Source organism: Helianthus annuus, chromosome 1, assembly GCF_002127325.2.
Source record: "Helianthus annuus cultivar XRQ/B chromosome 1, HanXRQr2.0-SUNRISE, whole genome shotgun sequence".
Taxonomy (NCBI): Eukaryota; Viridiplantae; Streptophyta; class Magnoliopsida; order Asterales; family Asteraceae; genus Helianthus; species Helianthus annuus.
In genome coordinates, this window is record NC_035433.2 from 119,157,207 (window position 1) to 119,229,295 (window position 72,089).

General features: G+C 36.2%; 1 protein-coding gene and 2 long non-coding RNA genes across 5 annotated transcripts; all 3 read right to left on the minus strand.

Annotated features, from left to right (window-relative positions):
- Nucleotides 1-20,193: 20,193 nt before the first annotated feature.
- On the minus strand, nt 20,194-23,034 carry LOC110939096. 2 transcript variants are annotated; one of them, XR_002591965.2, is made up of 4 exons: nt 22,905-23,034; nt 21,547-21,613; nt 20,602-20,757; nt 20,194-20,445 (listed from the first exon to the last, which is right to left on the minus strand). It is a non-coding gene; the product is annotated as an uncharacterized LOC110939096 (long non-coding RNA). The 2 variants fall into 2 exon arrangements; XR_002591972.2 differs by having other exon boundaries at nt 21,547-21,616; nt 22,905-23,028.
- Nucleotides 23,035-26,266: 3,232 nt separating this feature from the next.
- LOC110939085 lies at nt 26,267-29,108 on the minus strand. Of its 2 annotated transcripts, none has more exons than XR_002591955.2 (4): nt 28,978-29,108; nt 27,620-27,689; nt 26,675-26,830; nt 26,267-26,518 (listed from the first exon to the last, which is right to left on the minus strand). It is a non-coding gene; the product is annotated as an uncharacterized LOC110939085 (long non-coding RNA). The 2 variants fall into 2 exon arrangements; XR_002591959.2 differs by having other exon boundaries at nt 27,620-27,686; nt 28,978-29,036.
- An 11,181-nt stretch (nt 29,109-40,289) lies between these two features.
- On the minus strand, nt 40,290-42,664 carry LOC110875646 (xyloglucan endotransglucosylase/hydrolase protein 31). The gene is made up of 3 exons (XM_022123847.2): nt 42,328-42,664; nt 42,011-42,228; nt 40,290-40,858 (listed from the first exon to the last, which is right to left on the minus strand). The coding sequence occupies exons 1-3, from the start codon at nt 42,625-42,627 to the stop codon at nt 40,498-40,500; spliced, it is 879 nt and encodes a 292-aa protein (XP_021979539.1). The 5' UTR covers nt 42,628-42,664; the 3' UTR covers nt 40,290-40,497.
- Between the last annotated feature and the right edge of the window lie 29,425 nt (nt 42,665-72,089).

Genomic DNA, 72,089 nt, shown 5'->3' on the forward strand with positions numbered 1-72,089 from the left:
TCCCAATCCATTCATCTTTGCATTCATAGCGCTCACTACATGCGACTTACATATAGGGGTGGGAATCGCTTACAACCATAAAAGTATATCTTGTCCTCACCCTAGAAATCAGGCGTTAAACTTTTAGACATTTATCATTCATAGTGGGCCATACTATCCCTACCTCACTCATTTACAAAGAAAATATTACATTCTGAGATTAGCCTCACGAATACTTATTGTGGTTTTAACTTGGCATTCTACCTTAGCAACCTTTCTAGGCACTTTCTTTAACACATAATACCTTGGACCACCTACTGACTCAATTTCATCGACATTCATCTGAGTTTAACGTTACCATTGGATACTTATTATTAATCCATTACTAATATCGTTCTCTGTTTCTTTTATACCATACTTATGTTGCCACTCGTTTATTATTGGGTAGCATTCTATCTATCAATTCTTACTTATCAATCATGAGTCAAACATTTTACTGACCTCGTCATCATTGCGTAATTCAATGATCCGTAGGCTGGGTTAATCCGCTTCTTCATAGTACCTTTCGTACCAGGATTGATTTTCATTCATTCATGTATTAAGTTCCTGCTCTTGAGCATCCTTTCATTAGCTGTGCTACTTTTATCATGCCAAGAATTTCACCATTCTCATCTGTAATATTATCAGTTAGCACATATCATTCAAATTTCTTCGGTATGGCGTTTATCAATTTAACTTGTTTACATACTAGCCCTTTCTAGATTCTTTTAAAACATTAGTTCGCTCGACCCATTCTTAACGGGTCAATACATGACCATTCCTACGCATAACATTTCATTTATTTGACCCGTTCACAACTGGTCAACATGTGACCGTTTCTTAACATATCATATTCATTCAGTTATTCAATTTATTCGGTGTTAACTCACCCATATTCTTCCATAAGTCCTTAACTTACTAGGCATACTACATCATACATTTCATTGCTAACGTAGAACTCTCTCATGAGTTAATTTCCAATATGTCTATCTCATAACTACTACTACAAGTGGGTTTTTCCCAAATCATCATCATAGTCGAAATTAAACATATTTTAGCATCTACACATTCATCATAACAAACATTCATGTTCAATCTTACACTATATTTTCGGATTACACAAAACCCACTTAATCAAACATCATCAAAACACCAAATTCGACTTACATGATGGTAGAAACACTTAAGTGATCGACATACCTGGTTCATACATTCGTTTAGCCCTTCAATCCTCTTTCAATTTGATGGATTTTGGTGATCTAGGGTTTGACCCCCTTCTCCCTTCTCTCCTGGTCGAACATCGACTCCCACACACCCACTGAGTATGTGTTTTTGGGGTTTTAATTTAATTTTAATTAAATATAAACTTTCCCCCTTTTTGACAACCTTGGCCCCTCTAGTTGTTACTTGAGCACAATTGTAGCAAATTCCTTTCCTTGATTGTTTTCTTAGACATTTAACCAAGTTTAATAACTTAGTTATTATATTTATTTAATTAAACATGGTACCGTTCTAACAAATTTTAAAATTTGCGTTTTGGGATGTTACAGTTAGTATAATAACCCAATATTTCCATTAGTAATACCCTCCCCGAGACGGCATTCCAACGACTACGTCGGGCAGAAGCTCGACAGCCGTTACGGAACCCTAAATCAATCGGGCAACGTATCTAATACGTAACCGGGGGTTATGATACTTACAGCGAGGCAGGGCTTCGCTAATTAGGGGGTATAATGCCCGGGTATAGTGTATACTATATAGAAATTGAGGGAGAAAGAAAGTTGTGAACGATCGGAATTGAAAACTGATGGCCCCTATTTATAGGGTTGTTCGTCGACCTCGTCGCACCCCGCGATGGAAACCAGGGAAGGCTTCGCAGCCCGCGACGCCAGCTAGGGTAGGCCCTAGCTTGGCTGACTCGGATGCTAGGCTCGACATGAGTCCGACACGTGGCGGCACCGAGTGAGGGCGGGTGGCTAAGCGCTTGCGCCCCGCGACGGCCCACTAAATTTTGTTTTTAATTAACTTTAATAAAAATAAAGGTATTTGGGGCATGTTTTCATATACGGTGTGTATTTTAGGACGTATTGGGATACTTTAAATATTTTTAGGGTGTCAAAAAATTTAGGAGGGTTGTTATATATATCGATTCTTTAAGGGTTTACGAAACAAAAGAATATCCTATTGTTTTCTAAAGTCCAAAAGAAAAACCTACTTCTTGTTTTCCAAAGGATCAGATTGAAAAACAAAAAAAAAATCCAATTTGAAAATACCTTTTTTAAAAAAAAAATTGTTGTTGTACCACCGAAGTAGAAGAGGAGAGAACAAAAATTTCTTTTCTTGGTACCAGTAAATTCAAAATATGTGATTTTTCTTTGGATAGACATATGTATACTCTAGTAAAAAAACATATTCAATACAGTGCGAGATATAGACGGTGTACCCGGATTTGATGAACGGCAATTGTTGAAATTGCAGAAAAATTGTTAGAGATCAAAGTGGATTCCCGTGCAAGAGAAGAGAGCAATCGTGCTGATAACGTGATAAAAAGCAAAGAGAAATAGAGATAAACTGAATTCTCATCTTCATTCTATTCAACATTACAATATATAGACATAAACATAACCATAAACCCTAAAACCCATAAGTAATGGGTTGGGCCTAAAATGTCTGGTTTATAACATATCTTAACCAACTTGGCTTGTAGATTTTGGGCCGAGCAAAAAAATCATACAAAAAAAGCTCAACTACATATGAGCTCAATCATCAATAGATTAGTCCATTTGAAAGCTCAATCAAAGCCTTTTAGTCCTTTATTTACCATAACCTCTGTTTAATGGAATTGAATCTTCCATATATTTTTCTTGATTGATCATTCTACTTTTCTTGCCTTTATTGGTGGTCTTTCCATGTTTATCTAGATGTATTTGGGTATTTTTTCTTTTGTACCTTCCATGTATTTTCTTCTCAAGAAACAATAATAGAAAATCTCCTCCTTTGAGCAATCGATTTCTGGATGGTATGAAAGTGGGACTAACCATAGTCACATAATTCGCTCAAAAAATAGGCGAATTTCGTTTTGGTATGTTTCGTACCATACGGAATATGTATGCGTATTAAAAGGTACCAAATCGCGTATTCTAGGCTTCAATTCAGCGTATCATGTTTTTCAATTCAGCGAATTTCGTTCTTCAATTCAGCGCATCCCATTCTTCAATTCACCGACTCCGATTGCCTGTATTATGAATCCGAATTTTGAGCTTCAATCCGTATTAGGGTTGGAATCGGGGGGAATATGTACAATCGGCGAGACTGTGCAAAAGCGAGAAAAACCAAGATTACATATCGTCGTTTGCATAATTCTAACCAATTACCCAAACATAGAATCATGTGTATATATCTGCTCATCCTCAATTTCACACCTTCAATTTCACATCTTCAAATTCTTATCTTATGCTTCAAAGTTCAATATCTCAAATGGCTTTTGGCAAAAAAAGAAATTACAGTGGTGATGATCAAGAGATACATGTAACCGACACACAAGATTTAATTGACGTTGATGATGAGGTTATGGAAAGATAATCGAAAAAACGAAGTGAAGAAACATCAGGAGCTGCTAATGATCCAACTAAGCTGCTCATCGGTGAAGTAACCGGCACGGGTGTTGGTAAGATTCTTGTCCATGTCCTCTTAAATCTGTATAACAACTTTCTTGTTTTGTTTCCTTAAATCTAGAATATAATCTTTATATTATGTGGTTTTGAATGTTACAGGGAAGAGCAAGAATTCTGGCGGCAGTAAAACATGGGTTTGCATTCACTCTAAGTGCACGTTTACGAGCCCTTACACAAGAATTCATTACCATTTTTTGGGGGTGGATGGAAAAAAAAGCTGACATTAAAAGATGTTCAGCCCTACTTAGAGATCATGAGAAGTTTCAAAGGCTTTTGAACAAGGTAAAAGAAGCAGAATCTGGTGGAGTTTCAAAGTCAATAAAATATCCGGTTCTATAAAAAACGCATCCTCAAAGAAACGCCTTAAAGAATCGTTTGGCATGTTAGAGAGAAACGAGGTAGATTTGAAGATTATTCGAGGTTTGTGTGCTAACAGGATCCTTTTCAATGTGTTACGCAACCCGCAATTTTTTGAAATGGTGAGTGCAATCAAGAAGGCACCATATGGATACAAAACCCTATCTAGTGAAAAAACTAGAACCATATTACTTGACGCATGTGTAGGGATGTTAAGAAGGAGCTAACACCGGTCAAAGATACTTGGTACACACAAGGAGTGTCCATCGTCTTGGATAGGTGGTTAAATGTTAAACATAACCCACTGATTAATGTTCTCGCAGTTAATTCTCGTGGTGAAATGTTTTTGCATGTGCAGAATTTTTAAGGGGTGGAGAAAAAGGGTGAGGTGATTGCTAAATATCTTCTTGAAGCGATCGAGACTGTGGGATCAAGCAACGTGTTGCACGTTGTAACAGATAACGCGGCTAATTATAAAATTGGTGAGGAAGGAGATCGAGAAGGTATATAGACATATTTTTTGGTCGCCTTGTTGTGTGCACACTTTAAATCTAATTTTCAAAGACTTGGCGAACCAATTTTATTGGCTACACGACACATATAAGCAAAGTAAGGCTATTGTTAAGTATTTTCTTAACCTTACCCATGCCTTATCGAGTTTTAGAGAAATCCAAGGTTGGAGTTATTGAAAGTTGCAAAAACAAGATTTACATCACATTATATACTTTTGCAAAGGTTATTGGATTGTAGGGAGGCACTTGCCACAACTATCGTCCTCAATTCTTGGTGGGATTGGATAAAAAGTGGGGACGAAAAGGCTCAAACAGATGTGGCAAACATTACTGATAAAATTAAAGATGACGGGTTTTGGGAATACGTGAAGAATATTTTAGCTATTACAAAACCTATTTTTTGCTAATTAAATTTTGTGATGGTGAATGTACTAAAATGGATGAAATCTATGAAAAAAATGGACAACATGGTAGGAGAAATAAAAGAAGTTACGAGGGATAATAAATATGGAAGTTATTTTGATGAAACTAATTAGATTATTTTGGCTAGGTGGGATAAAAGGCCAATCCCACTTCATTGTTTGGGCTTTGCTTCGAATCCAACGTTTTACGATAAACGCTATCAAGAAAAGTTGGCACCTGGTGGCATTGAAAGAAAAGCTCCGAACCAAGACCTGGAAGTTACAAATGGTGTTATAAAAGCGTATAAAAGAATTATGGAAAATGAAGAGGAATAACGTATGTTGCAGGCACAATTTGCCACGTTTCATATGAAAAAAGGTATTTATTCGAGGACCGTAGCACACGCTAATGCTGTGATAATGGATGTTGTTGATTAGTGGGGTACATACGGGTCGAAGACACCAAAATTGACAGAATTGACCTATGGTTACTACATGTTTTTAACTTGGTTTAATTGAATTAGTTCATTAACGATTTTAGAATCACGAGGCTTAGGTGCCAATTGCTATCAACGTTCAAGACGGACTGTAATGCACTTCAATACCTCGGACAAGTAAATCTTATCGAAAGATAAGGCATAATTGCACATATTCATTCCATAAAGTCAAATTTTCTCATCACTCGACAATTTATAGATTCAATAAAAATGCAAGATACTTATCTAACAATTCAAATGCAAATCAATTTGTCACAAAACCAAATATTCAACAAGTAGAAAACCCCAGAAATCCTTATAAAAGTCTACACCGGGTGAAACCCGAGAAATGTAGCCGCTCATGGTGAACGGAACACGATCGCCGGATGATGAGAGCTTGATCAAGAACATCTTGAAGCCTTGAGGATGACTATATTGAAGGTTAGGGTTGTGGTGGATGGTTATGGAGAATGGATTGGTGGGATGATGGGAATGATGGTGATTAGGGTTAGGAAGATGAAGATGGATGATGAATTTGGATGATCGTAATCGATTGGGATGGATTAGGGATGGATGTGAGAGTGTTCTTGGCTCCAAAGTGTTGTTCAAAAATCAAATAATGCGTAACCCCTTTTCAAATGACCTAAAAATTTGGTTTTAACTCATCAAAATTTGCAAAACAAGAAAATTCCCATCGGCCACCAGGAAGAGGTGTCGCCGACGCCCCCTAGAAAATGCATTTTCTGACGACACTTTAAATTGTTGTCTACACGAATTCCATCGACGCAGGTGCGTCGCCGATGCCCCTTGTAGGGTGTCGTTTCTTGTTTTTTTTATCTCGCGTCTCTGGTTGATCCCGTTCGCTCCCGATGCCCCGTATAGCTCCCGAATAACTCCTTAAACTCCGTTAGACCTGCAAGACACAAGTCTAATCAAAAGTAGGCCATTCGAAACTAAAAGTTATGTAAATAAACTTAAACACAATAAGACACCGGTTTCCAACCATGTATAACATCAGAAGGAAGTGTCGTTCCAGTTCTGAAGAAAAACAAAGTCGAGATCACAGAATCTCAGGGACAAAAGAGGGTTTTCTTTGCAAGAAGATTCTGGATGAACGAGGTTAGAAGGTAAAACCAGTTTGGGAACATCGTGACAGTGAGAGCATAGGGCGTGTTTCAGATATAGTTTCAGGGCGACATTGGGTTAAAAAGATCAACATTCCAGATGGAAAAGTATCTCCAAAGAATCTCTTGCTAGTCTTAGAGAATGTGTGTTATCAGGATTTCTTAGGATTTGGTAGTTCATTTTAGTGGGAGCCGCGAGGGATAGAGAACGAGTCACAGGTTGTAACTGATGAGTTGAGGCTTAGTGGGAGCGTCAACGTGCCTTCGGGTTAAGTATTAAGAAAGCTGCTGCAACTAGTTGTTAAAGGAAGATTACAAGAGGTTCATATTGAAGACTATTGGGCGTTGTTCGAGCCTCCAAGTGGGAGATTGTTGGGTGAATTTATGTGGAGGCCCGATCAAGGGAGGGTGGTCAGCCCACACATTGATGCGTGGTCGAATACCGGTGTTCTAATATGTTTAAGTTTATGTTTTTACATAGCTTTTAGTTTTGAATAGCCTACTTTTGATTAGAGTTGTGTTTTGCAGGTCTAATGGAGTTTAAGGAGCTATTCGGGAGCTTTACGGACCACCGGGAGCAAGAAACACGAAAAACGGAAATCAGAAGATTGGAGCACCGTCGTCGATGCCCTCCTGGGCCGTTGTCGACGCCCACTACAGTGTTCCATCGTCAGAATCGTCTGTAGACAGCTAAAAACGCCGTCGAAAGAATCTCGTGATACGTGTACCATTGCCGACGCCCTCTGATTCCTCATATCATGAAATTCCATTGTGTTTCATGTTTGGACGAATTAAAACATTTTTTGGGGGTCTTTTTCGGGAGTTACAAGTTGGGGAAGCTTAAAACACCATCTTGGGAGCCATTCCCTTGATCCTCTTCACTCTAATCAACCCTAACACCACCCTTCACCTCTAACCTCTAACTCTAACCGAATCTCCATCATTCCACCATCACCATCATCTTCATCCTTTCACACTCACCTTCCAACCCTAACCTCCATCACTCCTCCAAGACTCAAAGGTCATGGCTCGGTGTTCGTGCTCGTCACCCGGTGATCGCGTCCATTCAACCATGAGCGGCTAGTCTCCTCGGTTTCACCCCGGTGTAGATTTTTTTAAGAATTCTAGGGTTTGTACATTTGTATTTGATTTGATAATTGTCTTGCATTTGTTTAGTATTTGAAACCTTTGATAATTGTCTTGCATTTGTTTCGAATTCGTAAATTGTCGAGTGATGATAAAATTTGACTTTGCGAAATGGTTATGTGCAATCATGCCTTATCTTAGGTTAGGATTTACATGTCCGAGGTAACAAAGTGCATTGCGATCCGTTGTCTATGACGTTGATAACACCTGGCACCTAAGCTTCGTGATAGAAATCCGTTAATCACTATATGCAACTGAATCAAGTTAAAATATGTAGGAACCCTAGATCTCATAATTATCGAACCGGGTGTGATCCGTATTCCCAATTCTTGTTTTCAATTAAGTAATTTAGTTTTGCAATCTTAGTTAATAAGTCGTTGTTTTAGATAATATCAATTTGCCGGTTCACTCCGATTTCTTTTCAAACCAAATAAACAAATAAAATTAGCAAGCTTCATAATTACTTTGTACATTTTTGTAAATAGTCTAACTAATCGAACAGGTTGTGCGATACTGACCACATGCTCTTCGTGGATACGATACCCGTCTTACCCTAGCTACCTAGGTTAATTGGGTTTTTGACTGATCGGGACAACACGGTCTGTCACACGTCTTTTTTTTGGCAGTTAAATTAGGGTTCCAATTTAGTCGGCCCTAGTTATCTCTATGTGGGTTTGGGCCTAACTTGGAGATTAAGTTTCCTAACCCTAGATTAGTCCCTATATATTGATATAATTGTACTTGTAATTCCTTGAGCACCTGAATAATAAAGAAAACATAGTTGCAGCAATAGTGGACGTAGGTCAATCGACCAAACCACTTTAAATCTTCGTGTCGTTTATTGCTTTCGTGTGTGTTCAATCCTAACGATCCTAAAAACTATCGCAACAATATGACCAACATTTAGAAGTAGATTTGCCATCCTTTTTCGAGTTACATCTGCGCCTCAAGAAAAAGCTTGATAGAGTAAGGGGCTGTTTGGCAACATCTGAATGGTTAAGTGCTGAACCAGTAAGAGGTCTGAACCAATAAGAGCCTGTATAAGGGGAGTGGGGGTGGTCACTAGTGATAAAATTCCATTACTCACAAGCATCCAATCAAGTCCTGCCATGTCATCAGCCACTATTCTGTCACTCACAAGCATTTTGTAGTGGCGGTGGTCATCACTAGTGATGGAATTCCATCACTCACAAATTTTTTTAATTTTTATTTTAAAATTAGAAATTAACAATAAAACACTAAAATTATAAATTTCATTAAAATTAAAACATATTAGTTCAATTTAACATACTAGAAATATTTTAGGCTACAATTTAAAAAAAAAAATACTAAACAAACTCTACTCCTCGTCCGACTCATGAAACTCCAAACCTAAAGAACCTACTAGTTCGATTAAATCGTATCTCAACCGAAAGTGCGTTTCTTCATCACGCAAGTCTTGTTGGATATTTTGTGGAACTTGAACTTGTGTAGGAGGATCTGGCACCAAATCCGGATATATTGCACGTCCGTCTTCTTTGATTATCATATTGTGCAATATGATACATGCATATACTATGCTATGTATGGATTTCTTGTTCATCGCACGAACCGGTCTTTGTAGTATACCCCATCTACCCTTTAAAACACCAAAAGCCCTCTCAACATCTTTTCTTACCGATTCTTGCAATTTTTTGAACATGATTTCTTTAGCCTCGACAGGAAATGAAGGAGCTTTCACAAAAACAGACCATGAAGGGTAGATACCATCCTGTAACACCCCGTGTTTTCGAATGTCAAAGTCAAAGTCAAAGTCCAAGCCAACTTTGACTGTTAATAGTTCTTTTAGCTTTTTGTATTATGTGGAGTAAGTGTTGTCTAAATAAAATGATCGAATGTTTAATCAATGCGACCGATTTACGACTGTGAATAATAGGAAGTAACAAATGCGATAAAGTTAATCAATCAATAATCAAGTTAATCAAATCAATCAATCGAACTCGAGACTCGAACTATGCGAAACTGGTGTGGTAATACTTACTTGTGTGTGTGCCTTATGTGTTACTTGTGCATGTTTACTTTATGTTGTGTATTCACTCGAATTAATCGAAACTCGAATCGAAACTCGAAAAGCAATTAAGCTCAATCGAAACCGACATCGAAACGTGACTTATAGGTGATTGTATGTTAGATATAGTAGTTGGGACTGAAAGTAATTTGACTAGGAACTCTATCGTATTCGTATCATCGTCTATCGAAATCGAAATATCGAAAACCGTCGCGAAACATTTGAAAAGGGTTGCTGATCGAACAGGAAGCATCCTGATCGAACAGGCCAGCCGATCGGCTAGCCCTTTCCTGGCCGATCGAGCAGGTCATTCGATCGGAGATCCTGGCCGATCGGTGGACACTTTCCTCTTTGGGAGGCCTATAAATAGCCCTGTCATTATCACCCTTTCTACTTTTGGAAAGCTCTGACCGAACCAGCCTTGTTCTTCACCTTTTCAGATTTCTCTCAACTCCGGTAAGTTTTCACTCTAATCCTTGTACGTTTTTTTATCATTACATGATTCTACACCTTTCTATCTTTCAAAACTTGATTTCTAACCGTGAAATCACCAAGATCTAAGTGTTCTTGGGTGATGTCATCATGGTATTCTTGAAGAACGTCATACCTTGGCCTCATTCAACCGTGAATAGCTTAGATCTGACCGATTTCCACATAAACAAACTAAGATTTATAAGAATCTTAACACTTCATGGAAGGATTTCCAACTTTTCTTCAACATTTTACACTCAAAACCTTAAAATCCGATAGAAACGGAGCTCGAACCAACTAACTAATCATTCTAACAGTTAAAAGGTTCAAGATTCGGATACTATCTACAAGGTTCTCTGATTTCGGGTTAAACATCAAACTACCGTTCCGAACAGTTCACCGGCCGGACTTGGGTGATTCCTGTCCGAACCGGTGAAGCAAGTAAGAACCCACGTTCTATGGTTTAACTCGTTGTCAAAATACCTTAAAATGATGACAAATAATCATACAGCCAAGTGTTAGACGAAAGGCCGACCAGGTCAGAATTGCTGGCCGAACGGCTAGGCTGTTCGAACGAACAGCCCAGCCGATCGGACATACCAGCCGATCGGCCGGGCCAGCCGATCGGCTAGCACATGGTTCCACACTTTTCAAATTTCATGAAGTATGCTATTGACGAAGTGATGGTTGATCGAATACGCTACTCGATTGGTAAACATTACTCTTCGGATCATGAGATACTATGCTTCAACACTTAATCGATTTTGCAACCCGTTCGTAGTATGGAATGCCAGCCGATCGAGCAGACCGTTCGATCGAGTGACATCCAGCTGAGAACTACTTCTGAAGTCCCTAACCGATCGGTTAAGCCGGCCGATCGAACAACATGTTCGATCGATCGACCTGAAAGGTAAGAACACTTCAGTATTCTCAAATACTACAACGAAAACTTCAAAAGTTCAAACCACCATACACAAACACATAAGAGGAAGAAACAATCCACTCGAATGGACCAGCCGATCGAACAGAACTGTTCAAACGGACTTTCAAGCCGATCGAGCAGCCCGTTCGATCGAACCTGCTATTCGATCGACCAGGCTATTCGATCCATTCACACTCGTTTACATTTCCGCGTTACTCATTTTGTGCTATCGAACTATTCAGGCTAACCCTACTCTCAGCACTCCCTTCAATCCATAATCAATGACTGTGAGTATACTCGAACCCTTTTTGCTTTAGCACTTTTGGGTGTTACATACGTTACTTATCAAAATCACAATCGAACACACTATTCAAACTATTTGAACGCTAACCGATTGCATGTATTACGTGACTAAATGTATGCTTGTGGTTATGTTTACACGTGGAATGCTGTCTACCTGCCTTAGCAACGTAGTACTATAGTTTGGACTCAGCACCCGTTCACACGGGGGTTGTTAAGGACAATTACTTGCATGGATTACGGTGGTAATCATGTATTGCAAACCGTCTCGGACAGTCAACCCGCAGTCATTGGTATCGATAGGTCCATGTCGATAATTAACATGCTTCATTTCCCTCTGTGTACGTGCTGGTTATGCGTAAACTATTCGAACTCTATATGTTATTATCAAACTTGTATGCTCACCTTTACATTTTATGTATTGACTTTATTTTAACGTATGTGAAAGGTGTTTAAGATAATTGCTTGCTAGGGAAGTGAAGCTAGAATAAGTCTCTAGAGGCCCCCAACAAATAGTTGTCTGTCAAGAACAAGCTGCTAGTGCATAGTTGTCTGTAGATCTTGTCAGTCTGGGTCTTTAGGGGCATTGAACAATATTTATGTTTAATTTGAATCTGAGTTGTCGGAACAGGATTAATTGTTTGGATGTTATCTGTAATAACTTGTTATTTCTTCGGGATACGGTATGGGACGTATCATTTTAAACTGAATTTGTATTAATAGTTGTTGTGGAAACTTCTGGACAATCTGTTTCGCTCAGTGCCGCGCCCCGATGATTCCGCCATCGGTTGGGGTGTGACAGATTAGTATCAGAGCCATAACTATAGGGAATTAGGTACGACACGACCTAGTCCGGGTCGCTGTCTTAGAGCCTAGACTATAGTTAGGAACCATCAGACCAAGTTTATATGCCTTATTCTGCAATTCTTCGCTATCACTGCACTCGAATTTTCGATTAAAGTCAAGCGGTTTGGTCAGGATTAGGCGTGAAAACCGCAAACTCCCGACTAAATTGCCTGACTTATGCTGATTTTTATCCATTTACTCATGCTTATCCTGATATTTTCAACGACATACGCGGAGAATTATACCAAATCAGGAGTGAAATCCCCATTTTGATGAAAATTCTCATTAGATTTTTAAAAACAAGGAAGAAATTGCTAAGCCAGGGGTGAAACCCTAACCTCGGCAATTTATTCCGGACATGTTTTTATCTCACCAAAGCTTCAACGGACTCTAACAACCTGAACCCACCAGTATGACCTAGGGGACGCGTGTGGAATGCCCGAGAATCGAGGCAGAAACACGACCCTTAAAGTCGAAAGTGACGACAAGTCTAATGTGAATAGTCGAATCGCTTTGGGTAGTCGATGTCTAGAAGCCGCAGACGATCCAATTCCTGATTTTCGGTGTTTTGACTCGTTGATTTTATTTGTTTATATGTGCTTTATCTGTTTATGTGTTTATACCTTGGATATCATTCGATTGTGCTGTCATTTCGATCAACACACACGACTCGCTTTGCCACTTTGTCTCAATTCGATCTCCAGTTGTTGCAATCTAGACGATACTATGCTATGATATACGCCACACTATACTCGATAAGCTATACGATTATGTGGTACTATTCGATATACTATACGCGATCACTATATCCGAACGACACGCGAGCTTTGAATGATAGGTTTCTGTATTCTGACTGCATCGGTGATTGAATGCCTATGTGCTTTCTGTGCTTCTGTGTTTATGTGTTTCTATGTCCTGATTGCTTGTGTGCCTCTGTGTTTACGTGTATCTGTGGTTATGTGCCCATGTGTTTATGTGATACGTGTTTCGACGTGTTCCTGAGCTTTAGTAAGTAGTAGACGTGTGAGGTGAGATTCGATTTTGATGTGTCTGAGACCTACGACGATGTCTGTTGCAGACCATGTCGTCATCCGGACACCGAACCCCACTTACTCGCCAAGAAAAGAGAGACAGACGTCATGCTGCTATCATCGCCAAACAAGTAGCAAAAGCTGTGAGCGATGTTTACGAAAACGTCAGCAAATCATCTGAGGAGTCGAGAACTGAAGCTCCCAAAGATGCTGCCAAGACTGTTTTCAGCTTCAAACAGTTCAAGGCATGCAGACCAAAGGAATTTAACGGAGAAGATGGCCCCACCGCTATGTTTCAATGGTTTGATTCCATCGAAGTCACCCTGCGCCAAAGCGGCTGTCCTGAGAATCTTCGCACACTCAATGCTACTGGCGTCTTCCAGTCCCGTTCTCTAGACTGGTGGACGGCCGAACGAAACAAGCGCAGAAATGATGCAGCTTACGAGCTGACATGGAAAGAGCTGAAAGCCATTATGATGGACGAATTATGCCCTCCCCATGAACGCCAAAAGCTGTAGGACGAGTTTTGGAACATTAAGCAGAATGATGGAGACAATGCTGCCCTGACTGCTCGCTTTAAACAGCTTAGCATCATCTGCCCCGATCAAGTCAAGACCCCAGATCAAACCATCAAGAAGTACATTCGAGCTCTACCCGACTGTGTAGCCGACTTTGTTCACGCTGCCAAGCCAGCAACGATTGAAGAGACTTACCTACTCGCCGCTGAGATCAATGACAAGTGAGTGAAGTCTGGTTTTTGGGATAAGCATACCAAGTCTCTGCACCAAGCCACCGCAGCACCCACCGACTCATCTGCTCAATCCTCCAAGTCTTCAAGAAGGAAGAAGAAGCACAACAACAACAGCTCCAGCAACAAGAGCTGTGCTGCTGCAACAACTGCTGCTCCTCTACAAGCTGTACCAGCTCAGCAGCAACAGCACCACCGCTCAGCTCCAGTGATCAATGCACCGCCAGCAAAGCGTGCATACACAGGCCCTCACCCGTTCTGCCCGACATGCTCGTATCATCATCCAGTGGGTCTAGCCTGTCATTTTTGCGCTCACTGAAACCTTTACGGTCATTTCACTGCGAACTGTCGCTATGGTCCCCGTCAAGCCCCAGTTCAAGCCACTGTCAATCAAGCTCTACACCCCGCCCCTCAAGGCCAACAAGCAGCTCAAGCACCTGCAGTCAATGCTCGAGTCTGCTTTGCATGTGGTGACCCTAACCACTTTGCAAACAGGTGCCCGAACAGGGTGGTTAAGCAAGAACCCCAGTAGCCCCAGCAGCAACAACAGCAGCCTCAGCAACAGCAGCAAGCAGCCCACGCCCGAACCTTCAACATCAATGCCCGTCAGGCTCAGGCAGATAACAACGTGGTTAATGGTACGTTCCTTGTGAATGGTATTTATGCATCATGTTTGTTTGATACTGGAGCCGGTAACTGCTTTGTGTCATTTGAATTCGAGAAGCTCCTTAGTCGTATGCGCTCTTATCTGTCCTCGTCATTCGAAGTCAAAGTCGCTACAGGAAGAACTGTCGCAGTTAACTCTGTTCTTCGTGATTGTACTCTCGAGCTCAACAATCACATCTTTCCAATCGACCTTATTCCGATGCAACTCAGAAGTTTCAACGTCACAGTAGGCATGGACTTTCTTCGCGAAAACCATGCTGAAGTTGTGTGCTTCGAAAAGATTATTCGATTCTCGCTTGCAAATGGTGATCTTCTATGTGTATACGGTGAAAGAGCGTCGAAAGGTCTCAAGCTTATGTCGTGTATTCAAGCCAGCAAGTATCTCCGCAAAGAATACCCCCACACTTAACCTTTTTTCGTCCCCGAAAAAGAATTATGCAAACGGAATCATAGTCAAGATAGTTGCTCGGGACAAAGCTTATGTTAATTTATTAAAACCGAAACTTGTGTTAACCGCGATTGCAAGTATACTTATCCTCTTAAACCCAACCCGGTTCCAAGCCCTTATCATGCAATTTAATTCAAGTTCGGTCAATCTACCTAGGGTCTCACACTAAAAATTGCAAGCACATCTAATCCCACCTCAAGCTTATAGGATAAAAGGAACCACCACTGGGTTATTTCCTAATCGCCTTATACCAAGATCAAGAGAGTTTAAAATCAAATCTATTTTTCCATTTTTTTTTTCAATTTTTTTTTTTTTCATTTACGAGCGTAGACGTTGCTTTCCCTAATCCTAGAGGTATTCCGGCTGTAGAGTCGCTATCCCCAACCACAGATTACATAGGCCTCGGTACTTTTTATTTATTTTGCAAGGTCGATTTCACACACCCTAGCGGTAATCCGGCTGTAGAGTCGCTATCCCCAACCACAGACTACATAGGAATGGCTACTTTCATTTAGTTTCTAGCTCGTTTATTTCATTTTTTTTTCCAACGAGATAATGACCAAAAACTCTAACGATCTTAGCTTATAACGGCATCCCTTATACTATTATTGGCGGTTTCAATTTCCCCACTTTCCCTAGATGAGAACCCACTAGTAGACCGACAATTAGGTACAATTAATATCAAAGGAACCCGAAACCGAACCGAGCCTACCCGCGCATCCCAAACTAGACACAAGCACGATTATTTTATTCTCATATTATTATTATTTGAACCCGAACAAAAACCCGACTTTTCTATCATTTTCCGTTTTTATTTTGCAAACTTCTTATTTCAAAAGACATTTTCTGAGTTTTCAATTTTTTTTTTTTTTTGATTTTTCAATTTTTTTTAATTTTTTTGTATTTTTTCGGTTTTTTATGACTCAAGACACTAACTAACCGACACTAAACGACAGTTCCCATCCCCACACTTAAATTTTACATTGCCCTCAATGTAAGATGGAAACCGACTCAAAAAACTAAAAATAAATAAGAAATAAAAGACACAAAGGCATAAATGGAAAGGACTTAGCTGGTTAAATTCTCGCGTATGCTCCAAAACTCTCGTCCAATCCAGCTCGATCGTATATCATTTCATTCGCGATCGGCTTTGACTCTAACTGGTACACTTGATAAATGCCTGGAATTTGATAAGCAGCTCCAAAATCACCCGAATGGAGATTGAGTACGAGTGGTACATATTCAAACCTGCATAAACAAAAACATGCAAACACCAAAGCAGTACCGACTCTAAAAAAACGACTCAAAGACTACTAACTAAGACTCAATAAACAAAAACTACGACTCAAAATACAAACACTACAAAACCTCCCCACACTTGAATTTAATCAGGAGGCTTTTCTTTGACTTGGACCCTATCTAACCCGTTCAATTCCATCCGGTCCTCAAAAATAGTTAAAAATTTAATGGTGGAATTATAAAATATTTTAAAATTTTGAAACGGGTCAGACCACCAAAACTTAAACTTACCTGGAAGAAACCGGATGCGTGGCATGTAATGAGAAGACCGGTCATGTTTGAACTTCAATGGCTCCTTCTTCTCCATCTTGTACCAGCTTTCGACCCACAACCAATCTCGATTCTTCCCTTTTCTTGCCTTCTCCCGTGGTTTTTCTGATTTCTCAGTTACCCCTACCACGGGCCAGCTGTGGTGCTCTTCCTCTTCCACCACTCTTGCAGGATGATCCCCACACTTAGTCTCTTCGTAAGGGATAAGTTCGATCAATTCCGACTCTAAAACCTCATCCTCCCCAGAAGACTTAATTTCAACCTCTTCACTTTCTTCCTCTGCAACAAACATCCAACTAGTGGAATCCCCCAATTCCACTTCTTCTTCCTCCACTTCTCTCTTCACTAACGACCTTTGATACGCCGTCCATTCTTCTTCGTCTATTTCATCATCAGAGTCACTCCCGAAGTCATATATAATACCCTTCTGAACCGGAGGTGGGACTTCGTCGTCCATTATCGTCTCCGTGACTGGAATGATCTCCTCATCTGACTCTTCTTCTACTTCCTCTAGCTCACCCCGCTCTCGAACTAACTCCTCTACTATCTTTTTATTTCTCTCCGTATATTCAGCCATGCTTTCCAGGGTAGCTTGATTTTGCGCTATGAACTGCTCCATTTGTGTCATTGTCTGAGCGAACATTTCTTCTATCCTACTCATACTACCCTCAAAACCTCTATCGCTCGTCTCAACCAGGTTATGTTGCGGCTGCTGATACAGATCATTGTAATATGGCCGATTATCATAACCTTGCAAATAATTCCCCTGTGAAAAATATGGCTGCGGTTGCACAACAGGGTTAGTGTAACGTGTGGAGTATCTCGAGGAATATGGACAAAATATAGATATGTGAGGTATACCACAATTTTGACACATAAAAGGGTTGGCGTCACATCGTGCAGAGGACCCCTCATATTGTGGGCACTTAACAGTAAAATGAGGTCCTCCACAAATTTCACACATATTTACAAGACTCAAGAAAAAAAAAAGACACGGACAACTAGACTCCTACGACTCAAACAAAGAAACAAAATAGCACGTAATATGTCAAGTAAGTCCAAACAAAGTAATCAGCGCAATCGCCAAGAGTCCCCGGCAACGGCGCCAAAAACTTGATGTGCTGAAAATGGGTCAAATAAAACTAACTAAATTTACCCTAATTCTAGACTCTCTAAGTTTTAAATTTATAAAACTAAGACTCTCTAAACCCTAAACCACACAACCGGCAAGTGTACCGATCGGTGTAGTAAAGCTAAAGTAAGTCCGAGTATCGAACCCAAGAGACTCTACTGATTACGCTAACGACTCTATCTAGACTCGGACTGACACGACATACTAAATTGTTTATTAATTTGGGGGGGTTTCTAAAAATCCTAGATAAAATAATAAAATAATACTAGCAAGCAAATCACGAACACAAGCAAAGGGGTCTGATCAGTGAGAATGAAGACTACCTAGGCTAGACGCAGGCTAAACTCGGACTGGATTCCTAAATGATAATGATGTGGTGTGAAACCGGGATCGTGAAATTCTCACCTCTAGGGAGATCTAAGGACCCCTAATCCCTCTCAAGAGCACACTAAGATTCCCTAGAGGTTGTTAAACTACCGGTTTTCTAGATTTCTTGTCCGTCCTCTAGTTTCTTGAAAGTGCTTATGTAAGACGCTCTACTTTGCCGCGCGAACGTCTAAAGCAACTATGGGTTTAATCTTGGCTTAATAGACAATGGGTGGTTAATTCCTTATAACTACTCCGAGATCTATCAATATCCTCGAGCCTTTCCGCGACGAGTCTAGCAGCACACTTGATTTTAATTAATTACCGAATATTGTTCCTAAGGTTACTAGTGCACTTTTTCACCCTAAAGAATTAATGACCTATTATGTGATATAGACACTCACCTAAGTCAAGAACCCTAATTCGACTCTATTCCGTGATAAAGACCGTCACCAAGAATCGAATGGAACAAATAACCAATAAATAAATAATCACAAGCACACATACGCACCAAGACAAACTATCATAGTGTTTACAATACAAGAAAAGTCCACAACCACATCAATAATCAAATAAAAATTCAAACTTGTCATGCCATAGTCATCGCCTAGGTAGTTAACAAGAATTTAGCCAAGAACCATAACGAACAAAGTCTCAAAAATAATCAAACAAGGTTCAAATAATGAATTCATTGAATTTAAGCAAAGAGACTAGAAAATAAAAGAAACCGAATGACAAAACCCGGTTATTCCTTGCTCTCCAAGCTTCTTGCTTCAACCCAACGATTCCCTGGCTTTGATTCTATATGAATTCCTTCAAAAATCGTCCTCAAGATATTCTTGCGTGCGGCTGATGATGTTGTTCCTCGCCTGATGTGCGTCCCCGCCGTCTGATGATTATTAATGGCCCTCCTAAAATATTCGTGCCCTCCTTGTTAAGAATAAACTGATGTCTTGTAGCATGGGCCAAGCCCCTCACTCTTTGTTTTTATAATCGCCCAATATCATTCTGTCTTGTAAAACTGCATGGCCATAGTGGCCCATTTAATTTGTCCAAGATAGATGTTCACGTCCAAGTATAATTATGTATGGCGGCCCACTAAAATAACATCGTTGGCAGCTGCATGTGTATTTTCGATGATAGTTATCTGCTATCCACTTTATTTGGGTTTGTTTCTGGCCCATCTAAACTTTCAACCAAATTAATGTTATAGAGATAAGTGGGCTCGACCCAATCAAGAAAAATAGTGGCGATTTTAGTTCAGTCATTGGCGCCCTACTCTACTCAACTGGCAGGTTATTTCTTTATTACTCGTTTCCGCTCCATTTGCACCAGGACCTAGCAAAACACAAAACAATATAATATAACACTAAAAGCTAAAAAGAACAAATAAAAACTATACAAAAATTATACAATTTACACGGGACAAATATGTGTATTTTACCCCACATCAAATACCGAGCCTTCTTGGCCAACATTGTAGTAGCGGAGAAGGAAAAGAAAAAGAAAGTGGAAGTCAAAGATGTTCGAGTGGTCCGTGAGTTTCCTCAGGTGTTCCCTGACGATCTCCCCGGACTACCGCCAAGTCATGATATCGACTTTTGTATTGACCTCATTCCTGAAGCTAACCCCGTTGCCAAAGCTCCGTATCGACTCGCTCCATCCGAAATGAGGGAACTCTCGAATCAACTCCAGGAATTACTCGAAAAAGGCTTTATTCGCCCAAGCACCTCTCCTTGGGGCGCGCCAGTCCTTTTCGTCAAAAAGAAGGACGGGTCGTTCCGGATGTGCATCGATTATAGGGAATTGAATAAGCTAACCATTAAAAACCGACACCCTTTGTGTAACGTCCGTGTTTGCGTCTAATAAAAGACGACTAAAGGACACTAGAAGAATAAAAATTTCTTAAGAGTGTCCAACTTTTCGCAATTTAAAACGATGATATCAATAACATATGCATTAATTTTAACAAAATTTGGGCATGACCCGTCCGTAAAACGGGCATACCCCTGTTTTAATCATAATCAAACTAGATACAATTCTACAATTCGTTCAACAAAATACTACTAAAAACCATTACAAAAATTGTTGGACCAAAAACATTTGGACAAGCTAGCGGAAGCATTTGGTATGACATAACATGAACACGCGCTCGCTCCGATTCTCCAAGTCGCCTAAATTGAGGATTTACCTACATTCAACAACAAAGCTTTAAAAAGTTAGTCAATATACTTATCTGCTTATAAAACCATTATTTTAATTCCATTCGAGTATGTACTTTCATTTTTTTCTTACGCATTCGATTACCCAATTAAATGGGTATGACATATATTTTCATGCGACTCACCCGTTAGTAGATGATGACGACCAAGCATAAAATATTGTATAAACTAAAACGTCCATAGCGTATTCTAACCGCATAAGTTACTTCCACCCAATTAACCTTCCATCATTCAATCGTTTTATTTCTATATCAACACTTCGAAAGTCCGACATACATAACCTGCACTTTCAAACATACTCAATAATAACTTGGTTAGCAAACCCGTAATCTCAACATGTTCAAGTACTACATCTTCGTAAAAAGGGTGCCAACCGTTTATATACATCTATTTAACAAAATCACACAATGTACGCCTTTCGCATAACTATGAACATGCATATGTATATATATATGTATTTTCCATACACATCATGCATACTAGTTTATACGATTTAAACTCACCATGACACCAATTATTCATACCTACATACCATCCTATTCACTTCAACTTAATTAACACACCTCCTTAGTCATGCATATGACCATCCGATAATAGACTACTTATAAACAATTCCTTCCATACTAGTCAATTCATAAATCACGATTAAATCCCTTTTAATATTACAAAAATCCCATACTCGATACTTACCACCCCTTGTTTTAATCCACCAACCCTGTTTCCAATAATCTTATCCCTATTAGTTCCAATTCCTTTACTTCGTATATTAGACAAACTAAATATATATAAAGATCACAAACCTTATACTCAATACTCAATAAACGATCTTGTGGTAAGTCTACACTGCTTATTACTCCCAGTATCTGCATCTTACTCCCATCACCTTGTTTATGATTTAATCATACTAATAAACTCGGATAATTATATCACCGACAATAATTACCATTATCACACAACTTCGTACTAAGATTAACCCTCCTCTACAATTCTTACCGCACACCATATAAATATTTTCACAAAGGTATTTATATAATTAATAAAACATGCTACATGAGTAAAGCGTTACTCACCTTTTCCCATAGAGGTGTTGTCTTCCATGCCATCCTTGTGACCCGTTGTTTCCCATCTATGTCATACCTGCTAAACAACAAGTCAACTTGCAAATCATTAGAACACATAACGACCATTCACCCCCTTTTTAATACGTAAGTATTATTTATCCAACTCGTTATATGTGTTCTTGACGATTTTCACCATTAGTCTTTTAATTAGGTCAACCCTACTCATTTGACCCGTTTTCATCCCTTAGTGCAAGTGCTTGCAATGCTCTTGAAGCAAGTACTTTAAACACTTCTAATATACTAAGTTAGATACACATAAACAACTAAAACTAACCATTTATGTTTAGTTCTAATGTGTTCTAACATCTTTTTTTTATTTAGTTTTACAAAAACTTTATTTTAGTGCACCACTATTCTGCGCAACTGTTGTATTCGACCTATTAGACCCTTGTACAGTTTTAGTTGGTTTGACATATTCAAATATGATATGTAAAACATTATTATATCTTTTCAACCCAAAAAATATCACCCCAAGTGGAATTTTCTATGATTTTCAGAAGAGACAGGACTGATTCATAAATCAACTAATAATTCAGCTTTAAACCAATCTGCTAAGCTGTTTTGTACTGCAGTTTTCGTATATCTATCATTCTTATTTCCTCTCATTCTAAACATTTTTAGAAAATTTACTCCTAGGGCTTTCCAACCATATAAAGAACACCCTAAACGGACACTCGGTTGATTTTATATGATTTTTCGAATTCTGCCCAAAATCTGATTAAAAAGCTGCGAAAATCATGTTTATGGTGCTTCTAACTTCGACCCAAACCATAAAACGCAGCCCTCTTTCATGGTTAAAACTTATGTTGAACTCTTATAAAGGGTTAGGAACATCAAAAACATTTATTATATATCAGTGGATGGTAAAACATTACAAATTTGCAAACAATCATTCCAAAACCATCCAATTTCCAAAATCCCCAATTTAAATCAAGAACCCTAATCTTCATAGATCAAGTACAACCATAGTTAATCATCAAGGAAGTAATTACAACTTACTAACATCAACATAAAGTCATAAAATTCAGGTTATAGTCATAGCTTGTTCAATTAAACAAGAAACCCTAACATGCATATTAATCAACAATGGAGTTTCTAAGTATCATCAACATGAAATAACTATGATAGAATTGTTAACTTCTCACCCAATGGGTTTTTGCTATAACTCAATCAAAATGCTAAAATCAAACATGATTCCTATCATATCTTGCATTCATAACTTCAAATCACACTCATATTTGCATAATTTCATGATTAGATGAAAAACCCTTTTCCTAAAATTCACCAAATCAAAGAATTCGACTTACCACTTTACTGAACAAGGTTAGATGTTTGCAAATTGAGGTTCATGCATCCGATTTTCATTGAGATTCCTACTGAATTTGATGAAGTTGGTGAAACTAGGGTTTCACCTTGCCTTCTGCCCCTGTACGATCGTAAGAAACCAAACACTGGTTTCTTTCTTTCTTTTTTTTTTATTCCATTACACATTTACACATTAGCCCCCTTGTCTATCAAAGTGTGTTTAAGTTTGTTATTTCCCTTACTAACTTGGCCTTTTATCTTTATTTAACTTAGATACACACATATATAAATTTACTATCATTTCCTTACGGTACCGTTTTACAGTACCGTCTTCCGTTGTCTAATATTATTTTATGACATACGAAGTTTGGGGTGTTACAAGTCTACCCCCCTTAGAGGAGGTTTCGTCCCCGAAACCTTGCTCATTTCCACTTAACATTGAATACCTTTCCTTACGGGTTATCACCAACCCTTCTATTTAGCACTCTTAGGGCACACTTGTAGATTGTATACCATTAGATTTCGAATTCTTGCCTTATGTTAGTTCCCTAGTGATGATTATCAATACAAGTTCATTCGCTCGTTTCATTCAAAATGCATATCATGGCATTAATTCACTCATGCCTTATAACAGGGGCTTTGTTCAGGAACAGAGTATAATCGTACGCATTGACCCTATCTCCTTAAATTAGTAATTTACTTTCATAATCACACAAGGGTCAGTGTCTGACCAGAGCTCTTATTAGTGTCTTTTACTTTATAATGCTAGCTCATAGCGCATACCATCACTAGCGTTTCATTCATCAAATTTATTCCAATTTTATGCAATTATTAATCGTGCATACCCAAGTCTATTACTTGTTTCTAACTTCCTAATTAAGCATATTACATTCATATATTTACTAATCGAAATAAATCGATTTATTTCATACTACTCATACATCATATGCTATCTTTCCTTTTGTTAACTATGAGTCATCCTAGACATTCCATTACTATCATTACTTTCGTTTACCTTTAAGCTCATAGGAGGGGTCGATATATTACCATACGCATACTATAATCATTCAAGGACTTATTATTACAACTATAATCACCCTTCCTAAACTTACTTATCCGTACTTAAATCACGAAGGCTAAACATTATTCCCATAGTTACTGTTGTCATTTATGCCATGTGTATCTTTTTCTACAATGTCTTGTTCAAATGAACATGGCCAACAAGCCGAGCATCAAGGTTAGTATTTCTTAACGATACTTATCGTCTCTTATATTCTATCAGAATTTCCACAGTTACGAGCATTCAAGTTCTATACCACTCGACGATCATTACGAGCATTTTGAAATTCATTCTACATTTTTGCATTACGGTTTGGATATACACATTCTATTTTAACACATCCATCTCTAGTCGAGTCATAACCTCCTATTTATGTCATAACTCTTTTTATACATACCTGACGGAAGTAAATTCCATTGATTCGTTATCCATGCCTTACGATGATCATTCCTTTCCGATTAGTGACATTGCGTCTCTATTCTTCAAGCTCACCTATGAGTATAAAACTTAACAAATCAAATCATTAACTACCGAGTTCAAATGGCGATCGCCGTCTGACCCGTATGTCCCATTTATCATTTCTACCATTCTTGCATACGACGCATTTGCATAAATATTTTCATGTATATATATATATATATATATGTAAGTTTAAACATAATTTGGGTCATATCACTTAAGGAATATTTACTTGTTCGGTCCGTAACTACTTACACATTCGAATATTTTCATTCTTATCATTCTTTTGCTCATTTGTTTTACATTTACTTATCATGGTCAAGCTATCGACTTCTTCTTATGTAGACTAGTTTCTCCTTTTATATCTTAAATCTGTTTCGCGGATTCGAACAGATTGCATTCATGCCTTTCATTCCTTGAATCCGTCTTGCGGATTCAAGCATTGCATCCATATCTTTCATTCCTTGAATCCGTCTCGCAGATTCAAGCATTGCATTCGTATCTTTCATTCCTTGAATCCGTCTCGCAGATTCAAGCATTGCATTCGTATCTTTCATTCCTTGAATCCGTCTCGCAGATTCAAGCATTGCATTCGTATCTTTCATTCCTTGAATCCGTCTCGTGGATTCAAGCATTGCATTCATACCTTGTTGGTCCGTACTTCTTACGGATTCAACATTTTATTCTTATCACTTGCACTTTTACTCTTACTTAGTACTCTCAATCTCCCGAGAGTCTTACTACTCATTTTACCTGTACGCCCACCTGCTACCCAACTCTAACGGACATATATGTAGCAATTATCGCGGTCTCACGAACGTGATACGTTTCTTGTGTACTGGCCAGGTACACAACCCACGTACTAGTTTCGTGTCTTCGCGTAATCGCCACATCATGCCCGAAGAATTAAGTTTCGGCTCGTGCTACATTTTTAAAACTCCTCTACCATGTCGTTGTTATATTCATTTAGAATTTCCTTTCACTTACCTAATTATACTATTTCATACATTAACGCGTTGAGTATACGTACCAGGGGTCAATTCGTCTTATTACTTACCTTAATGCCGGCCCTAGACCGCATTCACGGATCATTCCTTCCGAACAATTGCGTTTACCCTTCACGTAACCCGCGTGCTCTTGGCCTTATAAATAACATACAAATAAATGATTAGCATATTCCGTTTATCTTATCCACTAATCATGGTCACATATATCGTACTAGGCCTTATATAGATCTTATACGAACATTCATTAAGCTTTTGGACAATTTGGAAACTCAAAGTACGAAAACAAGACAAAACAAAAAAAAGTTTCAGCGGATTTGATTTCCGCTAGCCGTCGGCGACGGGCTTTGTAATTGTGCGTCGCCACAAAAGTCCGTAGACAGGAAAATAGGTCGTCGGCAAGCATGAGGGCGTCGGCGACGGCATCACAGCCCGTCGGCGACGGCCCTTCCTATTACTGAAACACCGAAAAACCGTTTTGGGGCGTTCCGACTATTTATCGGGTCCGTTTTTCAGCTACACGGGTCCCGGAACTTCTTATTTTACACACCTTATCACCCATAACCTACTTGAACCTTAAAACTTACACCGTAACAAACTATACATACTTATATTAATCGAAAATTTAAAATTTTACCTCATTGGCGATCTCGGAGCGAGCACACTTTTGCACGAGCCATCGGTTTGAGTTCAAGCACTGATACTCTTGCTCGAATCCCTCAAACCTAGGCTCTGATACCAACTTGTAACGTCCGCGTTTGCGTCTAATAAAAGACGACTAAAGGACACTAGAAGAATAAAAATTTCTTAAGAGTGTCCAACTTTTCGCAATTTAAAACGATGATATCAATAACATATGCATTAATTTTAACAAAATTTGGGCATGACCCGTCCGTAAAACGGGCATACCCCTGTTTTAATCATAATCAAACTAGATACAATTCTACAATTCGTTCAACAAAATACTACTAAAAACCATTACAAAAATTGTTGGACCAAAAACATTTGGACAAGCTAGCGGAAGCGTTTGGTATGACATAACATGAACACGCGCTCGCTCCGATTCTCCAAGTCGCCTAAATTGAGGATTTACCTACATTCAACAACAAAGCTTTAAAAAGTTAGTCAATATACTTATCTGCTTATAAAACCATTATTTTAATTCCATTCGAGTATGTACTTTCATTTTTTTCTTACGCATTCGATTACCCAATTAAATGGGTATGACATATATTTTCATGCGACTCACCCGTTAGTAGATGATGACGACCAAGCATAAAATATTGTATAAACTAAAACGTCCATAGCGTATTCTAACCGCATAAGTTACTTCCACCCAATTAACCTTCCATCATTCAATCGTTTTATTTCTATATCAACACTTCGAAAGTCCGACATACATAACCTGCACTTTCAAACATACTCAATAATAACTTGGTTAGCAAACCTGTAATCTCAACATGTTCAAGTACTACATCTTCGTAAAAAGGGTGCCAACCGTTTATATACATCTATTTAACAAAATCACACAATGTACGCCTTTCGCATAACTATGAACATGCATATGTATATATATATGTATTTTCCATACACATCATGCATACTAGTTTATACGATTTAAACTCACCATGACACCAATTATTCATACCTACATACCATCCTATTCACTTCAACTTAATTAACACACCTCCTTAGTCATGCATATGACCATCCGATAATAGACTACTTATAAACAATTCCTTCCATACTAGTCAATTCATAAATCACGATTAAATCCCTTTTAATATTACAAAAATCCCATACTCGATACTTACCACCCCTTGTTTTAATCCACCAACCCTGTTTCCAATAATCTTATCCCTATTAGTTCCAATTCCTTTACTTCGTATATTAGACAAACTAAATATATATAAAGATCACATACCTTATACTCAATACTCAATAAACGATCTTGTGGTAAGTCTACACTGCTTATTACTCCCAGTATCTGCATCTTACTCCCATCACCTTGTTTATGATTTAATCATACTAATAAACTCGGATATTTATATCACCGACAATAATTACCATTATCACACAACTTCGTACTAAGATTAACCCTCCTCTACAATTCTTACCGCACACCATATAAATATTTTCACAAAGGTATTTATATAATTAATAAAACATGCTACATGAGTAAAGCGTTACTCACCTTTTCCCATAGAGGTGTTGTCTTCCATGCCATCCTTGTGACCCGTTGTTTCCCATCTATGTCATACCTGCTAAACAACAAGTCAACTTGCAAATCATTAGAACACATAACGACCATTCACCCCCTTTTTAATACGTAAGTATTATTTATCCAACTCGTTATATGTGTTCTTGACGATTTTCACCATTAGTCTTTTAATTAGGTCAACCCTACTCATTTGACCCGTTTTCATCCCTTAGTGCAAGTGCTTGCAATGCTCTTGAAGCAAGTACTTTAAACACTTCTAATATACTAAGTTAGATACACATAAACAACTAAAACTAACCATTTATGTTTAGTTCTAATGTGTTCTAACATCTTTTTTTTATTTAGTTTTACAAAAACTTTATTTTAGTGCACCACTATTCTGCGCAACTGTTGTATTCGACCTATTAGACCCTTGTACAGTTTTAGTTGGTTTGACATCTTCAAATATGATATGTAAAACATTATTATATCTTTTCAACCCAAAAAATATCACCCCAAGTGGAATTTTCTATGATTTTCAGAAGAGACAGGACTGATTCATAAATCAACTAATAATTCAGCTTTAAACCAATCTGCTAAACTGTTTTGTACTGCAGTTTTCGTATATCTATCATTCTTATTTCCTCTCATTCTAAACATTTTTAGAAAATTTACTCCTAGGGCTTTCCAACCATATAAAGAACACCCTAAACGGACACTCGGTTGATTTTATATGATTTTTCGAATTCTGCCCAAAATCTGATTAAAAAGCTGCGAAAATCATGTTTATGGTGCTTCTAACTTCGACCCAAACCATAAAACGCAGCCCTCTTTCATGGTTAAAACTTATGTTGAACTCTTATAAAGGGTTAGGAACATCAAACACATTTATTATATATCAATGGATGGTAAAACATTACAAATTTGCAAACAATCATTCCAAAACCATCCAATTTCCAAAATCCCCAATTTAAATCAAGAACCCTATTCTTCATAGATCAAGTACAACCATAGTTAATCATCAAGGAAGTAATTACAACTTACTAACATCAACATAAAGTCATAAAATTCAGGTTATAGTCATAGCTTGTTCAATTAAACAAGAAACCCTAACATGCATATTAATCAACAATGGAGTTTCTAAGTATCATCAACATGAAATAACTATGATAGAATTGTTAACTTCTCACCCAATGGGTTTTTGCTATAACTCAATCAAAATGCTAAAATCAAACATGATTCCTATCATATCTTGCATTCATAACTTCAAATCATACTCATATTTGCATAATTTCATGATTAGATGAAAAACCCTTTTCCTAAAATTCACCAAATCAAAGAATTCGACTTACCACTTTACTGAACAAGGTTAGATGTTTGCAAATTGAGGTTCATGCATCCGATTTTCATTAAGATTCCTACTGAATTTGATGAAGTTGGTGAAACTAGGGTTTCACCTTGCCTTCTGCCCCTGTACGATCGCAAGAAACCAAACACTGGTTTCTTTCTTTTTTTTTAATTTTATTCCATTACACATTTACACATTAGCCCCCTTGTCTATCAAAGTGTGTTTAAGTTTGTTATTTCCCTTACTAACTTGGCCTTTTATCTTTATTTAACTTAGATACACACATATATAAATTTACTATCATTTCCTTACGGTACCGTTTTACAGTACCGTCTTCCGTTGTCTAGCAGCACAAAATAATATTATTTTATGACATACGAAGTGTGGGGTGTTACACTTTGCCTCGAATCGACGACTTATTTGATCAGCTGCAAGGTGCCAAGTGTTTCTCGAAGATCGATCTACGTTCAGGCTATCATCAATTGCGGATTCAAGAGGAAGACATCCCCAAAACCGCTTTCCGAACCCGATATGGCCACTATGAATTCGTTGTTATGCCTTTTGGTTTAACTAACGCACCCGCGGTCTTTATGGATCTGATGAATCGCGTGTGTAAGCCTTTCTTAGACCGCTTCGTCATCGTGTTCATTGACGATGTCTTGATCTATTCCAAATTGAAAGCCGAACACGCGCAGCATCTATGTTTGGTTCTCGAGTTACTTCAAGGGAACCAACTCTACGCCAAGTTCTCCAAGTGCGAATTCTAGTTAGAGGAAGTTCAGTTTCTGGGTCACATCGTGAATAGTCAGGGAATACACGTCGATCCCGCGAAGATTGAAGCCGTCAAAAGTTGGATTACGCCTAAGAACCCGTCCGAAGTTCGTTCTTTTCTCGGACTTGCGGGCTATTATCGACGATTTATTGAAGGATTCTCCAAAATCGCTGTGCCTCTTACCGCTCTTACTCATAAAGACAAGCCTTTTGTGTGGGGAACCGCACAAGAAACTGCCTTTCAAACCCTCAAGCACATGCTGTGCAACGCTCCGATTCTTACGCTACCCGACGGAAGCAACGATTTCATTGTCTACTGTGATGCTTCCAACCTTGGTCTTGGTTGTGTCCTCATGCAGCGAGACAAGGTTATAGCTTACGCATCTCGACAGCTCAAGATCCACGAGAAGAACTATACAACCCATTACCTCGAGCTAGACGTGGTTGTCTTTGCATTAAAGATTTGGCGACACTACCTGTATGGCACTAAGTGTACAATCTACACTGATCACAGGAGTTTACAACATATCTTCAATCAAAGGGAACTTAATATGCGTCAACGCCGATGGGTAGAACTCCTCAACGATTACGACTGTGAGATTCGCTATCACCCAGGCAAGGCGAATGTTGTTGCCGACGCGCTCAGCAGAAAGAGTTACGTGCTCAGTATCTGAAACGTTCAAACCCAACATAACCTCAAAGCCCTTATTCGCGAAGCTCAACATGCTTGCTTTAACGAGCGTACGTTAAAGAAAGAGAGGATCTATCACGATGGAGCTCAGTTAGTAAGCAAAGCTGATGGGATATTCTACTATCTGGACCGAATCTGGATCCCTAAACGGACCGATTTGCGAAAGATTATCATGAATGAAGCCCACAAATCCCGATACTCCATTCATCCCGGTGCTGACAAGATTCACCAGGACCTGCATTATAAGTACTGGTGGCCGGGCATGAAACGGGATATCGCTCTCTACGTTGGAAGTTGCTTAACTTGCGCAAGAGTCAAGGCTGAACATCAAAGACCTTCTGGCTTACTCGAATAACCGCCGATACCGATATGGAAGTGGGAGAGTATATCTATGGATTTCATAATGAAACTCCCGCCCACGCCATCAGGTCACGACAGTATTTGGGTTATAGTTGATCGTCTAACAAAATCAGCCCACTTTTTGCCAATACGAGAACACTATAAGGTGGAACGACTAGCCCAGATCTACACCGACGAGATTATTTGTAATCATGGTACGCCTCGCGACATCATCTCTGACCGTGATGCTCGGTTTACTTCTCGATTGTGGGAAACTTTTCAAGCGGCTCTTGGTACATCGCTTAATCTGAGTACTGCATTCCATCCACAAACCGACGGACAGACTGAAAGAACGATCCGTACTCTTAAAGACATGCTCCGGGCGTGTGTCATAGATTTTGGTGGTAGTTGGAACAAACACCTGCCACTAGTCGAATTCTCGTATAATAACAGCTATCATGCTAGCATTCAAATGGCACCATTCGAGGCTTTTTATGGAAGGAGATGTCGATCGCCTATTGTGTGGCACGAGATCGGTCATTCGCAACTAACCGGTCCCGAGATTCTACAAGAAACGACTGACAAAATCCACCAGATTCGAGACAACTTGGTAAAAGCTCGAAGTAGACAGAAAAGTTACGCCGATAGAAGACGCAAGCCCCTTGAATTTGACGTTGGCGACTACGTACTCCTAAAGGTATCCCCTTGGAAGGGTGTAGTCAGATTCGGCAAGAAAGGGAAACTGGCGCCTCGATATGTTGGACCTTTTAAGATTCTGGAAAGGATCGGAAAAGTCGCCTATAGACTCGAACTACCGGAGGAACTCAGTAACGTCCACCCGACTTTCCATGTGTCTAACCTCCGAAAATGCCTTGCTGATCATGATCTAATCGTACCACTCGACGATCTTCAGGTCAACGAAACCTTACACTTCGTGGAAAAGCCTGTCAAAATCATGGACCGCCAAACCAAGCAACTCAGGCGCTCACGCATCCCTATCGTTAAAGTCCGATGGGAAGGTAAGCGAGGCGCGGAGTTCACTTGGGAACTCGAAAGCGACATGAAGGCCAAGTACCCGCAGCTGTTTAAATAGATCTGAAGCATCAAATTGGTAAAATGACTCACGGTGAGGTGCAGCTTCGAGCCTAATTTCGGGACGAAATTCCCTAAACAAGGGGAGGCTGTAACACCCCGTGTTTTCGAATGTCAAAGTCAAAGTCAAAGTCCAAGTCCAAGTCCAAGCCAACTTTGACTTCTTTGACTGTTAATAGTTCTTTTAGCTTTTTGTATTATGTGGAGTAAGTGTTGTCTAAATAAAATGATCGAATGTTTAATCAATGCGACCGATTTACGACAGTGAATAATAGGAAGTAACAATGCGATAAAGTTGATCAATCAATAATCAAGTTAATCAAATCAATCAATCAAACTCGAGGCTCGAACTATGCGAAACTGGTGTGGTAATACTTACTTGTGTGTGTGCCTTATGTGTTACTTGTGCATGTTTACTTTATGTTGTGGTATTCAATCGAATTAATCGAAACTCGAATCGAAACTCGAATCAAAACTCAAAAAGCAATCAAGCTCAATTGAAACCGACATCGAAACGTGACTTATAGGTGATTGTATGTTAGACAGGGGCGGACCCACATAGAGCAGGTCGGGGTCCACTGACCCCAATGTTTTTAAAAATTATAGTAGATCCGGTATATTAATTTTCTGACGGACCCCATAAAAATAATAAAAAGGACCCCATAGTAATAACTTGAAAGCTGGTTGAATGGTGTTTCACCTTCTATGTTATCAAGCAGGGTCCGAGTTCGAGTCTACCAAGCCCATTTTTTACTTTTCTTTTTTATTAAAAATGTAAATTGATTAATTAGGTATTTTAAACAAAATAAACATTTTGATTCAACATAGCAGCAGAGACAACAAAGCCCAACGCCTCTGGCTATCCTAAAATCCAACCTCCTCCCTCAAAAGGTAAACCTAATTTTTTTAGTTTTATAACTTGAATTTTGTTAATTTATTCTTTTTGTTGTTTTAGTATTTTTTTTCACTACGATTTTGCATGATTTTTGCATGTGTCATATCCAAAAAGATCTTCTTGCCATTGTTCTAGTCGAAGTCGAAGATGTAATCGAACGTTTTTAAAGGTTGAAAACTCGTAGAGAATAACTTTAAAATTTATACGTTTTGTTTTCATTTCGAATAACATTGTATTCTATTGTGTGTATTCTAATGTATAATGATTATATATTGTTATGATATTGTATTTTGTTATGTTTCTTGCCCCGCCCCGACCGGAACCGAATGACAACTGACCCGAAATTTTAATGTATGGTGTGAAAAATCTGAATACAAAAAAAAGTGGACCCCATTGGAAAAAAATTTTGGGTCCGCCACTGATGTTAGATATAGTAGTTGGGACTGAAAGTAATTTGACTAGGAACTCTATCGTATTCGTATCATCGTCTATCGAAATCGAAATATCGAAAACCGTCGCGAAACATTCGAAAAGGGTTGCTGATCGAACAGAAAGCATCCTGATCGAACAGGCCAGTCGATCGGCTAGCCCTTTCCTCGCCGATCGAGCAGGCCATTCGATCGGAGATCCTGGCCGGTCGGTGGACACTTTCCTCTTTGGGAGGCCTATAAATAGCCCTGTCATTATCACCCTTTCTACTTTTGGAAAGCTCTGACCGAACCAGCCTTGTTCTTCACCTTTTCTCAGATTTCTCTCAACTCCGGTAAGTTTTCACTCTAATCCTTGTACGTTTTTGATCATTACATGATTCTACACCTTTCTATCTTTCAAAACTTGATTTCTAACCGTGAAATCACCAAGATCTAAGTGTCCTTGGGTGATGTCATTATGGTGTTCTTGAAGAACGTCATACCTTGGCCTCATTCAACCGTGAATAGCTTAGATCTGACCGATTTCCACATGGAAGGATTTCCAACTTTTCTTCAACATTTTACACTCAAAACCTTAAAAACCGATAGAAACGGAGCTCGAACCAACTAACTAATCATTCTAACGGTTAAAAGGTTCAAGATTCGGATACTATCTACAAGGTTCACCGATTTTGGGTTAAACATCAAACTACCGTTCTGAACAGTTCACCGGCCGGACTTGGGTGATTCCTGTCCGAACCGATGAAGCAAGTAAGGACCCACGTTCTATGGTTTAACTCGTTGTCAAAGTACCTTAAAATCATGACTAATAATCAAACAGCCAAGTGTTAGACGAAAGGCCGACCAGGTCAGAATTGCTGGCCGAACGGCTAGGCTGTTCAAACGAATAGCCCAGCCGATCGGACATACCAGCCGATCGGCCGGGCCAGCCGATCGGCTAGCACATGGTTCCACACTTTTCAAATTTCATGAAGTATGCTATTGACGAAGTGATGATCGATCGAATACGCTACTCGATTGGTAAACATTACTCTTCGGATCATGAGACACTATGCTTCAACACTTAATCGATTTTGCAACCCGTTCGTAGTATGGAATGCCAGCCGATCGAACAGACCGTTCGATCGAGTGACATCCAGCTGAGAACTACTTCTGAAGTCCCTAACCGATCGGTTAAGCCGGCCGATCGAACAGCATGTTCGATCAATCGACCTGATAGGTAAGAACACTTTAGTGTTCTCAAATACTAGAACGAAAACTTCAAAAGTTCAAACCACCATACACAAACACATCAGAGGAAGAAACAGTCCACTCGAATGGACCAGCCGATCGAGCCTACCGGCCGATCGAACAGAACTGTTCAAACGGACTTTCAAGCCGATCGAGCAGCCCGTTCGATCGAACCTGCTGTTCGATCGACCAGGCTATTCGATCCATTCACACTCGTTTACATTTCCGCGTTACTCATTTTGTGCTATCGAACTATTCAGGCTAACCCTACTCTCAGCGCTCCCTTCAATCCATAATCAATCACTGTGAGTATACTCGAACCCTTTTTGCTTTAGCACTTTTGGGTGTTACATACGTTACTTATCAAAATCACAATCGAACACACTATTCAAACTATTTGAACGCTAACCGATTGCATGTATTACGTGACTAAATGTATGCTTCTGGTTATGTTTACACGTGGAATGTTGTCTATCTGCCTTAGCAACGTAGTACTATAGTTTGGACTCAGCACCCGTTCACACGGGGGTTGTTAAGGACAATTACTTGCATGGATTACGGTGGTAATCTTGTATTGCGAACTGTCTCGGACAGTCAACCCGCAGTCATTGGTATCGATAGGTCCATGTCGATAATTAACATGCATCATTTCCCTCTGTGTACGTGCTGGTTATGCGTAAACTATTCGTACTCTATATGCTATTATCAAACTTGTATGCTCACCTTTACATTTTATGTATTGACTTTATTTTAATGTATGTGACAGGTGTTTAAGATAATTGCTTGCTAGGGAAGTGAAGCTATAATAAGTCTCTAGAGGCCCCCAACAAATAGTTGTCTGTCAAGAACAAGCTGCTAGTGCATAGTTGTCTGTAGATCTTGTCAGTCTGGGTCTTTAGGGGCATTGAACAATATTTATGTTTAATTTGAATCTGAGTTGTCGGAACAGGATTAATTGTTTGGATGTTATCTGTAATAACTTGTTATTTATTCGGGATACGGTATGGGACGTATCATTTTAAACTGAATTTGTATTAATAGTTGTTGTGGAAACTTCTGGACAATCTGTTTCGCTCAGTGCCGCGCCCCGATGATTCCGCCATCGGTTGGGGTGTGACACATCCACAAGAAAAAAGCCTCGTCTGTAATATCGTCCGTTAACATAGAATGGAGAGAAGGGTGCGGTACCATCCGTTACGGTTTGAAACAACGGCGACGTGTGCAACACATTGATGTCGTTGTTTGAACCTGGAACACCGAAATATGAATGCCAAATCCATAAATCATTCGACACCACCGCTTCTAGTATGATGGTTGGTCTTTTGATGTCACCCCTAACATACGCCCCTCACAACTCTATTGGACAATTTTTCCACTCGATATGTGTACAATCGTTGCTACCGAGCATCCCAGGAGAATGCCATCTAGCCTCATGTGCAGCGTAAATACGTGAGATGTCATGGCTCGTCGGTTTACGTAAAAATTCTTTACCATACAACTTAATGACCGCGTTGCAAAAAAATTGCAGACATTCACGGGAAGTTCTAGATGCCATAGCTAGATATTCATCATATTGATCGGGAGGGTTACCTGTCGCTAGTTGGCGAATGGCGGACATGCATTTTTGTATCAGTGTGAAACTTGGTTTGCCCCTCGCATCGTAACGTTCTTGAAACCGTTCCTCGCTTGCTTCAATGTCTCCAACAATCTTTAAAAATAATTCTTTTGGTAAACGAAACCGATCTCTAAACGTTTCGGCATTGTAGAGCGGATTCTCCACAAAATAATCGTTCATTAACACTTCGTTGGCACGTATACGATCACGATCACGATCTACCATCTTCTTCTTTGGGCGGGACGAACTAGTATCAAGTTCGTTATACACCGACACAAAATATTTTAGCGTCTCATTGTCGGAAGACGACTCGGTATCGCTATCGCTATCCATCGGAAACGTCAAATCCGTAGGAAACTCCATTTGCGAAAAATGTAGATTGTGTGAAATGTGTTTGTGTTTTGGTGTGGGTGAAATTGTTTAAAATGGAGAAGTATATATAAAATGTTTAAAGGGTTTTTTTTATTATAGTTTACTGTTGAATAACGGTCAAAAAACATCAACAACGTTCAAATATCACAAAGTTCAACGCGTGATATTATCAACGCGTTATCAACGCGTGTTGGGGGCTCCATCACGGACCGCCCCCAGTCCCCTAATACTTAACCGTTCAGAGGCAAATGCCTGACAAATTCAGATTAGAGGTCTTAACCATTCAGACTCATTTCAGAGGCAAATGTCTGAACCATTCAGAAATCTACTCGTGAAACAAACAGTCTGAACTATTAAGTACTGAACCAGTAAGAGGTCTGAATCATTAAGAGCCTCATTAAGAGGTAAACAAACAGCCCCTAAGGCTATAGGGTGTGGGGATCATGGTTGGGACATGATTTGCCATCTAGGAACATGAATGGAAGGCTACACCACCCCCTTGATTGATCCACCATGGTTTGCATGAATTAAACCATGGCAACCATGGTCCTCCTTTCCATTTTTCAACAAATCATTTCCTTTTTATTTAGACAAAGATAATAAATAAGAGGCTAATGGTTTGGGTCATGACCACACCCTTAGGGTAGTGGTTTTGGATGGTGGATTAAAGATTAGTTACAAGGCACTAACATGAAGGGTCATGGTAGTCATGAGGATCATGACCACACCCTATAGCCTAAAGGGTATTTATCATCAAGACATCAACATGTGAACAATCATATCTTATTTCTATAGCAATTGTTCTTTTTACTATTTTGGTTAGAATAGACGCATAATCATTTATTGTTTGGTTGCATTAAAGTTAAGCTAAGTAGCGGGTGATGTTCACTAGTTGAAAAGCAATGAGGATTACAGATATAAGTACAATCAAAGAAGGGTAGGTCTCATCAAAGTGTTTTTAATTATATTAATCTACAGATATTTAAATAATAATAATAGAAGCATGAACTACTTTTCAGTGTATAAATACAAAAGCTATTGCTTTAGGTCTAAATTTTTGTATGTCCCAATTTTTTTTATAGTTTATAACATGTGAGTAGTGATGATGCAATGCTTTCTTGGGCTTTAAAGTGTTGTGAACAAGTATACGATTCACTGCGGTCTTCAACACCGTATGTTGTGAATTGAAGAAGAGAGAAAGATAGAAGTTTAACAACAAAACCCTTAGGTTCTTTATAAGTGCAAGGTGAAGTGACATAAAAATGAGCTTCACTTCTTCAATACGTGAATATTAAGACAGACAGAGGCCTTAAGTTGTTAGGCACTATAAAAACCTCAAAAGAGGGGCTAATGGTCGTTTAAGAATCCCTGAAAATTCTAGGACTTGGGTCACGTAGAAAAAATGGGCCTCTAAAATATATTAAAAAAAAACTTCGGGCCCTCGCTCCGGAGGAGAACAGGCTTAAAACGGTCGCCCACCATACCCTCCTCATAATTGATAATTGGAATATTGGATTTTAATAATCACAACTATTTGTTGTTGGTTGTCAACGGTCTCAACTTCAAAAATAACTACTGGCGCACCCAACTATTAACATATTGACCTCCAATGAACCCTGACTAATAGAACCCTAACGGAACGCCGTTAATCTCTGGTCGGAAAACTCAACATTTTCGTCCAAAACCTCTTGTAACCTTATTACGGAATTGTAGGAACCTTTTTCTAGTAAACCCTAATTATGGAGGTTGCCGGAAAACTTCTGTAGTCATGGTCCATTAAAGACCAATATGTTAATAGTTGGGATTACCAAGTTGAGACTGTTGGTAGCCAATGACGAATAGTTGGGATTATTAAAATCCAATATTCTTTGATAATTTTGACTTTTAGTGATCAATTATAGATTAGGCGTGGTATTAACATAGGTGTTAAGTGTTGAAATTGGCGCCTTTTGTTTTACGTGACTAAAAAGGTAGCATGAATGTTACTTAAGGTTTGTTATTTAGTTTATTATTATTTTTTTTAAAACGAGAACACACCCTTCATGACTCCATAATTCTACATTACCTAGTATTCGTCTAAATATTCATAATGGGATTTAAACCTTCACCACTGGTTTGAGAGAATTCAGGTTATTGGGATAAAGGCCTCTATTTAGTGCCAAGGGCTTTGAGAAAGATTTATAATATTTGTTTTCTCTTAACACGCGGTATAATGTTTACTTTTCTTTACCATTAACGTCGATGACTTTTTCAGTTAGACAAAGTAGTCACGAAAGATATAAATTGCAAATTTCATTTTAGTCACGAAACAAATCAAACAGTACATGTTGGGCCTTACTTCTGGGCTCTTTTCAAATTGGGCTCAGAGAAATTGCAGTTGAACATAGGCCACAACAGGCTGTCAACAGCCACACGTTAGTTTGATGTATATTTATATGAACACTATATATTCCAGAAAAAAAATAGAGTTAAATGCCATTTTAGTCCCTTTGGTTTGGGCCATTTTGCCAGTTTAGTCCAAAGGTTTCATTTTTAACATGTGGGTCCAAAAAAGTTTCACCGTTGCCATTTTAGTCCACTGGGTTAACTCCACCCATTTTTTCTGTTAACAAGAAGACTAATTCGGTCATTTTATATGGCTGAATTGCCCTTTTAGTTAACAGAATTACATACAAAATTATCGAATTGGCCTTCTCGTTAACAGAAAAAAAGGATGAAGTTAACCCAGTGGACTAAAATGGTAACTGTGAAACCTTTTTGGACCCACAGGTTAAAAATGAAACCTTTGGACTAAACTGGCAAAATTGGCCAAACCACAGGGACTAAAATGGCATTTAACTCAAAAAATATTTATTCGGTTTCCTCTTGAATTGGTATATAGACATTATGCCTAGTGGACATGGATATGATCGGGTGGTTTCGTCGGTAGCACGATGATACTCCAGTGTTCCGTCAGTGATCAAAAGTTGCGGTTCAAAAAAAAATATGAGAAAATAGATGTTATTTATGGCTCTACATTTTAATGGGCCCAATTTCTTTGGTTGTATGCTAACGTTGAACATTATTATCTAACTGTTTCAATATGGTTATGCAATTTTAGGTGTTCTCAATATATTATAAAGTGTTAGGATAAGAACTTCCTCTCATTTTTCATTGTGAGTTTTATCGTGTTTTGCAAATTGGATTTCAATAGGTGATTTAGGGTTTAACTTCGTTTAACTTTTACTCTTGACAAGGATAGCAAATAATTAATATAGTTAAAAAAATATTTTCTTTATACTAAAACTCACTCCAACTCTAATATGTGTGAATACGTGCCTTTTAAAACTTTATACAAAACATGTGTCTTTGTATTTTCACGAGACGTGTTAGAATCCTATGCAATTTTTTTTACGAGAAGAACCCCGATTTTAGAATCCTTTTGGGCCCATAAAAATTCTGAGCCGGACTTGGTCACCACTATTGTACTGTTCACTGCTAGCTGCCGTTGCATCTACTCTACTAGACGCAGTTGATATGACCACCGCCATTACGATCGCCACATAACCGCTACTGCTACCACTTACCGGCCACCGCTGACACATATATCGTCTAACCACCCCGTTGTCACCTCTACCGCTTTCTCATGCCAATTCCTTTTGTCTACGTAGTTACTAGCCACCATAAAAAAACATTGCAGAGGAATAATAATTTTTGATATTTTTATTCTAAAACATGTTTTAGCTTTAGCCACTTTTGATAGAAACTCATTTTAATCCAAAATAAATTTATACTTTTAAACATTTCTTTTGTATCAACACCCTTTACTCCCGCCCGTTTTATGATAACTAAATTGAGTTCATAATTTGTTGGTCCAAATGTGACAATCATCATATCATAATTTGTTGATCCAAATGTGACAATCATCATAAATTAGAAACAATCACTTTCAATAATCCAATCTCAAACCACAACACACAATACCAAAACAAAACAAAACAAAACAAAACAAAACAAAATTACAAACACACATAAAAGAAATTATAATAAAAGCTTGGACAGCATATTTCCACACATCTCAAGCCTCCATTTTCTTTAAAATATAAATTCTAGCACTCCGGTGTTTGAGTGTGATCTCTCTTTGGATCCCTACAATAGTCATACACCTTATAGTTCTTTTGAACCCACAACATCGCCGCCACCTGCTGGCGGCTCAGACCACCCGTCCTAGCCGGCGAGCCAGACGGTGGCCTGCACGATGCTGTCGAATTGGCAGCACAACCTCCTATCTTGAAGTTATTGTACCTAGCATAAAACGGTTGATACCTATAATCAGCTTTGTATCTACCATTTTCGGTAGCCCATGAAGACGCATCCCATATCGACCCGTATATGTACATCGGCCTTAATGGAAATGTAGCATCACTTTTCCTAGGGTACCTTCTAATCGGCACATCGTCCACAAAAAATCTGCATTTATTCCACAATTTTACATTATTTGCATGCATATTTACATGGTTTCATAAGTTTAGTACTTTAGTTTATATGAGTTGGGGTTAGTTTCAAGTTATATATCACGAACACGTTTGGTTAAACAAGTGGTGTTTGGTTACACTAGTGGGTTCACATGTTGACCGTTTATACTTGTAAATTTACATAAAATATATTGTGCCATAAGTCAAATTGTTGATTAGATATGTTATACCAACTTTCTAAAAGATAAAACAAAATCTTCATCATCATAATGTTTTATAATTTAAATGTGTATTTTGTAATATATAATATATAATTGGTTGTAGATTTATATATGCAAATTGTTGATTAGATATGTTATACCAACTTTCTAAAAGATAAAACAAAATCTTCATCATCATTATGTTTTAGAATACTGAAATGCAAAAAAAAGTAAAAAAATTCTGGTTAAAATGTTTGTGTAGCCCTGCGAGAGTACGTGTGTCGTGTGCATATTCATGTCCCATACGATTTTCAGGTTCATGTAGCCTTCGTGTGTTTTTTTGTCAAATTTTCAGGTTCTTGTCGGATTCGACTAACCAACCCACATACACGACACTCTTAGTTTTTATAAATGTATGTCTATGTTTATAAATGAAAGAGTTAAATGCCATTTTAGTCCCTATGGTTTTCGCCATTTTGCCAGTTTAGTCCAAAAGTTTCATTTTTCGCCTGTGGGTCCAAAAAGGTTTCGTCGTTGCCATTTTAGTACACTAGGTTAACTTCATCCATTTTTTCTGTTAACGAGAAGGGCAATTCGGTCATTTTATATGTAATTCTGTGAACTAGAATGGAAATTCGGCCATATAAAATGTCCGAATTGCCTTTCTCGTTAACAAATATAATGGATAAAGTTAACCAGTGGACTAAAATGGCAACGGTGAAACCTTTTTGGACCCACATACAAAAAATGAAACCTTTGGACTAAACTGGTAAAATGACCCAAACTACAGGGACTAAAATTACATTTAACTCTAAATGAAAACTACTACATATATATATATAGAATATAAAGTAGTTATAATTTTTTGTCTTTAATCTTGAAAAGAATTGGACAAAAGTTATCATGTATTTATTGTCTTTAAATACGACTGATATTAAATAACTTACATGATCTCAATAGGGCTCCACAGGATAGCATAGTTATGAAAACCCTTGGTCGGGTCGAACCACAAGTGAATCTTTTCTTCCCGACCGATAATATTTCCGTCGCCACTTCCTCTAATGTACACGTTCGTCTGCAACGTGTACGGTTTCCCGAACGTCGTTCCAAGAAACTCGATATCAACTTCATCATGGTTCCCAGGATGATCTTCGTTATTTGAAAGCTGTACAACAAAGAAAAACCATTAAGAATCACATGCATGCATGCAAATTAATTAAGCATGTGGTGTTACTTTTATCACAAGTAAATATTAAGTTCATACGTAAAATGATGTAATAACTCCCGCGGTGTAGCCTGGGTGAAGTTTGATTGCTGTCCCAAAGTAGCCAGATTGATATGGTCTTTGGGACTTGAACCCACTTCCTGAAGACTTGTCGAGCCACAACACCAGCGAGTTCTGCTCAAACCGCTGGTGTTGTGAGCCCCATAAGCTTCTATAAGCTTGATTGAAGGGTATTGTGGGAATTTTGGAACTAGGGTAAAAACCAGGTGAAGGTTGACCGTTGGTCAACGAAGAAATAGTGAGCATGAAGAAAGTGAGAAGAGGGAGCAAAAAGGCCATTGTATTTGGAGGGTGGGTGTTTAAGAGAGATGAGAAATATAATGAAGGTTGTGTCAAAGTATGGGAACATATGATGGTATAAATAGTAATGTGATTTACTCTAAACAGGAAATGGGTCCCCATATATACCTACCATAACAAGAAAAACTGATACAAATATACTGATACTATTAATATAGTGATTGATATTATATCATATAGTATATGTGTTAGGATTTTAATGAAACCCATTTGAAGTTACCAAAATGCTAATCTTTTTAAAATTGAAAGAAAAAATTTTCAAACTCATACAAGTAAAAGTTAATTTATAGGATGATTTTTGTGATAAGTTTTAATAAGCGGCACTTCGAGTTGAGTTTATGTAAAATGTTTATTTCACACAAAAAAAGCCTATCATCGACCTAATGTGTCACCATCAAACCTCCTCCTCATCTCCTCTTCCTCTTCTTCTACAATGATTTCTCTAACGCAACGGCCGCTATAAGTTGTTCCACTATGTTCTCGAACAACCTCAACAACCTCAACAACCCTAGCTTCTTTTTCCACCGGACTCTTGCGATCACAATATCTCTCTACCCTTTGTTCTCTTCCATAGATGAGCTTGTAAATCCCGCTATCCCTTTATTTGTGGGATCATTTCTGTATTTTATTATTATTATTTTTTTAATATGATGATGTAATGGTCATTTAAAAAAATATAATGTAATAAAAAGACCATCCATGGTCATTTAAAAAAATATAATGTAATAAAAATTCCATCCATGGTCATTTAAAATGGTCATTTAAAAAATATAATATAATAAAAATTCCATCCATGGTCATTTAAAAAAATATAATGTAATAAAAAGTCCATCCACTAGAAAAACTAGTGTTACATCGGAGTAAAAGTGAGTAAATTGAAGATTGCAAGTAAATTTTTGAAAATTTATAAACAAAAGCGTAACATAACTTTATTACATGTAATTTTTCTTTTTAAGTCATATCAATACAAGTATTTGATTTAAAAAAAATCGACAAATAGTATTTGATTGATAGCACCATTTTGATAATGTTTTTAAACATAGAAGCAAAATATGAATAAAATGATGGATTTGGTGAGCAATTATTTTCAGTTGTATTTTTCTTTCACAAGCCTCTTTTGTAGACCGATGATTTGAGTAACGATGGGAAACCGACAAAATGCATATGTATATGCAAAAATAAAGGACCTACCCATGAAAATTTATTCGGTTTTAATTTTCAATGCCGACAAATGTATTTATACTTGTAAACCCTACTATAAGTTAAATAAGTTTGGCTATTTTATTTTTTAATAACTACATCCCCTAAATGTATGTAGGATAGTGTTTATATATAATCATTCTAGAAAAAAGCTAGTATAAGATAACATGATGGATTAAGCTGTTTAGATTTTCTTTTCTATTTTTTCTTATAAATAATGAGTGTATTTTGTTGATTTATTTGCATTTTAACAGCCCAAACATTTCAATTCAAAGGGTATTTGTTTTTTTTTTGTTCTTAAGATTGTTTATATTTTGACCATTCGACGAGTCAAAAGTACACTATCACCACTAACAATTAACGGGTGAGGTTGTTTGAGCCGGGTAATGGGACAAACAAGTTGTTTAAGAAAAAAAAAGTTTCAATTATCCGAGGCTAAATCAGATTCCGGTCAAAATAAGCTATATTTATGGGGGTTGTTTTTAAAAATTTTAGAGCAGGTTCACCCGTTACTACGATGAGCATCAACGACAACAGTGTCAATTGTTATCAGTGATGTAGTAATGTTGGTAGAGGTGGTGATGAGTGCTGTGGGCAATATATAAACAAGTGCTTAGCGGTCTCAATATCTAAGCCACAAATTTGTAAGTTAATTCTTCATATATCTAGATCGACTCTCATAGGTATTCTCTAATTCATGACTCCCTAAAAATTGATATTGACTTTGATTGGCACAACCTTGTACAACTGAATTTGATCGCAAGAAATAATTATGACTCGGGTTAGATATGTTCTAAAGAGTTGGGGTTAAATAAAAAGAGAATCAACAACAAGATATAATATCTTCATGTGTCACACACTCATGTTTATAGCCTTATGCTATAAGTAATAACTAATAATAATATGTAGGACTTCATAATTTCATGCTTGAAGCTGTTTAAAAAACACTAGTAATCGAGTTGAATAAAGTTTGAGCCATGCTAGTTTAAGCGAACTCCAGCCAAAAGGAGCTCGCTTGTTGGCTTGCTCGGATAAAAAAATCATCTAAATCATACCCAACCATATCTAAGCCCAATCATAAGCCTATTCAAATTGCTCTTGGCTCGAATCTTGCTTGACATCAGCTCATTTTGTAAATGAGCAAAGTTTAAGGTGAGGTTGACTCGTTTATTAATTAACCCACACATATTTTAATTAGTTTATGATATAAATAAATATATAGTTTTTTTGTTTGTTTGTTGAACATTATCCACAAAATTAGTCATCCACATTTCTTAATTCTTCAAATCCTAATTCTTCTACTGCTCTTCTAGGAACCGCATCTCGCGGCAACCCTGATCTTGTCTCTTGATCACTACCCATAAGCCACTCAGACCAATAATCAAGTTTTCAACTCGATTGAGGGTTTTGAGCCTAGCGAAGCTGGGTTTTTCGAAATTTGAATCGAGCTGAAGCTGATCTTTGCTCAGCTAGGTTTGGAACTTGAACAAATATAAGAATATGTAATAGCAAAGCAATTATCATTACTATTTTATGAACTACACCACATGCCACCTCCCACCATTAGATCTTTAGACCTTTGCCATCCAAACCGACCATCACCACCTTACAGTCTTCCAACCTCGATCGGTCAGCCACCATGTACAACCATCTATGACATAATCACCACAAACTAAAAGTTAAACACAAGTGTTTTCATCGTTTTTGTTCAACGCATTAGAATCAACTTAAAGTTACAAAAAATGGCACATAAAGGCCATCTCAAACCCAAATAGAAAAGCGCACACAACCACCCAAGTGCCACTTTTTTGTTAACGACCAACAAATCCATCATTTAGATCAAACCTCTTCCACGCTTCCCACGTTAGGGCAAACGTCTTCGACCGGTTTTTTCCCAATGGAAACTTAAAGATTTTGTTTCTTCCACAACCTTCGAAAGCGATGGGAGTTTAATATTAAAGAACGTCTTCTATCTCATCCTCCAAAGACTCCAAAACACCGTTGATACTACCGCATGCAAAGCCTTCATCTTCCTCGTTTCTGGTCCTCCTAAGTGCACCTATACATACTATACGTATTAGTGTATTACCAAACAAACAAACACATATAAACACCATCTCTATCCCTTATCAAAACCCTGATGTAACAAATCTTGGATTAATATAATTGCACGTACTACACGCATACATAATTGTGTATTAATATCATCTCAATCCCCAAAAGACTTGATTTATCTAAACAACCTTACTAAAAAAGGTTACTAAAATTGAAACAAGTGACATAACATGTTACTTATTTTTGTAGTTGTTCTGTTAGAAACAACTTGCTTCAATCCAAACACTAATAAGTGTTCTGTTAGAAACAACTTGCTTCAATCCAAACACTAATAAGTATTTATTTATTATATCCAAACATTAATAAGTATTTATTTATCTATTATATCAAAAACATTAATTAAGTAAATAATTTTGAGAAAAGAGAATCTCAACCAGTTCTTTCTTGTATCACTTGTGGTTTATCTAATATAATTATAATGATAATAATAATATAATCTCATATTTCAACTAAACATGCACGTCAATGAAGATATGAGAAGACAAATAAAAGATCGTGGGTATCCAAGTAACTATCAAGTATCAACGACATATTTTGTTTCTTTCTTTTGAATTTAATATCACTATCAGATTATGATTGATTTAAATTAATAATAAGTTATAAGTAACTTAAAATGGATGTATACCAATTAATTAATATTCATACACTCAAATGTTACATAGAGTTATAATTCTTGATTTGATAGGTATATAACGTTAAAATGTTAATTGCTTAATTATCAGTGTCTTATCATTATTTGTTGTAATTTAAAAGTTAATTTATAAATTTATATGAAAATCTCATTAACTATTTTTTGTTGTTTTATTTTTTATTTTTTATTTTTATATATTTATTTATTTTTTTGAAAAATTAACTTCATTAACACAACAACAAAAACCAACATCTCAGGGCGAGACAATACTGCTCCAAATCATTACACAAAGTTAAAACTAGCTAGTGAGAATGTAATTAGATGTAACTTAACTATAAGCAAGTAACCTAGCTAGTTTACTTCTCCATAAATATTAAGTTTTAATATTTAAGTTTGAAAGTCAAAAATAAAAGCGTGAAAAATAAATAAGAAAGTAACCTAATTTACAACTTCTCAATAAACTAGTATTAAGTTTTCTCGTGTTTCGGTAGGGGCGCAAAAATGTGACAAATAGCACCAATGCCACACCAACGCCAGCAACCATCATCATTAAAGTTATAGTGTGTTAATGCGAATAAATTAGACCGAAACGTAAAACACAGAAAATAATAACTAAGTCCATCTAGGACCTGCGTGTTGCGGCGAACCTGTCAAATGGGAAAAAATAGACGATGTAAATATGTTGAACTACACACGCACGTTACGCCATGTTAACTCGCAAAATTTAGAACGAAACGTAAAAACGTTGAACCAAACACGCACGTTGCACTATGTTAACTCGCAAAATCTAGAACAAAACGTAAAACGAAAAATTTATCAAATATGAAAAGTACAGGAGACCAAAGTTGAAAGTAAAAAGTTGTGAGATTAAATTGAAAAGATGAAAACTTTTAGGCTAAATGAAAAAAATTCAAATAGTTTTGGGCTAAAAGTGTATTGTCAACAATTTTTTTTTTTCTGAAAAAAACACCTCTATTCATTAGTGTCTCTCTGATGTAAATAATAAGTTTTAAAATTTTGGCATATTTTTCTAAGTTTGAAAGTCAAATAAAAGGTGAAAAATAAAAGGAGATATAGTACTTGGCAAAGCATTAATTTTTTAATTCATTTTTTTTTTGGAACAACAACAAGAACGTCAAAGCTTTATTATCACACTCCATCCAAAACAGCCCGGTTATTTGGGATTATGTTTTGAAATAATTATTTAATTATTGTGTTTGTAAAACATAAATAATCTAAAAAAAATGTTTGGATGAAAAAGTGATTATCTGCCTCCAAAACGCAGTTTTGGAGATGCATGTACCTACATGCTTTTTTAAAACGCAGTTTTGAAAACGCAAAATCTATTTTGAAAACACAACACCAAACACCCCCTTAGCAAGCAGGAACACAAAACATTAACTGGGAGAAGGTTTATCGATGGCAACAGGAAAGGAGACATATCAAGACGAGGGAGGATATTTATAGGGTAAATAATCAAGATGAGCAAGTTGGATCGTTTAAATTTTAAGACAAGTTAAACTCGTTTATTTGGATTGTTCAAGTTAGATGATTGATATTATTTTAAGAAAGTTCGACATCTTGTCGTAATATTGATAGTTATGGTGGTTTGAAATTTGCTCTTTTAACAATGTCAAATCTGTCTTAAACTTAGGGTTGTTTGTTTACTTCTTAATGGGGCTCTTAATGGTTCATACTTCTTACTAGTTCAGCACTTAATGATTCAGACTGTTTGTTTCGAGAGCAGATGTCTGAATGGTTCAGACATTTACCTCTGAATGATTAAGAATTATACCAAGTCTGAATGGTTAATACCTCTAATCTGAATTGGTCAGACATTTGCCTCTGAACGATTAAGTATTATACTGCCTTTTAGTGGTTCAGACGTCTTAGTGGTTCAGAGCTCTTACTGGTTTAACACTTAATGGTTCAGACCACTTAATGGTTCAACACTTAACTATTCAAAAGTTACCAAAGAGCTCCTTAATCTAATAACTATAATCTAGAGAGAGAAAGTAGGGAGGAAAATATGTAAAACAGGAAATGTATATATTTATTATAGATTGTGATGAGAATTGATAACCGATCTATAGTACCCATATAACATAGAAACACGTAACTAAATACCCCAAGTAACTATTGGTGTAAATAAGTACCAATTTCTAACTAAATCTATGAGTATCCTATTTCTAACTGAATCTATGACTATGGGTTTGCTTTCTTGAAAATAACCTTTATCGACTCCATCTCATACGGTTGCACATCACTATCATATAAGCTAACTATAAGACTTGTTTGTTAGGAGAATCATAAATCAAGAGCTCTCCATATTGAGAGTTACCGCGGTTCAATACATAGCTCATTTTCATCCATTTTTCTTTAAAATATATCAAGATAGGATGAATGAATTTTACGACTAGGGCTGATCAAAATACTTGTGGCTCGAAACTAAATCGTATATTCGCAATTAAAACTCAACAAACTCAACCTGAGCTAAAAAATTTCAAGTCTGATACGAGATGATCATATGAAAGCAACTTGCTCGAATAATACAATTTAAGGTAGGTAGCCAGTTTTTTTAGAAAGGCAAATGATATATGTTGATCAAAAGACTGGTCTATAAAATATAGACGAAACAAACAACAAAGTTTACATCCAATTATACCTTATGAGTCGAATGAGCTCGAATCAATTTATAGACTAAACAAACAACCAAGTTTACTCGTCAAGCCATGAGTTGACTCAATTTATATATAATCCAATTATACACCTTATGAGTCGAATGAGCTTGAATCGCATTATTATTGGTTCGAGTTCGAAATAGAGTTGAGTCAAACTTGCTCATTAAACACCCCACTTAACACTTAACTTCCCCTTGAGACCGAATATTTTTGCTAGCATCTAGGGACATGCTTACACCTAAATGCATTATACACCACGGGAGCATGCATATATTACAATTTAAATAACGTCACAATAATACCTAAATATTTGTAATTATTTGTTTTCAAAAATATTATAAGGAGATAAATATAAGTAGTGGTTAAGTTATATACGTTTTAATAATGATAAAATTATACTTTTACTACTAAAGCTATATTATTTGTCATTATTAATTGTTATTTAAAATAAGGAATTGCTATATACTTCAAACATCAAGAATATATATATCAATATGTGACTATACTCTAGTAAAGTATATCCAATATTTATTTATTTAGTATCTTTTCTCATAAAAATGGACTGAAATTCAAAGAAGTGTTATACCATAGAAGTCAAAATTATTTGCTTGAGTTAAACAAACATGATAGGTTAAGTTTGGAAGAATTTAGTTAAAGTTACATATAACGACTGACTTGATTAACCTTATAATAAGTTTTACGATTTTATGTTACTTTTTTTAATAAATCAAGTAATCCCAGTAGATAACGTACACCAATACTGATGTATAAAATACCTGATTATGTGAATACAACTGACATATTATTAACCTGATAATGAGTTTTATGATTTTATATTACTTTAAAAAAAATAATTAAGTAAAATCGGCAAGCAGCAAAAGCATTGATAAACTTTAAAACAATGTCTACAATTATTTGAGATTCGAATATATAAATGTATCTATTTAAAATAGCAATTAGTTGAATATTAAAGCAAGGATAATGTATTTAATAACTTATTAGAATAATAAAAAGTACAATAAGCTATATTGTTCTAAGTTGAATTTTTGGATAATTTTAAGTGTCAAGATAGACCAAAGAACGTATTTAAGTTGTAGTTGACAATTGTAGTTGACAAATTTTATTGGTGAGTTGAGCTTTGACAAAATGTACAAATACACTACCCTACCGACAGTCATTTGTGGTACCCTGAACTCTTTTCTTACATTAGTTATTTTAAGGAAAAGAATGTAGCTGGGGTATGGATCTTCTGGATCAACCTGGGTTATCTTTCACAACAGTTATCGGAGTTGTATGCAAAACATAATACCGTTAGAACTCGTCACAGTGATGGGTTTATCTCTATAACCATCTTTTGACGTGAGAATGAATATTCAGTTTGTGAGAGTGAATTATAAGTGAGAAAGTATTGAGAGAGAGTAGATGATCTTACCTTTGATTTGGTCTCGTCTATTTATAGGGATCGGTGATTAGGGTTCCCCCTAATTTGGGAATTGTATTTACATTGGGATTGTACCCGAAAAGTAGGAGATCTTGCAGATCTCTCAAATGTTTGAAAGATTCGGTTATTTGATGATATCTATTTCCATGAAATAGAATATTTTAGAATAACCTTGGAGTTTATTATAGTCAGGAAATGTGTTTGACCAGTTCATGTTATGTGAACCGGGTCATACCTCGTCATGTCCCCTAGTCCGGTGTTATTAAACAAAGTCGGACTTAAAGAGGTAAAAGAAACTACCTGGTAATGATGTAAAGAATCCGTATCAAGAAAAGGTGATGGGACCGGAGGCGTGTGCCATACAGGAGGTAATGTCATGGACAGCTATGAGTACCCTGAGGTGGCACATATCCTACTGTAATTGGCGACGATTCTCATTTCCCCCTTTTCATTTCCTTTTCGTATTACCGGAACCTTAAATCAAGAAATGACACCCAAAATTGCAGACAATACCAAATTAGGTGCTAGCACGGCGGATGCCCATTATAAGTGGAACAAATCCTTGTGTGAAAGTTTCCTAAAGGAGTATGGATATCATCGAAGTGGAATACGATATTGCCTAATGAGACTGACCTTGCCATTCCACTGAAAGATGGGAAAATAACTCTGTTTAGTGAATTATTTTTTAAAATTTTGCAACTTCCGGTTACCCATTACTAAGTTCTGCAAAAAGGTACTGGATTATTATCGTATTCACATCTCTCAGTTGCACCCCTTAGGCCTTGTAAAGGTGCGAAATTTCAAATATGCTTCTCTAGGTCTGGGGTATTTACCAGAGCTCATTGTTTTAGGGTGTTTTACGCTCTGGTGCTCAAGAAGGAGTCCTTCACGTTTGACAGGGGAGACACTGGAGTGTCATTTTTGCGGTCTCTTCCGGCAAGCTCGAAATATAAGGATTGGAGAAGAAAAATTTCTATGTCGATGCTGCCGTGATTCCAGGGGACATGGTGATGCACGTGGTCGCGACTAAAGGAAAGGTGAAAGACGTTGCGTCACATGCGGTTTCATACAAGGAGAATGCTCTGTTCAATGCCTTATGTACGCGACCAACAAAATGTACGATCATCCCAGAAGGCACTTTAGTATTAACTGGGATGAGCCAGGTGTGGAGGAACAAGAAGACATGTCCCTCATTTGTGCGCTGACGATGGTAAGTAGTATTCCTAAGTTTTATCGCAATCGAATGAATAGGTCAATCGTGTTTTGTTATGATAGGGGAATGGTTTTTTATTAATTTTCTGGATTCCTAAAAGGCTGCTTCTCTGAAGCCTGCCGACCGTGTATTGGCGGATGGGAAGGCGGATATATTGAGTGTGCACGTGGCCAACTTTCTATCGCCATCTACAAGTGTGCCTAGTTACCAACAATGTTATTAAGATAAAGGGGACAACTAGCGGTAGTGTCTCACAGAAAGTTGTAAATCCTCCACGCGAGTAGCGGGAGAGATGCTAAGAAGATGCCACAAAGTACATTATCTACGTTTGTTTGTACCGGTATACCTACCTCGGCTGTGGAGGTTTCTACTGTGTCGTCTATGATTATGTCGGCTTCGTATGTAACCAAAATGGGAAGTTTAGGATCTCCTGTATCGAAGAAAAGGAAAGTGGCACCGGTACTTTCGGCGTATGAGTTGAAAAGACAAAATGTGTTGCGCTAGTCTGGCAAGCCATTATTTGTCATGTTGATTCATGTTCTATGTTAGGTGAACGAGTGCTTAACTTGGTGAGGTCTAACCACAGGTACCGATTGAAATGAACCGGCATGAGTGTTTATTGATCCGCTAGTGAAAATTACCGAGTCCAATTGATAAGCACAACTGCAAATGTTACCAAGGAAACGATTAGCCTGTAACGTTCCATATTTTCCGATGTATTTCCGTTATCTTGTAATTCGTATTTCATATTTCATATTTCATATCCACATTTGTAATCCGATACTTCGATCATAATGGAAATTCATATCTTTATACATACATGTTATATTCATACTTAATTGTTATACAATCAATCATCAATACATGTTTTCGTGCAAAACGAGACATACAATACATTCGTAATATCACTTATACATGCATCGTACCTATACCATACTTGGATGCACTTTGAATACCTACAAATGAGTTAAATACAACTTTATGACATAAAATAACATAAAAACCAAGTGCAAAGGCTGAAATTGCAAAAAACAAACAAGTTTGGAAAACCTACTCCTTCGCGCTACGCGTAAGTCCAAGACATTCCCGTCACATGGCGCGACAAGGGTCAATTCGCAGCTAATTGTTCCAGCCAACCGGGTTTCACCCTTTTCCACCTCTTTTCACCTCTAATCATCTTTTAACCTCTTTAATACATAGAGCCTAATTTACCACTATAAAACCAAGACTCCTCTAACATATTTTCTCATTTCACAACCTCATTTCACTCTTAAACATCCCAAATCTCCAAGAAATTCTCAAGGTTTGAGCAGAAAGTTTCAAGTGTTCAAGTGAGCTTTCAAGCCACTTCCTTCTTCATTTTTCTTGTTTTTCTCCTCCAAACCACTTGGAATGTGACCACAAGTTTACCATGGTAAACTAAGTAGGAACATCACCACATTTGAGGTCCAAAGTGAGTTTAATTTTTTTTTATAAAACTTTCAACTTATACAACTTGTGCTTATCTTTCTCATGGTTGTAAAAGTCGCTAGGCGCTTCCTAGTAGGTCGACCGGGGAGTTGAGAATACTCGGCCTAGGCAGAGAGTACTAGGGGAGTACTCGGACGTGTTAAATTGTAAAGAAATTAGTTTTTTGGAAATTAAATATATGTCAAATAACATAAATTTACTAATATCTATTACAAAATACGTGAAAATGATATTTATTCTTTAATATGATATGCATAGAAATTATGTTTTATTATTTTTTAATTCTAACTCGGCCCGAGTTGACCTACTAGATAAGATTTTTGTCGAGGTTGACCACGTTTGACCGATTCCGAGTAATTAGGCGGAGTGAAAGAAAGTCGACTCGGCAGCCTACCTTGTAGCGACTACTCGGGGAGTACTCGGCCTTGGAAACCTTGTTTTACAACCATGATTCTTTCTTGAATGAACTTGTGCCCAACCTTGTCACCAACTAATCTCCATGTTGAGGGGCTTGAGTTAGGGTGTTTATCCAGAAAGTATGAGGTTTAAACACCTGCTATTCTATCAACTAGGTCACCAAGTAGCTTTCAAGTAACCAAAGTGGACAAACTATTCCAAGTCTCCAACCATTCCCATGTTTGAAGCACTCATCTAGTTAAACCCACTTGGTTGCTTGGTGATTTAGATGATTTAACTTATCTAAGTAGTTTCCAAGTAATCAAAGTGATTCGACCACACATAGTCTCCAACATTTTACATGTTGGGTATGTACATGTCTTGGTTGCTCTCATTTGGCTACTTAACAAATTTAGATACTTGTAATTTACATTCTTGTGTTTCATGACCATCCGAATCATCCTTGTGATGATTTGTGTATTGGTGAACAATAGGGTTAATGGATTCATCCAACCTATGCATGACCATATTTGACTAAGCTATATATATCATACAAACCGAACCATAATACTAACCGAGTCATTGTTGAATGTTATGAGTAAGGTAGATATTATCCTTGTTCTTGATTCCTCGAATTGGATTCTAATGGGTGATTTAGTACCCATGAAAACATACTAAAATATAGTGTCCAAATTGAGTGTCTAGACAAGATATATTTTCTCGCATACATACTTTCGATAAACTAAAATCTCGAATCCAAATCCTTCAACAATCCCCTAAACTCACATACCTAAGTTTCCCCATCGTAGGGTAACTTCGGTGTCCAAATCTTAAAGACTCTTTTTAACGCCTCGTATTTTCATATTTCTATTTTTAGAAGGTATTGTATTTGCATTCTATTTTTGGAAACTTGTAACTCGTATTCCTTTCAACCAATTGTAATCCGAGACTTCAATCATAGTGGAAATGCATTTTTATACATATACATGTTACAATCATACTTGTTTTATACGCTATGCACCACCGATTACATGTTTATCAATCATTAGATATTCAATTATACGCATTATACTCTATAACTGTACTTATACGCAAGCTCATACGTACTAATTATGTGATACATACGCATTCACCAAATACACATTTTTAGGCAAAACCGGACAATACTTTAAGTTTATATTCGCTTCAGAGTCTCATCATACGTGTTTTATACTTACATACACCTTAAATACCCAAAAACATGCTTAATTATGAGTTTTTAGCACAAAATGATAGAATAATCAAACTCTATGGGTCAAACTTTAAATTTTGAAAGTTTCTTGAAATTCTGCACATTCGCATGACCATGCAGTTGACATTGCATGACCATGCAATCTGTGATCCGCATGACCATGCACCTAATCTGCATGACCATGCAGTTTTGTTACTCAGCTACGGGTTTTAATGTTTTCACCCACTTTTTCAACCTCCAACCACCTTAAACATTTAATTTAACCTAACCCATTTCTCCACTTATAAATAGGCCTCCTCCACACCTCCTAAGCCCTTTACACTCTCTCAAATCACATTCAAACACACCTAAAATCATCAAGAACTTCTCCATTTCAGGCAGACAATTCAAGTGTTCTAAGTGAGTTTTCACTCACTTTCCTTCACCTTTCTTCTCCATTTCTTCTTTCCAACTACTTGGATAACCTCTGGGAAGGTTTCCACAAGTTTGCCATGGCAAACTAAGGTGGAACCTCACCACATTTGAGGTCCAAAGTAGCATAAAAATTCTGTTTTAACTTATCTTTTAGTTTCTTGTATATAATGCTTAGAACTTGATGGAATCTTACACCCACCTTGCTCCCAAATAAGCTCATAGTTGTAGGTTTGTGTTGTGGTTGATTTCCACAAGAAATGAGACTCAAAAATCTCCATAAAATTCTGTCTTAAAGGTCCCAAGTGACCTACGAAGTGTTGGAACCATCCAAGCTTTCAACCTTCAAGGTTGAAAGACTTGTGTTTTGGTAAATGTGTGAACCACAGAAGATTTGGCTCTCTAACCTTTTTCTACTACCTCACTTGTTTAAAATTTATTCTAACTTCATACACTAAATCTCAAAACAATTTCCAGACAAAGGGACACGAATACATCACGTCCCCAAACACTCTCCATGTTTGGGATGCATACATCTAGCTTGCTCACTTGGTTGTTTTAAGATTTAGTAGTTTATGTATTTTACATTTTTAGTCTATATTCATGACTAACCGAAACCATAAACTAAGTGATATACGTTAAATTATACATGTTTTTATCCCACAATTTACTTCCATTTTAAACGTTTTTGACCAAAGCTACGATGTTTAGGTACCAAATCAGGTACTTTTCTATTTTCAGGTCTTAAACAAAGTGCAAAAGACAAATCTGGTGAAAACGGGGCGATTTAAGGACAATTCTGGTGAAATTTGCAAGATTCTGGTGAACTGCCAGATGACGCACGACCGTGCGTCCACATGTACGACCGTGCATGGTCTCCGACCCCGGAAGCACTGCTAGTGCAAGTGAGTGTGTCGATGATTACTCGAAACGCACGCCCGTGTGAGCCAAGTATTATATGTTTGCAAATCTAGGATGTGCAATTTTTGTCCCTCAATGTTTTGTTAGTTATTAAGTAGGCCACAACCTTCTTAGTTCCATCAATATTGCCTCTTACTAACTAGGTTAAACATTCCTAGTTAATTTAGTTCCGATAACCCGGAATGTTTATAAAATTTATTTACTAAAAGCATTTATTTATCTTTTATTTAACATTAGGTTTATTTAATTAAATCATAATGTTTATCGGTTTAACTTTTACCACTAATGGTATTTTTACCCGCTCATCACAGTTAACTTGGTTTAATTACCAAATCCGTTTTTGGGGTGTTACACATTGTCATTTTGAGTAGTCAGACTGCGCAACGAAGGTAACCCCACTTACATTGGTATCATGGCTTCTGAGTCATATGTAAGACTAAATGGTGTTTCATTGTTTCCTGTCTTAGGTATAGTACGGTGCGCCCAATGGACATTCAAGAGTTCTTCGACCCATGAGGTACCCTCTTAATCTAGTCGCTTTTTGATTCCATCAAGTAGGCTATGGTTCGCCCTTTCGACCTATCCGTTTCCTTGATGATGTGCTACGGAAGTGAAGATCTGTTGTATCTTTAGCTCCACGCACCATTCTTGAAGAAGTTTATCCGCGAATTGTGTCCCATTATCGCTGACAAGGTATAGCGGTAACTCGAATCTTTAAATTATATTCCCAGAGGAATTTCTTTATTGGTGTGATTTTAGCTAATGGTTTCACCTTGGCCCATTTAGTAAAATAGTCGATGGCGACTATTAAAAACTTCAACTAGCCTGGTGCCATTGGGAAGGGACCTACTATGTCAACTCCCCATTTTTTGTATAGGCCAAGCAACGGTAACTGGTATCAGGTTATTTTTTGGGCGGAGTGTCTGTGGTACATAACTTTGACCACTTTAGCATTTTCTATCTTTCTCGACGGCGGCCTCTTGCATACCAGGCCAATAATACCCTGTATTTGTAACTTTAGGAACCATAGTCATGGGTTCCGCGTGAATACCACATATACCAGCATGTATTTCCCCTAACAGATATGTGGCCTCAATAGGTGTGATGCAGCGCAACGATGGTCCCAAGTAGGATTTTTCATATAGCACGCCATCTTGAATTTCATATTGGAGTGCCTTTGTTTGAATCTTGCGAACCTCTCATTTTGAAGGGGGTAGCTCTCTGTGTTTCATAAATTTAAGTAGTGTCATCCAACACTCTTCTACTCGTGTGACAGAAAGAGCTCTTGCTTGGTTAATTTATGGCGATTGTAAGGTTTCTACACGGGCCTCTTTTTCTATTCCCGAGGCTGCCAGCTTGTCAAGAGCATCAACTATTTGGGTTTTTGTCCGATGAACATGAGTGAGTGTGACGTTGTAAAATTTAGTTATTAACTCTTACGTTTTTGCAAGGTATCTTGCCATGGACTCGTCACCTGCCTCGTAATGTGATAACAGTATGCATTACAAACAAATCGCTAATTTTATCGTCATTGATTATGATAAGCTTTCTGAATAATTAAAAAAAAAATATTGGGTGAGTTATGTGAGCGCTTAGATCATGTTTGTACTTTATCACTTATTGCATTGAATTTGTTAAAAATGGATCACGTTGAGTATTACACTATATCTTAAAATAAAAAGTCGGTGGCTCACAGCCACCACTTTTATTATATATATATATATATATATATATATATATATATATATATATATATATATATATATATATATATATATATATATATATATATATATATACACGATGTTTGGGCATTAAAAATCAAAATGAGAGTTTGATCTGGTGGTTAGTGCTCCTTAGGCTAAATAGGATGTCAGGAGTTCGACTCCCTCAGCCCAATTTTTTTCCACAAATAGAGCTTTTTTATGTGAACAATCTTACATGTTACTCTTTAGTCTTAATTTATTAAAATTAATTACTTACATTTAGTTTAATATTCTGTTGTTAGATTATAAAAAATAAAAGTTGGATCTACACCCTCTATTATTTAAGTTAGTAGGTTAAACATTCCATTCTAATTTTTGGTAATTGATAATTTTGATTCGCCAACCTTTTCTGCTTAATAATTTAACGTCTCATTTTTTTAATTACTTTTACGATTTTAGACCATAGTATCTCATAAATTACTATACTTTTTTATATCCATGCCAAACCATGTTAATATTTAAATTACTTTTACGATTTTACGGCTGTTGAAATTACTGTTTCAACTTTACACCGCAACAAGTGAGACATTCTCTTTTTTTATTTATTTTAAATGGCGTTAATGTCACGAACATACCGTGTGAACAAAGTAAAAAACGTGTAATGTCACGTGCGGGTATTACACGTTAATGTTGTCATCATAAATTGTAAGCGTAATGCTTATATATTAATATATGTTACACCGAGTTAGACCGGATACATCGAAACATGTGTTTTCATATGGCTAACACATCACATAACGTGCCGCCATAAATAAGCAACTAAGGTGTTGCATCCATAACGTGTGGCGTATGCCAGTTTTGACGTACATGTCGGTTTAAATTCATGTTTCAACGTAAATGACTTACATTTTGACATAAACTTTTTCTTGAAACAAGTACGATCAAATATAATATATTTTTATACTTATTTTTTACGTTCGTAAACTGTGTTTGACAGCGAGCGGGTTAAATATAACACTTTTTTCATTCGACTGCGACCTAACTTTTTTCGAAAACAAGTCGGGTCAAATATACGGTATAAACTTAATTTTTTTAACTTTCGACGCCGCCGCAAAGCGCGGCGCGTCAAAATCCTAGTACACATTGGATGATTATGCATTTACGCCACACATGGATTATTGATTGTTTCCAAATTTGACATAACAATGAATACTTAGGCTAGACGGAATGTGGACCGTCCCCGCCCAGTCTTAGCCCGGTGCTGCCCGGCACACCATTTCCGGAGCCCCGTTGTCGTCGTGAACGTCGGCCAGAAGACGTTGAAGCCTCTCCTCTCTCTTCTTCTTTATACACACACACATATACATACAACATATACATATATATTTTAGGCTCATCTCCCATTTCCTTAGCTCCATCCTCTTTACCTCATCCTCATACCCGATCTACGTGACGCTGACGTGGAGGGTCATCCTCCAATGATGAGACTCACCCATACCGAGTAGCCTTAGACTTGAAAAAATTGTGTTTATCGTGAAACAATAAAGTTCTTAAATATAAGGACATATAAAATGGTTGTATTTGTATGGACTCGATAATATATGGGAATATATTAACAGAGTAAGGTTCCTGTAAAAAAAAGCCTAAAGTGTGAGAAAGGTGAGAAAGAATCTCAGCCATTAGATCATTCCATATTAATTACATTAGATCAAGGGTATATTAGTAATTCTACCAATAAACCTAATTAAGGAACAAATCTTTGTAACCGATTTTTCTGAGTTTTTTTAGGGAATACGATTTTTGAATCCATTATCATCTAAATCATTATAAAATATCATCCAATTTCTTATTTGATCAGTATACGCATACAATTCCATACGCATACAATCTTTAATCTGATTCATATTTTCTTTCTTCATGGAGAACGACGATCAAGTTAATTCTGTATGTTTTGGTTTTTCGTTTATTAGGTAATTGTAATCAATATTCAAGAACACCAGTTCCTTTAATTGTAATTGTCAATTTTTCAATCATCGGGTATGTTTGGAATTTTCAAGAACTCCAGTTCGTAACTCTGTATGGTGTTTTTTTTGCATGGGTGTTGTTCATTTAGTAGACCAGTTTATTCAATGACATGACCGGTAATACTTTCAGGGTGTTTTATATACGCATAGTGGTTTTGATGCATGAAGGGTTTTTTTTATGATTGTTTGTTTTTTTTTTATGAAGTTGACTAGTTGCTCGTGGTGTTATGTTGTGCATATTAGTTGTGGTGTTTTTGCTATGTTACAGTGTATGGTGTTTTTGCATGTGTGCTACTTTAATATACGTAATATTTGTAATGACACCACGTGTAACCCTTTGAGGGTGTTTTTTATATGTGCATGGTGTTTTTGATGTATATTAGTGAAGTGAAGTTGGTATGTGTTTTTTATATCAGCTGATGATGAGACATGGTGTTTTTTTTGTTAAACAGTGGTGTTATATTTTGTTCAGGGTGTTTTATTATGTATGCTGCAAGGTTAATGGTGTTATTTGTCTGCACACAAAAAAAAAATTTGTTAACCAGTGGTGTTATTTTTTGTTCAGGGTGTTTTAGTAGTTGCACTGGTTTATTAATATGTGTTTGATCTGTTCATGTTGTTTATTCATGACTTAACAACGTTAGAAACATGTAGTAGGCAGATATGGATTTTAATATATAAACAGGAACCTGCTAATAAACAGTTTCCAGTCAGTTAACTACATCCGCAAACTAGGTGTCTTTTGGAAACCAAAAAAGATAAAAGCGACCAAAAATTAGACGATAGTTTAAACCCCAAACAAAAGCATCAAAACGTTAAATAATAGTTTAAACGACAAAACAAGAGCAACAAAATGCTATGTCATGATAAAAGCTAAAATTCGTTAATTGTTTGTTCTATCAGGATGACCATGTTGTTGTCGTACACCTATAGGTTACCATCCATTGACAAATCCTCCAGACCGCATTCTCTTCAAGTTTCACCCTGTCATCCTCGTCTAAACCTGCGAATTCTTTCACTTCTTTCTCGACCTTGGCCCGTGCGGTGTTCACGTCACTAAGAAGCATTTTAGAGATTTACTTCTTACGCAGATCCATGATTTACTTTGCTTGATTACCCAACACATCTCCCTTGATGTTTCTCTCAGCCGAGAAGCCATACCTCCACTCTCTCACACGGGTTCCTATACAAGCCAAAAACACGATTTTCACAATTTGTATATAGTTTTCATATGTATATATGGTGGTTTTCAATATATGGAGTAACTTGTTGCTTACCATTGTAAGTTTTCATTTGCCGCATCAGGAAAACACCACAGTCGATACCATTATATAGTGTTTGCCATGGAATTCCAGTCTAACGTGTTTAGTAACCCGTAGTTTTACAGCAACTGCTGGCTGTATCCGGCTGAGATACCCACAAAACACACTAATCTGTAATATTAATTTTTATCATGAAAAATGTTATATATTTTTTACACTATATGCATACAGTAATAGGTATAAAACATTAAAACACTATATTTAAGCAAAGTTATCCTATTTCAATTACAAGTACAAATACTCATCACCATTTTTAACACTAACAACACCATCGACATTAACCACAATACATCCTATAACATCAGTAAACATCATAGGAACACCATATCAGCCATCTTATTATTCTCATTATATAACACCATATATGACCAAATCATATAAAACACCATATAGAACACCATATCAGCCATCTTATAAAACACCATATATGACCATATAACACCATATATGACCATATAACACCATCTTATAAAATCATATAAAACACCATATATGACCAAACCATATAACACCATATATGACCAAATCATATAAAACACCATATAGAACACCAAATCATTAGTAAACACCATAACAACACCATATCAACCATCTTATTATTCTCTAGTATCCCCAAACAAAACACCACACATGACCAAATCATATAAAACACCATATATTCTCATTTATACTAACAAAACACCATTACCATCATCATATTTACAAAATTACCAGAAACAACCTCTGTTTCACACAACAACCCAACAACAATGTAAAATAACACTCTATGACAATCACAAATCACAAATCACAATTATCATCAACACAGTTTTCAGAACTCTAGTTTTTTTTTTTATTAACACCATTAAATTAGTTCGTTTGGGATTAAATTCCAAACACATTATGTTATATCCCCAAATCATCGAAACAAAAAAAAACGAACCTTTGTGTTTTTTAACTAGGGTTTTTGATTTCTTCTTCGCCGGCGTTTTTTTCCGGTCCGGTGTAGTGTTCTTCGAGCGGTTAAAGAACCCTCACTTATCTTCTTCATCCTGGTTCCCAATATGTTTTTCTACAATTCTGACACTTGAACGAGATAACTCTGAGTTGAAGAATCTGCTATTCAGGGTTGATTGGATTTGAAATCGGATCAAATCTTTTTGCTGAAGAACACCCTGGTTTATGGCCCGTATCTTTCACAATTTGTGGAGGTTTGGAGTTATGAGAGATGCAGTTATCGTTTTGAATAATGGTGAAAGCCCTATAATACCCCTAAATAGTCAAATAAGTCATAAAATTTCATAATACTATTTACAAGATTGTCATCAAGATCTCAACCATTAGATTAAAGATCAAATAGCTTAGATTCTTTCTTACCCTTCTCACAAAAAACACCTTTTTTACAATAACCTCACCCTATATTAACATATGTGAAGCAGGCCTCTATAATATATTTAATTTTTTCAACCTAAAGGAATTATGATGGAGATAATGTGAAGACATTCTTCATTTATTTGTCGATAGTTTAAACAATCATTATTAGAAATCAATAATTGCAATTATTAGTGACCGATTAACTTATAATGATTGAAAGAAATAAAACATCTCATATTATTTCAAATAATTTTCGTTGTCATTATCCATAGCTAATTATTATTTTTTATTAGTTTAAACCAAAACCAACTTGAGGGTATAGGTTTGAACTTTTTGTAGTGTTAAAAGTTGATTTAAACTATGTGAGTATACGAGTTCAGTACTAGACTAGGTTCGAGCTCAAGTTAAACTTTTTAAGTAGCTTATGTCTATAACTTTACTTAGGCCTGCTTATGTATTATCTATTTTTGTTTACCTACGAGTGTGCTTGCTTATAATTTAAATTTTTGTTTACAAGTTACTTTTATATTGGTGATGTAATATACTAATATATATTGTTTAGATGATTTTTCTCAAAAGTATATATAACAACAATATTTATTTTCTAATTATTAGAAACAAATACCATAAAATATTAATTAAATATTAACATAATTATATGAATAATTGATTTGTTTAGAGTTTAGACTCACAAATCTAATTAAACTATTTATATAAAGCTCGGGTTTAAACTCGTGCTTCAATTTAATCTTTATCTCATGCTCATATTCTTTTAAGCAAGGCTTGATTCAAGATTTAAGCAAGCCTATCTTGACTAATTACGCGTTTACATCTCTAGTTTTAATAAAGATAACGAGTTGGATGTGTTAGGTATCAAGTGGCATAGCGTAACCAAACAAACACACAAACATGCAAAAATGATATAAACACCCAAACAAAACATAGCAACAAACACGACACAACAAATTTATGTGGTTCAATCCCAGTGGAGGGCATACGTACACGGGCTACAACTAGATTATTTCATTAAGCACATAACTCCAAACAGGGGCGGAACCAGAGGGGGGTCAGGAGGGTCCGTTGACCCTCCGGTCACCGGAACTTTTTGAATTTTTATTTATAAATTTTGAGTTTTTGAAGAACAAACTTAGAGATGGACCCCCAAATTTGAACCAGTATAGAATATAAGCTTATGATGACCCCCTAACTAAATCATTCTGGTTCCGCCACTAACTCCAAACATTACAATACGAGATTGATCTACGTACACCGGCTACAACTACATTAGCGGGCCTTCCACCTCTAATCAGAGTAGGCGCAAAGGCCTTCACAACCCAAGAAGATGCTTATTTTTTAGAATTTGAATTTGCCCTCATGAATATGCTTCGGTTTATAAATTCTGGGTTAAGATTTAAAATAAAATTTAAGAGTCTCGGGTGGCAGGGGCGGATGTACCATATGAGAAGGGGTAGCCTCAGCTACCCCTTGGGGCTCCGGCGGTAGTGTAAATTTTGGAAAAATTTGACCTTTTTTAACGTTTTTTCGATTTCGTTACCCCTTTCTTTTAAGACGTTACCCCTATGAAGGTTTTCTAGATCCGCCACTGTCAGGTGGCTCTTCAATTAATTATAATGGTTTTAAAACAGTCAAGCCTGATGTATATATTATTTCAATTAATTTTCTGTTTTATCCGATGTTTCCAAAACCTTCATGTCGAGAGGCCGGTGGGCCGTGGGTATTGAATCTGGCCCATCTAGAAAAGAAGTTCTTTTAACGTCTGCATAAAGAAAATCTTATAAATTTCAGAAGACCCATCTAATAAGTAGACTCTAAAGTACAGCAGATTAAGCACAAAATATAATGATCTAATACAAAGAAGATTGCAGCTTCGGTACAAGAGATGAATCTTGTAAGAAACATACGTGATTTTCTGTCAAAATTAGGCGATGACATTTTCGTAATTATGAGGTTCAAACAATTGAAGAAACAACTCATTCCTTCTTTGATTTTCAAACGGCTATGACTTTTTCATACGCAATTATTTAAAAAAAATTACACCGTATTAACGAAATTTCATTCTCTTTAATTCGAGTAGCCTATTGTTATAGTTTTCTTAAAAAAATTTACATGATTTTGAATACCCATTACGTTATTACGTGATTTTGAATAGCAGCACATGACTACGTGATTACATGATTTTGAATACCCACTAAGTGATTACGTAATTACGTAACAATAGTTGACTAACTATTATTACGTGACTACGTGATTTTGAATACTCATTTCGTAATTACGTGATTTTTTTATAGTATTTAATGTGAAACCACACTAAGTGATTACTACGTAAAAACAAAACATGTAATACATAATATTTCATATGGAATACCTAATACTTCAGTCTAATCATATTGAATATGTAATCACGTAATGTATTTCTATTAAATCTGCAATGACATAATGGTTTATGTTGAATGTGTAATCACGTTATGGTATTCAAAATCACGTAATGGACTAATGGGTATTCAAAATTCTGTAATTTTTTTATAAGAAAACTATAGCAATAGGCTGCTCGAATTTAAGAGAATAAAATACTCGTTAATACAATGTATTTTTTTTTTAATATGAACATAGGAAAACGTTATAGACGTTTGAAAATCACGGGGGAAATTGTTTAGAGTGAAAAATATTAAATTACCCTTACTGCCAATGACACTTATCCTCCTCTACTTCTTGCGTATGCTTCGTACGTAGATTTAGTCTTAACAGTTGTACATGATCCAGCCACATACAATGAATGATATACAAAGTGGAAGATGATTATATTACTATTATATAATTATATATATGGGCAGGATTTAGGGAAAACGTCTAAAAGTGTGAAAACGGTGAGAACGCCCCTCATCCGTTGGATCAAAACAATCTATGGACTATATTGGCGCGGTGGCATTTTCGTTAATAACATCAATTTTATTACGTGGACGCGCTTCATTAAGGGTAAAAAGGTCTTTAGACTTCTCTAGGCAAAACGCCAAACTCATGAATAAAAAGTCATTCAATTCCCGCCTTAAACTACAAAGCACACATCATCCTCTTCTAAACGTCATTAAATATAAAACGCTAAACTTTGTGTTTAAACGATAAAGCTGAACAAACAGTAATTGAAACGACGGAAGTAAGCATAAAGAACAAAACGCCATATCTGTTGTATATGTGTTGAATGATTTGCTGGAACAAATATGAAAACGTCATCAGATATTACTTTGTAGAACGGAATCCACGTTAGACGCCATAGATTTGAAAACTTGGAAATGAGGTAACTGCTAATAGGAATTTTTTGGAGTTTTGTTTGAAACAGATTTATAACGTGAAACATGGAGGGGAACATGCACAATGACAATCGTACCCCTACGAATTATTTAGCGCCGCCCCCTGCCACGTGTTGGCCAGGATCCGTTCTCACCGTTTTCACACTTTCAGTCGTTTTCTCCTAATCTATACAACCTAATAAAAGCCTTAATTAGGGGACACATGTCCACCTACTAGGGCCTCCATACCTCTTTTTCCCGCCAAAATACACATACCCACATATTCTAGCAAAGATCCGACACGGGATCCGCATACCCATTCGGGTCCTTAAAATTCGTTCCGTATTTAACACACCTAACCGTTTATCATTCCCATATCTCTTTCTTCTCTTATACTCTTTTCTGATTTTAGGGTTTTTTAACCTTCATATCTATCGATCGACTGGACGATTATTCATCAGATCTAACCCCGATTATTGTAAAATCTACGGTATGTACAGCTTCTCATCAGATCTAATTTTTTCATGTGTAGTTTGTTATCAATTCTGATTTTAGGGTTTTTTTTTCCTTTTTGTACTTTGAATGTTCATAAGGTGTTATATCGATTCTTCGGACATACAAGGTATATAAGTTCTTCCTGTAAAACGTAATCTTTTATTCTGTTATGTTTTTTATCTATTGACGAATCATATTCTTTTGTTATTGCCTTCCTTTTTTTCGATTCTTCATCAGGTGTTACAGAGATTCTTCAAACAAACAGGTTACTGCTTCAGAAATTTTTTGATTATATGAAGTTGTTTTTTGTTATAGTTTTTTTAATTTCAAAATTTTTGAATATGTATTCATGATATTTAATTTTTGTAACTGTTTTGTGTAGGTGTTGAATATGTCAGGAAGTTCATCAAGGTAATATTTATATATTCTACAATACAATATTTTTTGTACTACTCTTTATTATAATTATTGTGTTATATATGTAACTGTATTTATACAAATTTTTTTTAAGGTTTATTGAAAGTTTTAAGTTTTTGTTTATAATCTGTATAATATGTATCTGTATTCTGTTTTGTTAGATATGTTTATGTTTATGTTTATCTGAATGTTTATGTTTATCTGAACGTAATATATTTTTTATCAAATTCAAAACAGTAGCAGGGTGCCATCTTTCTGTAGGCATTTGAGTAGAGCCGATGAATTTATTATGGTACATCATAATTTATAACATATAACATATTTATATATATTTTTCTTTTTCATTATATTCATTTGTTTATTTTATTTTTTAATTAAAATTTAATTTCAATTGTTTTATTTATAAGGCTCTTCCCTCTCACGCGACGACTAAATTATGGGGTGTCTATATGGCTCCTACTAATGTTCACATAGAAACAGACGACGGCCGTAAATTCACTGTTTACATAAGTGAAGCAAAAGGTCTCTTTTTCCTTTTCCACGGTTGGTCTGATGTCATTACACATTTAGGAATTAAAGCTGGCACTTTTGTAATCTTCACTCCTTTGGATTCTACAACATTCAAGTTAACATACTGTGTAAATGGATTGAGTTCTATTTGTTTCTGGTCATCCATTGTAGCTACGCCTTCTCAATTTACTGTAAGAATAATTTTCAATATATTTATATTTTGATTATATTTTTCATATATTTACATTTTTTAATAATTCCTTACAAGTCTTATGTTTATTTAATTTTTTTTTTATCATTTATACAGGTAATACCTGATTCTGTCCTTTCAAAGTCTCATGATTATATGTCAGCTGATATAATTTCCACTATGTATTTGGACAATAAAGAGTTTCATCTTAAAGTTCAAGGTTGTAATGGTAAAGTCTGCTTTACAGCGGGTATTGATGTGATAGTTACTCAATATCAATTGGAGGCCGGTTCTTATTTTTTATTTACAAAATGGTTTGGTCATTCTTTCCATTTAAGAGTATTTGATAAAAATGGTATTGAAATGAACTTTGATCATGTACATGTCGATGATGTAATTTTTTTTTGTTTATTATTTATATATAAAATATAAATATAATAATTGATTATTTGAATTATTAAATCTAACAAATTTTATATGTAAGTTTCAGGTTGATATTGCACCTATTGATTCTCTTCAAGATTTGCCTCCCTCTGCTGTTGCTGAACAAGCCACTGGACATATTATTCGTTTTGTTCGAATGGCTGCTGACTATTTTGTAAGTTCTAATATCTTTTTAGTTACTAATAAATATTCGATATATAATTTTTTATTTACATAATACATAGCTTATATAAGATATAAGATAAGATTGATGTTCTTATTAATTTATATTTTTTAATAAAACACAGCGGCTTCCTGATGATGTTTCCATAAAGGCTAAACTTGATTTGGGTGTTAAAAGTATCACAATGAGACTTTTGCATCTTAATCCTCAGATGGAATTTCGTAATGGTACTATACGTCAAGCGAGACTCGAAGGTTATTGTTATGCATTAAGTAGTTGGTCGAGATTAATGAACATTGCTGGCATTAAGGTGGGTGACACGGTTTATTTTTGTTTTGACGAGACTGAACAAGTTTTGAGTGTAGAAAGGGTTGTTTCTCCTTTTTAACCATATTTAGTACTCCTTGGACATTTTGGTTTGTTTTTTTTGGTTTTTATATGATACGTATATTAATTACTTATTTCTATACAATCTTATCACAAACTTTATAGTTTTAAACTTTAAGTTATTACAATTTATGTTATCTGACCTATGTTTGGAATATTAGTTTGTGTTCCCATTATTGAATTACACCTTATCCTAATATATAGTTATATTAAATTTTTACTTTGTATCATTAGAATACAAAAACAATGTTTAAAAAGATTGATCCAAATAAACCATAAAGAAATAAATTTTACAATATTAATCCATTTTACATATAGAAAATATTTGTTAATAACTGATGTTAACATCATAGTTATCATAGTTAGTAAATATAAATAAACATATTAAGATATTTTACCATGTCTGTTTATTACTCTTTATTATACACCTAAATATTTTGAGTTAGATTATACATTAATTAATAGAAATTACAAAAAATGTAAATCGGAAAAGTGACTCATATATCTGTCTTCTTCATACTGTTCGCCTATATCTATCTAAGCTTAATATAAAATATAAAATGTTTGCCTCATTTTACAATTTCAACGTTAAAAAATTATTAATTTTGACTTAATTTTTATTGTATGCACCATAAATTAATTGAACAAGTTTTTTTTTATAAAGAATTTTTTTTGAGTTGTTGTTTTTTTTCTTATTTTTAATTTTAATTTTTGCCTGTATCTGTTTTTCATTGATATCTGTTGCATGAATGATAATTAACATTACTGTTGATTTTCAGTATAGAATCTGATGTCTAATTCGTATACAAACATGTTTTTGTAGGTTTATAGTATTCCTGTGCCGTCTACATGGATTTATACATTAAGGTTCAGTTGAACAAAAAAATCAGGCAAAGTGTTTTGCTTGGAACATAGAGGCGTCGTTGATATTGCCAAGGAGTCTGAGCAAATGTTAAGTTATATAATTTTCTTACACTCCTCGGCAATGTCAACGACTCCTAAAAAAAGTTCCTTCGAATCTCTCTGACTGATACCTTCATCGACATATTGTTTCTTTTTCTCATCACAGATTTCCTATATGTTCATCTCAATACTTAACCGCCCTGTTTTCATTATATATGTAAAATTGTTTCTAATTTAATGTTTCAAACGTTAACTTCAATTGAAGGTTCCCTTTTTTTTTGTTCACCAGCAGACATCCAAATACAAGCATCGGTAAGTATATTGCACCTCTCTTTCAAATTTTTATAATTTATTATATATAACCACAATATAGTTATTTGCTTTTTATGTTCTATTTAAATGATTCGATTATACATTAATAACAAAAACTGTACATATAAAAAGTGATTCATATAAATGTCTTCTTCATACTGTTCAATCATATCTATATATCTATATTTCTATTTATCTATATCTATATATCTATATATCTTTGTCTATCTATATATATATACTCAATACAATAAGTAAAATAGGTTTATTTATTTTTAGAAACAATATGTTATTTTTTAGGAATGGTGATTACTGTATTATTTACTTATATAAATTCCGTAAATTTTGTTTAGGTTACTAATGATACACTTAAAATATTCTTTTATTTTTGGATAGAAGTTTCAAATTGATTTTATCAATAATAATTCGTTATTATTTTTTTTTAAAGAAAATTCAAAGTCATACTATCCATATTCATTTTTTTAGTAATTTTTTTGTATTGATTTAGAAGATGTTGTTGATTGGATCTTGATTGATGTTTGCTGATGCTGATATTGAGTCTTGCTGCTTGATTATTCAAAATTTGTCAATTTTATTATAATTGATTGTTTCCTTATATACATTTTCATTTTGGTACTATAAATATTATTTCAAAACTTCATCCATTTCCGCATTGTGTCATTCATATTACTCCATTATTTGGTTACGTTCTAATTTTTCATCCTACATTTTTATAGAACCATATTATAATCTTCTTTGACTTCTTTGATTTAAAAGATTTCTTATAAACTATTTCTGTATTTCGAAATTTTTTATGCATTTTTTTTTACTTAGATTCATATTCTTTAGTTATCTTGATTCGTATATTGAAATACGTTTTATGTCGTCTGATAGATATAATGGAAAACCATAACATTACCATGTTCAGAGCTGTTGATGCCTTTCAAGAGCGGTTTTCTGTCAAGGTTAGGGTGATCAGGGTTTGGGAACACCCTGAAAGGAGGAATCCCAGTCAGTTATACTCATTTGACATGATTCTAATGGACGAAGAGGTATATTTATTTTATTTTTATCAAATTTTAAATATATATATGATTTTTTTTAAAATGTATACTTTATTAAGTATAATTTTCATACGTTATACAGGGGACAAAGATGGAGGCAACATGCTTGAATAGAGTTTTACCACAATTTCGCCCGTCATTAGTTGAAAAGAAATGTTTGATTATCAGGAATCCAACTATAGGTTTTAATAACTCTACGTACAGGTATGTTGACAATCAAAATAGGCTATGTTTCCAGGGGACAACCGAAGTTATTCCATGTGAGGATATTGGTGGATCACCGTATGGTTTTGATTTCTTGAGTTTTTCTGACCTCTTGAACAGTAATCGTATTTCAAACTCTACAGTAGGTATGTATGTTATAGTATTATTTAAAAAGATGTTACTCTTTTTTTAATTAACATTTTTTATTTTCATTCTGTGGCGTCTTCTTAGTGATGTATTTTTTATTTTGTTGTAGATGTTATTGGTTATTTGGTTCGATCATTTTCTAAAGAGACTGTAACTAACAAATTAACTGGAAAGCAGGCTGTTAAGGTTACTATAGAGATATCTGATCTGGAGTAAGCAATTAACCCTTATCTTAAAATCCAGTATACATATTATTGTTACAATTAATATGTTTGTATATTTTTTTACCATACTTATATAATGAAAATTATCCAACTTTATTTTTACCATGTTATTATTATTAATTTGATTAATTTGATTAATTACTTAGGGGTCGGACGGTATTTCTTACTCTGTGGGATCAATACTGTGATAAGGTTTTGTCGTTTTTTGAGAGTATCAAGGGAAAAAATATTCATGCAATCATTATATTGCAGTTTGGCAAGGTCAAGTGGTGGAATGGTTTGTTTTCTTTCTTTAATAACATTTTTTTAATTAAAATCTGATTTATTTTATATATTTATTATCCCTAACATACAACTGTTTATTTATAGGGGTTGCGTATGTAAACAATTCATACACTGTTAGTCGTCTTTTTTGCAATCATGATTGTCCTGAAGTCGATGAGTTCAGAAACCGGTATGATAAAAAAAAACTGTACACATTATTTCTTATCTATCATATATATTTAAGTATTATCCATATTATGATGAATGTATAAGTTAAAAAACTTTACATTTTTATTT

Excerpts from the sequence above, each read along its gene's own strand:
- LOC110875646 (XM_022123847.2), bottom strand. The coding sequence starts at position 42,627 with ATGGCCTTTTTGCTCCCTCTTCTCACTTTCTTCATGCTCACTATTTCT. Across the intron at positions 42,229-42,327 it reads GAGTTATTACATCATTTTAC|CTTTCAAATAACGAAGATCA; the intron begins GTATGAACTTAA and ends TTTGTTGTACAG. Across the intron at positions 40,859-42,010 it reads TGGAGCCCTATTGAGATCAT|ATTTTTTGTGGACGATGTGC; the intron begins GTAAGTTATTTA and ends GAATAAATGCAG.